The sequence below is a fragment of the Citrus sinensis genome, chromosome 4 (assembly GCF_022201045.2).
Source record: "Citrus sinensis cultivar Valencia sweet orange chromosome 4, DVS_A1.0, whole genome shotgun sequence".
NCBI classification, from domain to species: Eukaryota; Viridiplantae; Streptophyta; class Magnoliopsida; order Sapindales; family Rutaceae; genus Citrus; species Citrus sinensis.
The window spans coordinates 17,821,550-17,889,713 of record NC_068559.1 but is presented as its reverse complement, the minus strand read 5'-3'; the positions used below and the strand labels follow the sequence as shown (position 1 = coordinate 17,889,713).

Here is a 68,164-nt window from a genome sequence, read left to right as displayed (position 1 = left end):
CGCATCCAGGGGCTGCTTCACACTTTGGGTTATCAATCTTTGGGGCCTCCCATTCACCATCCTCCTCATCATCCCAATCCTCAGGTTTTGTGGCCTCAGGGTCATCTATCTCCTCAGGGTCATCATCCAGCCATCCTTCAGGTTTCACAGCATCCTCATCTTCAATTTCCATGGGAGCATCCTCATCCCAGTCTTCAGGTTTTACTGCATCAGGGTCAGGAATCTTTGCCCTCTCATCCCAATCCTCAGGCTTCTTGTCATCTGGATCAGGAATTGTCTTCTCAGGAATGAGCGGTGGCTGAAAATCATCAGCAGCGAGGAAATTTGCCTTCTGCTTCTCCTCTCCATCAATTAAAATTCTCAACTCATTATCAGGTTTCAAGATGGCAGTGTATACATGAGTCAGTTTATCAGAGGGCACAGAAGGTGGGTTCTTGAGATGGTGTTCAATGTACTCTCCACTCTTGGGATTCTTATGCTTTAAGATGAAGTGCACCTTGTTTGTTGCACCACATTTATCAGGTCCAAACATAATCATATACGGAGATTCATTGTCGAACTCCTTGGATACCCAACCTGCCTCCTGAGGCCGCAGGTATTTCAGATATGCACCACCACATTCAAGACCATTCTGGAGGCGAACCTCATACTGGAGGACAACAGTTCCATCCTTCAAACTCAGGGGCTCATCAAGCTCCTTCACTATCGCGTACTTCTTTGCCGGCTCACCAACAAGAAGGCCATAATCTTCATGACCCTCACTCTTTGAATGCTTCCATACACCTAAAACCCAAAACCACACAGAAAATGTTAATGTCCATCCAACTTCACGAACCAACCTAATTTCCAAACTCAACCTAACTACATTCTGACGTTTGACATAGAGAACTCTGGATGATAAATTTTTCACACATCTGAAGTTGGGCACATAAACCATTTTATTGCATTTTAATCAGTTCAAGACAATAATCAACGATCTCTTCACTGTTATTTTGGATGTTCCTTATGTTTCTTGAAGTGTTTTGTGTATAATATTAATGCAAATGAAATAACCCCTAGAAGGTTTCTCTTGTTGCATGAGACAAATAAGGCATTCTTATGCTCCTTTCCTAAAGTAAGCAAAGTGCCATTGGACCAGTAGCAGAAAATTTGGGTCTCCTACATACGGTACACATTAAACCACACACAACAACAACCCAACAAAAATTTGCACCTGTGCAGGAACATTCCCGACAGCATACATACACAACAACTAACTTTTCGATGATACACTCTTTATATATATACACACATAACGGATGCAGTCGTTCTCTGGTATAGGATCCTCACTTTGTTAAAGTCCGGGACCAACGACCAACTTTAGTCGCAGATTATAAGTCCGGATTGAAAAATTTTATATATCCTCGAGATTTCAAATAAAATCTACTTACTACACCAATCATTAATTATTAAAATCACCAATAATTAACACTCAGCCATTATCAGTACAGATCAAAAAAGAAAAAAGAGAAAGAAACTAACCTTTGTATTCATCTTTCTGAGAAACGATCCATCGTCCGTCGAACGACTCGTCATACGACTCGTACAAGATCTGAAACGTTACATCATCAGAACCGTATATATACGACAAACACAAATTATACAGTACTAGAAATAATAATGCAAATACGCGCAAATGTAAATATAGAAAAAGAAAATATGGTACCGTGGCATCATCAGAAGCGGAGATCAATTGAAATGAAACGAAAGCAGCGAAAAGCAGGAGAGCGAACCGCAGAGAGACAGCCATTCTCTGCACCATGTGTGAGAGAGAGAGAGTCCGAGACCGCGATCTGAATCTAAATCTTAAAATCAATCAACCCAAGTGCTACTAAAGTTGTTACTCGGTGTTGTAACTTGCGAGATCTTATATAGATCTTTCTAGAGACTGCCATCGACTTGTTTCGTCCAATGACAATTGATGCCACGTGATATTATCCAATCGCTGTTTGCCACGTCCACGGTTCCATCAATGCCGCTTCTATTTGTTTTATGCGTGATTTCTTGTCCAATTAATTTTCGTGCGAGACCCGCTCCATAATTCTTGCGCGGTCAAGGCCCGTTTTAGTCTTTACATTCAACGGCCCGTTTTATTCAGCGAAATTGATTTATTAGCATTTTTGTTTCGGCCACCTCACACCCTCAAATCTCAATGTCGACCCAATTCAATATTCATTACACCTCCCCCCACCCCAAAAAAAAAAAAAAAAAGACGGTAAATATAATTTCACTGATAATTTATATGGAATAAATATTTTAATAAGGATCAATTACTTTGTTAAAGTCTAAAAGACAAAAAGATACAGCATTTCAGTAAATTAAAAGATAAAGTATATGTGTTTTGTTAATCTTTTAGTTTATCCCTTCTTATTACTCATGCTTGGCAAACTTATTTTGATACTTCAACTACATATATCTAGATTCTCAACATATTTCATATTTGTAAATTACTTTAATAAACATATTTGTACCTTGAACGGCCCATTTGATGTGCCCAAAAATAGGCCCATTCAGCGAAATTGATTTATTAACACTTTTGTTTGGCCACCTCGCACCCTCAAGTCGATCCTATTCAATTCTTAGTCAAAAAAATTAGATACGGTAAATATAATTTCACTAATATTTTAATATGAAAATAAATATTCTAATAAGGATCAATAACTTTATTAAAGTAAGATATCAGTTAAAAGACAAAAATACACTAATTTTAATATATTATAAGATAAAATATGCGTGTTTTGTTAACTTTTTGTTTATCCCCGAATGGATCTCTTATTATTACTCATGCCTGGCATAGTTCGAAGATACTTCAATTACGTATATCTAGATTCTCAACATATTTCATATTGCAATATAGTTGTAAATTATAACCAAAAAAAAAATATACTTTTGTTTTGATCCAAAAATAGCTCACTCATCAAAAATAATTTCCCCCCTAACGGACACTCAAAAAATAGTTTGTTTTAACATATTATATATTGCCGTAAGGAGTTAAAATAATTTTTTTAAAGTACAAATCTTAGTATTTATTTTTTAAAAAAAAAAATTGACTAAAGTTTTTCAAAACTACTTAGGCTATATAACTCAGGCCAGCTCTCCTTGAAATAGTTATACACCTTAAAGGGGTTCTATCATAGTCGGACCCTAACTACAAACATAACAACACTAACTGAATTATATAGAATTAGCCAAAGTATCGGCATAAGGACTCCATTAAATTTCAGCCGTTGCCTCGTCAGTTTTATGGTTTTATGTTGTAATTAACTTCCTCGCATTTGTGGTTTTTGCATTATAGCACCCGCGAATCAAAATCTTGACTCTGCTACCATTAATTGTTGCAAAAAATATCTTAAGTTCTGTTCACAACTGTTGGTACTCCAGACTAATTTCAACAGCACAGTTACAATGTATGGTAATCAATTGCAAAGAAGCTGCAAACGATCATGATCATTGTTTTTAGAGTAATGATAGAGTAATAGACTACAATATTATATTTATTTGTACAAACTGAAATGTACAATTGATGTGACATGAATGTATTGATTGGATAAAAATTAGGCTTTTGTTTAGTTATATAATAAAATCATGTTATGTAGCAGTCGTTACATGAAAATCCAACGGCTGTGAAAATATAGGATAATAAAATCATGTTATTTCCACAGCCGTTGAATTTTCATCCAACAACTGCTATATAATCATATATGTTACATGATTATGTAACATAACAATCTCTTAAAAATGATCATATACTCCAGTTATTATATATTTTCATTCATATATTATACAATTTTTATGCTTTTCATTCGTCTAATATCTCACGCTACATAGTTAATACAAGTAGTTTGTGTGTGATTCTATCATTGCCACTGTTTTGATAATTGTCCAATTCGCTGTTGTGCGGTCAAATATGTATATAAATGAGCCTTAATCTTTGGTGAATAAACAATGTTATCAAAATTGACTCATTCTCAATTACAAAGGTCAAGAGAATGTTGACATCTTTTGCAGGGAATTCAACCTTGATGGGCACTAAAGCTAATTTTTAAGTAGATCGAATTCACATCTGGTGCAATATTCTAGATTTAATTGGGAAGGAGGCCACTACTACCTAGCTACCTGCCTACCTTATATGTACACTTTTGAAGAGATATACAAGATAAGCCCTTGAAAGGCTTGGAGCGCATATATTGTGCTACAACCACATAGCATTCAGTTCAAAGAGCTAGCATAGGCTCTAAGCCTCTAACATCCAATTTATTCATTTATCACGAGCACATAGAATCGCAATTGGTCCTGTTTTGACAGTATCATGTGCATGCGGTGATTAGGGTATTGCTAGTCGTAAAGCCCATTTAGAGAAAATTTCGAAGTTTTTTTTTTCCCCCTCTAGGTTTCTCTCATTCTGAGAAAGACAGTCGTAATAATCTTATAGCAAATTAATATTTTATACAGCTGCAAAACTATTTATCAATGAAGCGGAACAGCATATACTTTAATTCTTAGACTGCCTCCTCCTCCGGACCCTTATCAGAATTATAATGATTAGCAATCCCCCGATAATACGTGTTGATTTTTGCCATTTGTGCAGTACATAATAATAATCTTGATTCTTATTAATTCTTGTCATATATGCACCACATAATTAAATTAATAGTCTCGATTATATACGTATGCGTGTATCATGATCGATGGTCTTGATCCCTGCATATGTGTATCACACTTAACGGTACGTGCCGTAATATTCGTATCATAATGGCCTTGATGAAAGAATTAATCTTTATGTGATAAAGGGATGCCCTAGTTTGTCTGCACAACATTAATTCAAGGTTGTCCGGTTCAACTGCTGGTTAAAAATATTGACATGCATGATCAAAGTCTATGAACAAATTTCTATATCTTGGGCTAGTGAGTTGTAAAATTGCTATGAAAGATGAATATTGTCGATGAATTACCTTCATAATGTATACAGCCAGAGAAGATCCCAGGGAGCTCATCTCATTCCCCCCCACCATTGTGACAGACAAGAAGGCTCTGCAAGTTATTTACAGAAGCATTTATAGAGCTGCTAAGTCAGCTATATAATTAGTTAGAGTTAGTTTTACAGTCTTGATTAGGAATATAGTTAAATCATTAGATACTCATCGTAATTAGCTAGTGTAAATATAGTTACAATTGTACAGAGCACATTAGTAGTGATTGAATGACGAAATCAGTTTGTCATTGTTTCTCTCACATTTTCTCTCATTTTCTTTGTTCCCAAACAACTGTTTCTTACATATTACGTTTCATAACTTTGAAAGCTTATGCTGATTAATTGCTCCATTAGTTACAAGATCAAACTTCTCTGTAAGCACAGCTGACAAACAACACCCCGTTGACTGAATTCCAATTCATATCGTGCAAAAGATGTGCTGATGTTGTGGAAAACTTTTCAGCTCGGACTAACTAATAAATAAGTAATATTGTATATCTCTTACTTAATTTTGAAGCTGAAACTTATGTACATCAACATACCTGGTGCCATCATGGTTCATTTCAGATCAAAATTTGATTTCCTGATCTTCTTTACCGCTGCCGGCACGCCAGATTTCACAGCTAAGAGCCTATATTTTCCGAACTGCCCTACCTCAACGGCGCCTTCTGTATCAGAAGGAATGATTTGCAAAGCCAAGAGGAGCCGTTGAGGGAGAGAGTTCGGAGAACGTTAGCTCTCAAAATTAATTTTCCCATTCAAAGAGACAGCTGAATTTACTTTTTGAATTTGATGAGATGGGGATGTTATTGCTCAGGGTTTTGGGGTACTTGTAGCGTTCATTCAGGGCTAGGGTTTTATTACATGTATATCAAAGGCCATTTTTTTTTTCAAGGACTTGTTTCAACCAATGTTAAGGGACTTACAGAAAAACTACTCACAGAATCACAGTCATCTTATAACGACATTTTATAAAAGTCCACGATGTATAATATTTATTCAGTGACGCGTCTTTGGTAACATCCTAAGAAATTGGAATTATACACAGGTTTATTCAGTAAGCACTGGCATTATTTGGTGTCTAAGTTGGTTTTCTGAAGAAAAGAAAGGAATTAGAAGCTAGCCCACAGAGATTTGGACGAATGGACAGTCTGCATTTGATCACAAACCGCATGCTCCACTTGTTTTAAGTTTCAATTAGTATTAATTTTGGTAGAAAATAAGGCCAGCTCAGGGTTTCCATCTAAGCAAATACCTCAGCTACTTCAAAATAGCTAGAGCCAGGGCCTAGGGGTGGCCGGGCGAGGCCCTAGGGCACGTTCTAATTGAGGTTTTTGTAATTTTGGAGAGGGGGACAAATAATAACATTATGTCGGGTTATGGTTTTAAACAAGGACTCCTGCTTAATTTGTCCTAACTAGATAGGGTCTGCAGCTTTAGGCTTCTCCGGCATCAAAGAAAAGGGCAAATTCAGTTACCAATATTTACTCTCTAGGTACCGCAATAGTACTGCTTCCGCCAGAGCATAATCTTATGTCTCTAGACATAATCTTATGTCATTGGCTAAGCTAATTAAGAAGAAGCATGTGTTTGGCAACTTTATTCTAACCTAATTTTACACACACACACACAAACAAAAAAAAAAAAAAGAGAAATGAGTATTTCTCCAAGAGCTAATAGTTCTTCAAAAACAGTTGATTTTTTTCCCCCACAATCAAAGTTCAGAACTAAACAATTTAAATTAAGTACCTGTTAGAACTAATTAATCATTCTGATGCTGTAAAAATTTCTCTCAAATAAAAGGGGGAAAAAAAAAAGAACACCATGCACGTACAGAACTGATTAAATGGAGTCATAAGCTTTCGACCTCCCCCTAGGGTTTCCAACATTCCCATGCTTACAAGGCCAATTTGAGGAAGCATGGTATATTGGAAGCCTTCGAGGGAGGTTGGAAGCTTCTCCATTTTTAACTTATAAACAATTATGCTTGCTTGTTTGTTTTTCGCTATGGCTAGTTAGATTTATATAGGGAAAATGAACCACTATTTGGGAATAAAAATCTTGTGCAATCCTCCGTACAAGGTGATTCACATGTTTTTAGAGTTCTCCAATTTCAATGAGAAGCATAATGTACACCTTATTTAAAAGGGAACTCAAAGGCCTACACTACCCCCGTCTTACTGCTTAGAAAAGAATCCACCATAGATTTGTTTGGTTTTCCTAAATCTGTTGGCAAGCAGCATACTGGATTTTTTATATCCGTTTCTGATTTGAACTGTGCTGATATTTTGATGATCTTGTGACACATGGACATTTATAATATTGTATAGTTGAGATGTAATCACAACCTTATACAAAGAAGATCACACAAAAATCATATCAGCATTGACTCCGAATCCATATGTATGTAGATAGATGTATGCCAACTACATCCATAATTATTTCGAAGAATAAATTAAAGATCTCAAATTGACTCATGGCTCATTACAAAGGTCAAGAGAATATGAATCGGGAAATTCAACCTTGATGTATAAAGAAACTAATTTGGTTAATGGAATTCAACCTAGTGCTCAAAAGATGCCACTCACAGTCCAGCTAGTTGCTACCTACCCTACATATCATCAACGTGGAAATGGAATCCTATCCATTGGCCCGGAAAGTCAACTTGATTAAGTTTCTGCAAACATTAGCCCATCAGCCAGCCTTAAAATGCATATATTATGCTGAGAAAGACACCATAAAATGTTCAAACACTTCAAGGAGTTTGGCTCAAACATCCCTGTTTTCATAGGAGATACAAATGAATTGATTACTGCAGCTGCCAACCTACATGCATTCATCTATTAAAATGAAACATGTTTATAGTATTTTTTAGTGGGAAGAGAAGAATGCTATCACAATAAGCTAGCTATCTATCACAGTTGGGAATATTTGATCCGGTGCATTAGTGCAAAGAAAAGAATGCTATCTCTTTCCCAAAATGCATACATATCTGATCTGCTGTGAGAATATTATCTCTCAAATATTCCCCATGTGGCAGATGTGAAGAGACATGTGTCTTGAGTAATAATAGAAAACAACAGAAAGGAAAACTTCTTGTTTACTTAAAAATGTATTTTTCCTTCCATTAATACAATGTTCCGCGAAGTTGTAATTTCAAAGCTTCACTTTGAAAGATATCATATGAAGGTTAATTGATTCAGATTACAAATTTATGTATAAGAGATTGATTGAAAACCCCTCTTTCTTTCTATGTCGTGTCATCCATTTTGTGGATGTTAAGACTGAATAATAAATTATAGAGTAAATTTTATACGGAAAGAAATGATTGATGGTAAGTCACTTGAGATAGTATCCTAACAGCGAGTGTAAACATAATATTATTGGGCCTATAAAATACATAAATAGCAAACAAAGTTTATAAGTAGCTTAAAAGAATTGACTTTTTAAAACAATTGAAGCATATCATTATATCACAATTAAATCCATCCAAACAGTAATAAATCAACTTAAATTTACATGGCAAAGCATTGGATCTCAAAATAGGACCATCCATGAATCCTATTGTAGGGATCTTCTTACTTTTATTTAAACGTCTTAGCACGTTAAGGTTGTGAGATTATCTTATATAAATTTTTCTTCCCAAATAGACATCACGATTCACGGAGTTCAAGCATCTCTCTAGTTCTTGTGTATATATCTTATAATGGATTACCATATTGCATTAGTACATAATTCTTAAGTATATAATTTTATAGGGGTTGATGAATCATTTGAAAGGGATTTGTATATTTGAGTAATTTGAAACCTCCTTCTCATTTACAATGATTCCTTACTATTAATTAACCTTTTGAAGATTTTACACTTTTTAAAAAGTAGGGGAGTAGGGAAAATCAAATTGATTTTTTAACCACCTACCTTCCTATTATTTGAATGTAGATGGTATATATATATATACACACACACACACACTTGAAAACACTTGATCAAGCTTTTGGAAATTGAAACTTTTTAACGGTTTTACATTGTTAACTACCGAAGAATTCTATCCAATGTGAGAGTAGAAATAGGGATCTACCCGTTCTTGGCAATATAAAATATGTGTAGTTACATAAAATAAGAAATAAATTTTTGTTTTTTGTTATGTAAACTTTTGATCTTCATTTTCACAAGATTATATTTTTTCATTTTTTATTTATTTAATTTTTTTACTATTAACTGTAATTTTTATAATTTTTAATTAATACATTATTTTAATTTAATCTTTAAATTTATTTAAAAAAAAAAAAGCAAACGATTTAGAAACTGGTTAGACCAAGTCTTTGGCTACCATATCGGCCACATCCTTGTTATAGAGTTTCACGGCCAGCCGCGTATGTTTAACCTTTAGCAAGGAGCTGTAGTTATTTTTTTAAATATGCAGTGCAGGCAGCCAGCCTAATATGTATTATACGATTCATTGATATGCTTAATTATTCTAACATCCTATGAATTTGCAATATGATTAACGCATAGATTACGCATATGACTCTAGCTGCCGTAGCTTGTTTGGAGATGATGATATATGCGTAATGGGATGGTGGTAACTGGCAACGAAAGAAATTAATATATAAGCCCTCGGCACATGAAAAAGAGTGCATCCCACAACATCATTTGAATATAACATTACTGAAGTATTAATAATTAATTACATCTTCTATAATATGAAATTAATCTATCAAGTAATATAAATATTAAACAATTTGCCTCATACAATTGCCACTGCCCTTTACCACTTACAGTTTCGAAGAGTTGCACCAAATTTTTAATTAAAATATTATTTTAAATGTACTATATACACATAAAAGAAAGATGTTCCACTTCTTTAATTCAATTCTCATCCTAACAACACCCCACCCCACCCCCCACCAACCCCCCCCCCCCCCCCCCCCCCCCCCCCCCCCACCCACAAGATGTTACATCACTTGACCGGCACACCAATGTTTGTTGGCAAGCTCACATCAAACTTTTCATAATATGTTGTGATGTTAGCTCATGAGTTAAGGAAAATTTATTAAAATAGTCATTATATTTTTATATTTTTTAAATTTAATCTTTCAAATTTTTTTTCTATCATAACTAGTCAAATGCTAAATTTTTGGATCGATCAAATTGTTCTCGCTACTTTCATCAAATGTTCAAACAATGCCACTCTTGCAATACTCAACACTCTCAACAAACCTTAACACTCTCAACACCCTCAACAAATAGGGATGCCAAATATCCAATTATGGATAGATATTATCCATCTAAATACAAATCCATAATTATCCATAATGAATATATCCATATCCATATCCAATAGTTAATATTGGGCATGGATATGAATTTTATCCATATAGATATGGAGATCCATGGAATTTTATTTTTATTATATAAAAATAATAATATAAAATAGTTAAAATTCCAATATCAATTTTGGCTATTAAACTATTTATATTAGTAATAATATATATATATATAATAAAATGGTGGTCCGGTGGCCGGTGGCGGAGGTCCGGCAACTTTCCGGCGACCTTCCGGCGGTGGTCTGGTGACTTTTCGGTTGAGGTCCATTTATAATATTAAATCAATAAAATAAAATAATAATTGTTAATGGCATTAAATAAGTTAAAAAATTGAATGGTAATTTTGGAAACTTTAGTTTTTAATATAAGAGAAATTTAAATTCTTCACTGGTTAATTACAGCATTAACAAAATAGCTCTAATTATAAATTACATCATTCAAAAATTTTAGTTCGACTACTAGGAAGTGGAAGCAGAAAAGCACCTTGTTGAATGTTACATACATACATACATATATATATATATATATATATATATATATATATATATATATATATAAAGAGAGAGAGAGAGAGAGAGAGAGAGAGAGAGAGAGAGAGAGAGACTAGTTTTGAGAATTGTATTCAAGTTTCCTAAAATGCTATGGGGGTTATAATCTTTATTGTAGTAGATAAATATAATAACTCAAATAGTACTAATGGAAAAGACCCTAAATCTTAGAAACTCTTAAATGTTAATGAATGTATAATTTAGTATAAATTAATGCCAAGGCTTATTAGGGGATCCAAGCATTCTTGTTTTTGGATTGCAAAAGATGAATATTGTTTGGATGGGACTATTAGCATTTAAAAAAATATTTTGAATATAAAAATATCGTTTATGTAAAATACTATTACAAACAATATCTATTATGAGCTGAATATAACATAATTATTTCAAGCACCCTTAACACAAACCCATTATTCAACATACAATATTTTTTCATAAATTCTGAATTTTTTGTTTCCAACATCTTAAAAAAATGTTATAGTAAAAAATATTTGCCTATAAGGTAAGTGTGACCCTTTCATTCTTTTTCTAAAAGTAAAAAACTATTAAGATAGCCGTCTTTTTTGCTTATGATTTTCAAAAAATAAAAAACATATCTTAAACCCCAAACTTCCTCTTCTTCTTTCTCGGTTGCACTGCAAACCATATTGATCATCTTCTTCTTTCTCGATTGCACAAAGTTCCCTTTTGGGAGCAAAAACGAAAACTTTCTTTATTACAAATAATTAATTACTAAAATTGTGTTCGAACATTTGTTATAAACTTAAATTGATTTCAATGTTATAAGTGTATGCTAATTTTCTTAAAAATTTTATTTGGGTGTGCTGAATAATTTTATTGGTATTTTGAGTAAATAAAGATGATTAATTTAATTGGTTTAAGTAAGAAATATTTTTAGGTACTTTAAAGAATGCACAAAGTAAAACTTAATTTCTTAAACTTATTAGATAAATATAGATAATAATAGAGTGTTCAAAGTAATTAATTTTTAGAATTCAAATAGCTTCATCCCTTTTGTATTAATCGTCAAAAAATTGATTAATTACTTGGATTACTCCCCTTGTGAAAGGTCAATTTTCAAAGTGCCCTCTAAATTATTATAAACTTCAACTTACTCCCACTTTTGTTTAAAAGGTAAGAGAAAAATAAGAATGGATTAATTAAAAGTTTTCCCCTTTTTAACACAAATAGAGAAAAACTGAAATTTATAATAATCTAAAAGTATATTGAAAATTATTAGTTCATGAGCGATAATCCAAAATTTACCCCAATTACTTTCATTATCCATCAAGGTTGGACTCAGGAGAAAAGAGAGGCATTTTCTTCTTGACCTTTTGTAGTCTATTGGGAGTAAGTCATCAATATTTTAAGATAACTATTGTTGATGGCGAAAAACGACCTCAACAGCTGAGTTTGTTTCTTTTGGGGGATTGCAGCGCGAATCCAACCTCAAACGCAAGTTTGATCGCAACTTTTTATACCTGCCAACCAGAAAACATGGTTAGGATACGCCGGTGGGGTTCTGGCATAGACCCTCCGATGCTTAAGTCAGAAATTATGTATAAAAGAAGAAAAATGAGAATGAAGAATTATGAATGAGTTAAAGTCAAGTAATTTTCCGGAAGAGGGGCTAAAAATCTTGTAGAAGCTTTGGTTGATTTTGCTCACCCCTTCACCTGATGCGCTTTTCAATTTAAGTAGGCTCTTGGTCGTGGACAGTTACTTCCTTAACTTCAGCCCACTTTCTTTAGCAGTTGCAAGTGGTTGTCAGTTGGAGATGGTTTAAATAGATCGCGGCATACAGCTTCTCTAGAAATTAGGTCACGTTTTCTTGACCAGCAATTTTCTATGTCAAACTAATTCTCAGGTCGGACAAATATATTTTGAGGTTGGATTACTTCACTTTCATATCAGACATATGAATTTCGCAGTCGCTTATATAGGCTTGAGGTTGTATTCTTAAATTAAGTCATTCACATAAACCTCAGGTTGTACTTGTAAACTAAGTCGCCAACATAGGCTTTAGGTTATACTTATGAGGTCAGCTCAACAGCAATAAGTTTTGAGTAGATTAGGATTGACAATATTTCTAAATTATTATAAACTTCAACTTACTCCCACTTTTGTTTAAAAGGTAAGAGAAAAATAAGAATGGATTAATTAAAAGTTTTTCGCCTTTTTAACAAAAATGGGGAAAAACTAAAATTTATAATAATCTAAAAGTATATTAAAAATTATTAGTTCATGAGCGATAATCCAAAATTTACCCCAATTACTTTCATTATCCATCAAGGTTGGACTCAGGAGAAAAGAGAGGCATTTTCTTCTTGACCTTTTGTAGTCTATTGGGAATAAGTCATCAATATTTTAAGCTATATTATCTAAAAATTAATTTGTCACCCAAATATCGTAACTTGGCATTTGTTTGGAAGCCAATAGATTTAGAAGAACAACCAAAATAATTCCTATTTAAACCTTTTTAATAGGATTATTTCGGATTACGCCCTCATGAAACTACAATTTTTAGAATACCTTCAAACTATTCTAGACTTCAACTTACTTTTATTTTCATTCAAAAGATAAGGTAAAAAATGGGTGAAAATTGATGAAAAAATAATTTAATTGTAAGAAGGTTGGGACTCCGAAGCATGCAAGGGAGGTTGAAGGATTACTCTTCTTTATGTTATGCTGTCACATTCTTTCAATTGATCAGCAGCATCAACTATACCTGATGTCTTGTTTTTGGTGTTCGTTTGAGAATGATTATTGGAATTTCTCTGTTTCTTACCATCATATTCTGTGATCTTTTTAAGGGAGACTTTCAATTTCGTCTGTAATCTTCAGCTCTGAGTGGCCGATAATCAACTGCAATCTCGCATAAATTGATAGTTATTTTATTTTCAATTATGCGCAATTAAACATACCGCGGCATATTAGGAAGTAATTCTAGTGATGTGATGATATTAATATATAATGTTGCATGTACTAATATTGCTCTTAGGTCATGTAGAGGAGAATAGTGAAATTAAATTTCATAGTTTGCTTTAACATAAAGTTCGATAGGGAAAGGAATTACAATTTTTTTTTTGGGATAAATTTATCCTTGGCCTTAAATGCTAAATTACCTATATTAGTAATGAAATATAATTTAATATCAAATTTCCGGCGACGATCCGGCGGAGCTCCTACGAAGTTCTAGCGACAGTCCGGCAGAGGTTTGGTGAAATTCCGGCAAAGTTCCAACGACAGTTAATTTATATTTCTATATTTTCATATTAAATAAATAAATAAGTTTGTTTATTTTATTAAGTTTCTTAAATCATTGACTAAATTTAATTAATATAAAATTACTTATAATATTAAATTGATAAAATAAAATAATAATTATTAATTATTAATGGCATTAAATAAGTTAAAATGTTGAAGGGTAATTTTAGAAACTTTAGTTTTCAACATAAGAGGAATTTAAATTCTTCACTCCTTGGTATGGAATTCAAATTCTATATTATAATGTATATTAAATTTTAATGAAAATTAAATTCTTATATATTTTTTGTAATCAAACAATGAAAATAAAAATGGAATTTGAATCACTTTCCTCTCCACCACTCTCTCCTCCCAACCAAACATCACCTTAGAGTGTGTTTGGAACACACCACATTACATGCCATCACACTATATAGCTAATGCAATGCAATCTCATGTTTACCCCATAACATGAGTAGTGCCCTATTAAATAAACTTGAGAAGGGATCGATTTGTGTAATATGGTACTATTCACATTAGTTTTAGTTAATCTCTTTCTTAAAATAATAAAAAATAAATACGAATATCTAATATTAAATAAAAATTAAAAACTCAAATATGCTACCGCCAGAGATAGATCAACGACAGCTGACTGCAGCTTGTGATGACAATAGTGAAGTATCCGTTTTAATTACAAAAATTTAAATTATTTAATTAATTACAAATAATAAAATATAAATGAATCTTAAATATTAAAATAAACATTACAATATAGTCCTTACTACACCAAATATAATATGGCACTATAACTTAATACAATATAATATAATATAGCCTAATATTATACAACACAATACGTTAAATATACTCTTAAAGTAGCCACAATATAATCTTATGATAATAAACCTTACGAGACATGAAACAAACAAATTTTAAAAAGTTCTCTTCTAGTTCAAGGTCGGTGGCAACAGGAGGGCGGATGTGGAATGTCTATTAAAGATAATAAATATTCTTTTCTAACTCATTCACAAGGCCAACAACCGGCGCATCTGGTGTAGTGGTATCATAGTACCCTCCCACGGTACTGACCGGGGTTCGATTCCCCGGATGCGCATTTAATTATTTTGCAATGTTTCTAAATAATGCTACGGATACTTTGGGCCAGTACCATTTTGAGGGCCTTATTTTGTTTTAGTTTCGGGAGTACATATGCAACACATGTTTGTTGGGCTACATTCAAAAAATATAGAGTGGGACTATTGGCACCCCTCTAAATATCTCTTATCACCTCTTTTTTTAATTAACTTCATTATAATATTTTAAAAAATTATAAATTCTTTTAACACCTTTATCAATGATAAAAATATCTTTAAGTAAAATTTATGGTGTAAATTTCATTCTCTAATTTTTTATTATTAAAACTCATTTCAACAACTAGATTTCTTCTATTTAAAAAAAAAGAGTTTTTCTTTCTTTTTATTGTAACCATTGATAGTAAATTCGTCACCTGAAAATAAAATAAAAACAACTTTTTTAATTTCTAAAATAAAAAATTATATAACTTTTGAGTGGAGTTTAATTAGAAATTGTTCTATTATGTAATTTTAATAAAAGTTAAAATTGTAAAATAATTGAAGGGGTTTTATGAGGTATTTAGAGGGTTGTCAATAGTCTCACTCAAAAATATATTATAATAAAAATAAAACAAAACAACGTAAGTCTTAATTCCCATTAAAATTAGAAGATAATTTTTTTTAACTTAATTATATTTTTAATTTTTTTCATATAAAGAGGCCACTACTCAGAAAGTATGATTAAGTGGAAAGATATTTTAGAGAAGATAGTAAAATATCCTTCAATTATTTTCTTCTCTTCTATTTATTATTTGTTATCGTGCCACTTTTAATCTCTAACTTAAATATCAAAGGGTAGGTTGATAATACCTCCATCGATAGTACCCTTGGCAATCTCTTATGGGTTATTATTTTATAGGATTCCGACTATCGAACTCTTCAATCTTAATAATGACAACCCTAAGTACATCAAGTTCATAACTCGTTCTTTTAAGAAAAACAACTCTTACTGTATGGTCAAATTCTTTGTATCTAGCAGTTGGTGCTAAAACACTACCGTTGGGTTCAAACACACTCTTCGACGAATCAAAATTGGGAGTTGCTCAGCTTTGCAAAACAAAAATGGTGTTGCCAGCTTACCAACACAAGAGCAAAAGAATACAAACTATGAAATAAGTATTAATTAATAGAAAAACAGAGAAAAGAAAATGAGTCTCAAAACACACCAAAACATGAGTAAAATCAAACCGTTGTTCGCGGCAACTACACTACCACCAGAATCGGTGGTCGTTCGTAAAACCTCTAAAAAAGGATATATGGACTAAAGCTGCAAACTTCTTACAGAAGCACTGCCGCAAACCGGCGGATTCATTCGAGATTTTCTCATATCATTCACCTTGTTTGTCCTCATTTTCTCATGTTATCTATCATGTGCCCCTTCATTAATTCATTATGATGGCTGGAATGCTGCCGTTTTGCTTATAAGGTTTGTGTTGCCATTTTCAATGAGAATAATACTTAACGCATGCAGTTTGAAGAGATAAATCAAAATTAGTAGTCAAGCCAACTCTCAACGTGACCCCAAAGAATGCAAAGCTCAGCTTGCTTTCCACTTCGAGTGCCTTTGAAACGACACAATCTCCACCGTCCAGCAATATCGTTATAAAATAAATTTGCCTAAAATGACATCAAGTATTATCTATGCTCCGAATGAACCCTTCAAGTGATCATGTCGTCTCCGGAACCCAAACACCCATCGAATCTGTTGAATCATCCATCCAAAATCTACTCAAAAGCTTTTACAGAAGGCTTGAATATTGGAAACTCCTTTTGAATGCCTCCGAAGAACAAAACCAGCAGCTGATCACTAAAGCAGCACCATGGAGAAATCAGCTAGCCAGTTTTCTAGAGTCAACCACAGTTCGGGCAATCACAATGTCACTGCTTCTCTTGGATCTTCTCTTCACAATTCTTGAACTCGCCTCTTCTCTATTACATTCTTGTGCTCCCAAAAAGAACGATTACTCTGATTCTTTAGATGATCATCAGCAAGTTTGGTACCACTGGGTTGGGGTTGCAATATTATGTGTAGTTTCTTTAAAGACTATGGCTCTAGCAGTAGCTCTAGGCAGGGGATTCTTTAGACGGCCAGGCAATGTGATTGATGGTGTGGTTGTTATTGGGGCTGTATTCTTGGAAGCGTTTTTGGAGAGAAGAGGAGGGGGGTTGCTGGTAATTGTAAGTTTGTGGCGTGTTATGAGGGTTGTTGAGAGTGCCTTTGAGTTGAGCGATGAGGCCATCGAGGCACAAATTCAAAGTATTTTATGCCAGGTTCAGGCCCTCCGTGATGAGAATATTAAACTTAACGAGATCATTGCTGAAAAGGATGTTATTATTGACATGCTCCGGGAACAACTGTATCAATATTGTCAACAACATGCGAGCACTAGCGCAATGCATTGAAAAGCTTAAGAAAATATAGAATATCTTCTTCTTCTTCTTTGTGTGTTTTTAAATTTATTTTGATTTACTTTTTAAAATATTCATAATTCTGTCGACACTTGTGACCACTAATCAGAGACTTAACTAAAAATTTTGTTTAAACTTTAACATCATAAATTTTAGTACCAGCGAAATTATCGGTTAAAAAATAGCCCAAAAAAATTCAATTTGTTCAGCGATTCACCCATTATTTACAAATTATATTTACTAGTCATACCCAATTATATTTACCAACCAAACATGACAAATTATTAAATTATTCAACCGGTGATTGCGTTCAAATCTAAATTTAATAAATAAACATGTAATCAACTGATTTATTTTTGCCGACTAAAGACCAGACGTGTTACTGACACGTGTGGAGCCCCGACTTGAACAGCTGCCTGATATTGAAAGATGAAAAGAATTTGATACATCCTTATCCACATCGACGATTTGAAATAATTAGTCTTAACATAGACACAAGTCACTGAAACGGCATACACAAGAAGCTGAAGCATCATCATCATCATCATCATCATCATCTTCATCTTACATACAAAGGATCATACTTAAGCTGTGTATTAACCAAACATCATTCACTTCAATTTACAATCATACCCATCACAGAGTATCCAGAAGTAAGCCATAGAAACAACCAGAGAGCCAAAATGAAAAAAAAAAAAAAAAAAAAAAAACAGAAGAAATAATTTATTAAAAAAAAAAAAAACTAAAAGTGACCACTTTTAGTTGTTTTCAGACTTGCTTGGGGTCAATACCAACAGACTTGAGAGTCTCGACACGGTGTTTATGAGCATAAGCATCTTTACGGATGGGATCAGGTACAGGATGATCACCGTAGTCAAACTCCTGAACGTGCGCCACCTTTCTGAAGAACGACTTGTTCAGGAACTTCTCAGCATCGCTCACCACCTTGTCGGGGTCGTTCACTTCCGGCACGGTCTCTCGCGTCTTCCTCCTCACGTACACGTTCGGCGAGCGCGCCAGCTGCTGCGTCGCCGTGACCAGCCCCAGAGACACCGACAGTGTTATCATGCCAATCGCCATGCACACCGGCACATAATCGCCCTTCTGAACTGGTTTTGGAAACTGTAATTTTGGCCTTGGTTGCTCTTGAAAATGGGCGTAATCGGCTGCGGTGGGCGCGTAGGATTTACCTTTCGGAGTTGTTGAGGTTGCATAAGTTGCAGTACTTCCTCTTAAGCCACCCATTAGTGACCTTAAATTACCCTGAAAAAAAAAAAAGTACACGAAAAAGATTATTTTTTCAAGTTCCAACTATACAAGTCTCTTGGATCTTGATTGAAAGATGAAATAAGTAAAATTACTTACGACTGATCTGAAAGCCATGACTGTAGTTTCTGTTTAGAGTGGGAGTTGTTCAAGGTTGATGGGAAAAAAAGAGATCCTTATCTTGCTTTATCTTTTCTTTGCATTGCTTCAGTTGATGTGCCAGCATATATATTTTATAGATATATATTGGGTGAGACACAGAGGAGAGGGTTCTGGAGCCACGTAGTGAAAGCTGCGGAAGGGGAGTTACTGAGTGACACTTGTCAAGAGTGTAAAGTGCACACCTTGCTATAGAACTCTCTTGAAGCAACACGTATAATCTGTCAACAATTTTTCTGTTCTATTTTATTGGAAGATTTTAATTTTACAGACCAATGAAAATAAATGGTTTGCCTCCGTTTGTCTTTGTAGATGGCAAATTGTTCGTTGACGTCTCATCGGCCACTGGTTTAATACGGTTTAAATTTTTTTTTTATTTGGACAGTAATTGTTCACATTATGGAAGTGCTGACTAATGATCTAAATTCTTTTATTGTAAGATACACATATTCAATATAAAGTTGGTAGGATACATATATTTACTTGGGTATGGTATTTAGAAATTTCATTTTAGTATATTAGTAGTTTTGTGATATGAAATTTTATAATACGGGAAAAGTTAAAAATTTTAAAATCGTAAAATTTAAAAGTTTTATACGCTTTTTTTAAATTTTTTCACACTTTAAAATTTTGAATTGAAATATTTTAATTAATATATTTTCAGAATGTATTATAAATTATCTAAAGCTGACTTTCTAATAAATTCTACATAGGATCTAGTTATAGTGCAGCTGTGGTATGGTACCACAGTTGCACCATAGCTAAGTCCCATAATAATATATTTGTAGAGTGTAGAAACTTCAGGTTTCCAAAACACGGTGTTATAATATATTTATAGAGGGTGACAATTTCACTTTTGCCATCTAAACACATGTTACGTATAATATTTTACGGTAAAGATTTTGTCGCTTGTTAAACTATCAAAACAAAAAACTGTATTTGGTGTTAGGTTAGTTTCCCTTCATGATCTGAATTTCATGGGATCTTCGAAAAACAAAAACGTATCTTCACCCGTCATACTATCAAAACGAAAATGTATTTACTGCTAGGTTAGTTCCCTCTCATGATTGGAATTTCTCGAGAACTTCTAAAAACAAAAACGTTCTGGCACTAGCGTATGATTGCAATTTAACTATCCTTTTATTTTTATTCATTCACCATTTATGGTCTAATTATCACTCATTATTTACATAGAGGTGACTAATTTTATTACTCTAGAGTTTAGGCAGACCGCTGATCGGCAAACAAATTCTTGGAAGGGCCTGTGCATAGCAATAGAAGCGCCAATTGAATTCCTTCAATAAGACTAAAGCATATATGCAGTATGCCTGTAAGTTAAATTTTTAAGGACAAGAATTTCTGATCTTATTGCTAGAATGATTCAAGTTGATGTGTACTAATTCCATCTAAGATTAAATAAATCTCGTCAGAATCTGGATGCAAGCTATCCCCAGATACAAACTCATGCATAACCCCATTCAATTGAATCAAGCTACAGCCAGCATTCTTCTTGATCTTCCCAGCGTCCAAAGATCTTCGTATCTTAACAACATCTTCCCATCTATCCGCATTGGCATAAACATCAGCCAGTACTTTATAAACCCCACCATCTTCAGGTTTCAACTTCATCACATGCTCTGCTGCTGCTTCCGCAATCTCAACATTGCCATGAATCCTACACCCTCCAAGCAAACCACTCCAAACAAACACATCACCCCCCATTGGCATCTTCTTTATCATCTCCAATGCTTCTTCAATCAAACCAGCTCGCCCAAGCAAATCCGCCATGCACCCGTAATGCTTTAGCTCTTTAGAAACCCCGTAAACAGAATCCATCTCATCAAACAGCTTTCTCGCTTCATCAACTAAACCTGCATGGCTACAGCCCACCAAAGCTCCCAAAATGGTGACGCCGTCGGGTTTAATTCTAGCCTCTATCATTCTAGAGAAGTAAACGAGTGATAGCCTGCCCAAGCCATGCATTGCAAGACCAACAAGCATTGCATTCCATGTAAATAAATTCTTTTCTTGACTTGATTCAAAAATATCTATAGCAGTGTTAATATAACCACATTTTGCATAAAAATCAACTAGCCCAGTTGACAAAAATGAATCAACTCGAATTTGATTAAGTTCAATATAACGATGAATATTCTTCCCCTGTTCTAGTTCTCCCAATCGGGCACAAGCTGAAAGAGCAGAAACTAAAGCAATATTATCAGGTTTAATATCCAAATCCATCATGTTGCAAAAGAGTTGAATAGCCTCTTCGCATTGATCACTCTGTGCATACCCTGCCACAAGGGTACCCCACGACACAGCATCACGAAATGGCATTCTGTCAAACAACTGCCGCGCGTGTGCTAAATCGCCGGCCTTCACATAACCATCGATTAATGTGTTACAAGAAACCACATCTCTGTACAAAATTTCATCAAACAGTTCCTGTGCATCTCGTAGACGATGAAAAACACAGTACACGTGCATGAGAGAATTTAAAACGAACACATCACAAATAAACCCAAGTTTCAAAACTTGAGAGTGAATGGTTTGGGCCAGTGAATGGGAGCAGAGTTGAGAGCAAGCTCTAAGGAGAAAAGGGAAGGAATAGAAGTCAGGAGGGATTGAAACGGTGCGCATTTGGGAGAACAAAACGACAGCGTTGAGGGGCGAGGAGAAGAGGGTGTGAGCACGAATGATGGTATTATAAGAAAAGGTTGAAGGGTATGGAATATTATTGAAAATCGACAATGCATAGCTTAATGGGTCTGTAGTGGGTGACGATGCTGACGATATGGGTTTAAAAGTGGTGATTGCGTAGAGGATTGTTGTGAGAATGTGACAAGGGCTGAGAAAGAGAAGGCCTTTGGTGAGGAAATGGGCATGGATTTGGTGGATTTGCTTGATGGTTTTACATCGTTTGATTAAATTATTTAGTGTCATCTTATTTGTTGAATCTGTCAGGAGCAGAGGAGGAATAAATATTTGGCAACATTGTTACCAAATTGTTGATGGAGCATGGTCCGCATGGACCTGGTGGATGGCTTTCCATTGTTCAGTGAAATTATTGAGTGTGTCATTCTATTTGACGAAGCGAAGCGAAAAAACTGATTCAACTAAACAGTTTCAAAACGTGAACGGCAGGATTCGAACCTGCGCGGGCAGAGCCCACATGATTTCTAGTCATGCCCGATAACCACTCCGGCACGTCCACTTGGGTGGCCTTACTTTTAATGCTTTTAGGTTATAATTATGAGCAATGTGGGCACTCTCTATTTAATTGCCGATATACTACAATCAGAAATATACTAGAAATAACTTAGATCAATTCTATGATGTTGCGGTTTAGACTTTATTCTCATATTGAGATGCTTCTATCCCTATTAATATTAGAAAGATATATCTACTCAAATAAATTTAGCATTCGTATTGAGATACATGTATACTGTGCTACACATCACAAATTTTTACCATTAAAATTTAATTACAAATAATATAGCATTCATTTATTGATTTATGAGATAATATAATTAATTCAAATAAAATTAATTAAAAATTGTCAACCACATAATAAGAGACCCATCCCATGCCACATCACTTGAGGTAAATTTTAAAATAAAATTGTGCAATGTCTGTTATTACTTAAAAATATGAATAGTGCTACGAATTCCTAGTTGTTTCATCTATAATTAAGAGAAGAAATTGGAGTCTCAACACAATGGTTGGGACTCAAGCCTTTGCTCTCAAAGTTGAGGCGCAAGGTCGCCATTAAATTATGAGCCCAGTGGCAAGTGAAATCATTTTTTTTTTAATATTTACCACTTACGAATATGTTATACTCTGAATTTTACTGAGAATCTAGATACATATATTTGCAGTACACTCCAAAATTTACATGAGAACTAACTTAGAAATTTATTCCAATAAATATTTAGGGAGATACCTATTCTATATCCAAACCTTTTGGACAAGAGAAATCGAGCCCCTATTAAGAGCCTCATGCCCTCAAGGGATGTGGAGAGGAGGTGGGTTCACCACTGGGCAACGAAGCCTAGTAGTGAAATCCAACTTGAATCTTGTTCATGACAGAAGATAAATTGTCATAATATGGTTTAAGAATTACAAAAAGATTATGAAATAACAAGTTGCAAACACGACAAGAGAAGCATGTTATGAACATTTGATGAAGTTAATAACCGTACGTTGTACATAATACATACACAAGAGTTCCAATTAGAGCATGATGTTTTATTTTTTAGCTGTATCTTGTCAAAAGGCAGACTTTACACGCATGCCCTAGAAAAAGAAAATTAAAAAGTAATATATATATATATATATATATATATATATATATATAGAAGAGAGAGGGGAAGAGATGGAGAATTAAAAAATGCAATATGAAACATAACTAGAAATATAAGCAAGACAGGATTTCGAAATCACCCAAAACTTTTTTTTTTCCATTTATTTTGTTAAACTTTATGGGGAATTTTGAGATGTTGCACATTAACATATATCTCGTACAACTTCATTTGAATGTGTCATCACCGATCACTCAATCATCATTTGCATCGAATTCAATTTTATGTGCGAAAATGAAAAGATCTTTGAGTGGTCAAAAAACACATCCGTCCGTGTTACTAATTTCTTAAGAAATTATATGTTATTTCTGGATTATTAATTTTATTTTTAAGTATTTCAGTATTATTATAGTTTTTTAACTATTTTACAAATAAAAAAAATTATAAGTATGAGTCAGTTGAAATTTAATGGAAAAGTTTTACGAAATAGTCAAAGTTCGAGAGCTATTTTAAATTTGACTATAAAACAACGTTGCAATTGCTGCAACTTTCCATAACTTTTGTCTTTTTGTGGCTTAACTATATGGCAGTCCCTGATATTTTTATAAAATTAAAAAAGAACTAAAGGTTTAAAATTTTTATATATAAGTCATACTTAGGATAAAATGACTTTTGAAAATAATCTTTTGAGTGCAGTTAACACTTGACTCTTGAGTGATGATGGTCGAGAAAGATGGAGAAGAGACAAAAATGAACCATTGAACACCTAATTAATTACTACAAAAGATAGGGCCTTTAGCGACACCAATTATTGTTACAAAAAGCTAGTTGCGACGATTACATGATAGTGAAACACAAAATCACTATTGTACAGAATCTTTTACGATGGTTTATTAACGTTTAAAAAAAAGCCACCTTCATTTAAAAGAGTACTTGGAAACTAATAAATTTACTATCCAATCACTTTTAATCAATAATAAAATATTATCATAAAGATTCACAAACCTAAAATTTTTAAAATAAAACAACATGGATAGTTGTCAAGAAACACAAAGCTCAAAGCTTTTGAATTATTCAAAAAGAAAGAAAGAAAATTTAAACTAGCTTCCTTTTTATTATCATTTTCTTAATCTTTCTATATAATTGTATTACACCACATAAAAAATTTAAAATTGTTCTTTTAGATTTTAATGGCAATTTTATAGATAAACTAATAAGTTGTTTGTACGAATAAACTAACATGTTAGCTAATACTAGAAGGGAAAATGTGATAGTAAATTGGTAAAATACTAAAGTGTTATAGCCTAATATGCTTTTTATTTCTACACTTTTTTATTTCACAATTTCATGAAACATTGAAATATTAATAACTTATATTTTTAAAACATAGTCAATTTATTTAGTCTTATATTAAATTTATATTATATATAAAAAATCATTTATGTAAGATTAAATTGTTGTTTTTGTACCACGTTCATTTTTATGATCAAAGTAGGTCAATGAATCAAAATTAAAAATTTTAAAACAACATGACTTACAAATGTAAATAACATGGATTGCAATATTAATAACCAATTAAGCAAACCTCTAACTGTTGAATCTATTGGCTAAATTAGAAAAGGATAAAGTTGCAGTACCTTGCAATTTTTTCAAGGTACCTAGATCCTTAATTTTAACTTACTTATCATTTTTTTTTTTTTTACAAAAGTACCTTTAAATCAGATTGTTCAAAATTTTTTAATATAACATCCCAGTTGTCGCTGAGTTCTGTCCAAAGATGTGGCAATCTGCATGACGACGCTAAGTCCCCATTTAGCCACCCACTGAACAACACCAACAAAAGCAATCTACAAGGGCCATAATGAAGGTTATTGCAAGAGACAGACCAAATCAACAATAAGGAATATAGAATAAAGTAACTAACACAATGCATAGCTATTCACATAGGAATCGACCCCTAACTTTTCTATTCGCTGAATAAAAAAATATGCAAAATAACTCTAGGCTTTGTGTGCTCAAGGACTTCACTCTCTCTAGCAAAATGTGGATCCCTAAAACACACAATCAACCTCACTATATATACATGTTATAAATAACACCCCTATTTGCTAAGGCAAGGTGGCATGCTGCCCTTGCACCACCTCATTTCTTTTTCTCAAGAGTAGGTACCACTAAGCATGATTTTAAGAAGCACACCTCTAGTGCCCCAAGGATGAGACAACCGCTGCCCATTAACGTAGAAACAAGGAAGTGAAGAGTAATGATGCTACCCACTTTCCTTGTCTCCACATTTCTAAGCATGAACTCCAAGGCCATGTTTTTCATTAGTTACACCAACAACTACCGACTCATACTTCTTTCTAGGAACCATTTACGGAGAATTTTCATCTAACATGCTCCACATTCAAACACCACTGCCCCAACACAACTCGAGTGTAATTCGAACTCCTCTCATATTCGCATAGTCTCTAAGTGTTGAATGTTGCCCTTGCACACTTTTGCACCTGCTACTCTCTAGCGCATGCGCTGCCCATACATACCTTGGCACTATTGCCTTGTGCCATCTCGCATTTTGCCTAACTCGGCCGGTGTAAGCGCCCTACACTTGTGTGCTTGCAAGATATGGTGTGCGTGTCCCTATGTGCGTTATCTCACTCTCCTCTGCGTTCCAACAATGTGCACTTGCTGTCACGGCCCTGCCTGTGTGTCAGACTTGCCTTGCTCACAAGCACGCTCATGTTACTATTACGGCTTGACACATGGTAACAAGCCAAGATTTAGCATCGACCATCGTAGTCTACGGCAGTGACACTAGCCACCCACCACCCGTGATGGGCTTGTCTAGCAGTCTAGCACACTAGTCAAGGCCGTTATTACACTTGACAGGTTCTTAGGGCACGCAATAAGACAGTTTAGGTGCGAGCTTGATATTTTATTAGAGAAATTCTAGAATATCTCTGATGTACTACAATCAATTAATGCATGCATGACATGTATAATTGAATTTAATATAACCACTACTTGTATGATGAGTTTTCAAAATAAATGCACACATGTTATAACATCATTTATTTGTTATATGGTTAACATGGTACCTCTGAAGTATTCTAGAATTTATCATTTTATTGAGCACCTCATGCTTGTTATTACTTGATATGCATTGGGCGTTCAAAGTACAAAAAGTTAAATTTATTAATTTTTCCCAAAATCTTGGCCATTTTCATAAAGTTTCCAATTTCATGGTTCCTTTCACTAAGGGCCCTTCTCAGTTATCACCTTCGGAAAAAAAAGAAGAGAAAAACAAACACATACTCATTTCCTCACTTCTTGCAAATCATCATCAAACTCTGAACTGAACCAATAATTTGCTTCTATTTGCAGCGACTATTTAAAAAAAAAGAAGACAAACTTCATTTGTGTCTTCAATAATTGAGCAGTCTTTCCACATATAGCTAATTTAACCTCTCCACTCACATAGGATTAGTGCCAATTGACTCAGATTCTCGCAAACAAATTTTCAAAGGGGCAAAGCAAGAAGAAGAAAAATTGGACGGTGCAAAGTTTTTTGTACCAACTAAAAGTAAGTACATATTTCTTTATCCATATTCGCCCTTTAGACTGCCTATTTAGTATAAACTGCTTTAACCACCCTTTCCGTATTAATTTATTATCTCATTCTCTTCTTTTGGCACAGGAACCCTCCACCTGTTACTTGATGTTTCGATTATAATGTCAATTCCATTGTCATTCTACTTTTAACTTTAATTTTGTTTCTTTTTCCCCAAATGGAATAACTAGGCCCGCTTAGTGGTTAAGAGTAGTGCAAATTTATGTAAAGCAAAGGAATACTAATATTCTTATTTAGAGATAAGCATTGCATTTACCCAACGAGAAAGAATAATGCTAACGGGGACCATTTTGAAAATGCGACACATAACTGCTGATCTGTGCTCTGTCATTTTTTTTTTAAATTCCTATAGTCTTCTTTTCAATAAAGTGAAAGAACCATTTGATTAGCCCCTGCAAGCTCTCTTACGTTTGCAAAGGTCAATATATATACCACACGGCATTATTGGAGAAAATTTAACCATAACAATGCAGCAGCAGCTGGTGCTGCTTATGGTTCCTTCTATCTGAACTTCCACGCTTTGTGTGTGACACAACACAGAAAATGTGGAAGAAGAAGAAGAAGAAGAAGTTTATAAAGACAGCGAGCTAGCGAAGATGATGATAAGAATGTCATACGCTGAATACAAGGTAATCTTCTTCCTCCCCGTAGGTAAGAGGATGAACAGGCAAGTCATATAGAGGCAAAGGGAAGGCAACGCCTTTCTTCCGGGTTTGTTATGTTTTTATGTTGTTTACCATTTTCGCACCATTATCTCTGTAATAGCAGATTCAGGTACCCTAAAGAATGTAATGCTACAACATCCTTAGCCATTTACATAAAATATACAGGAGTACTTGTCAAAAAATGGGGCTGCTTAATGTAATCGTATGCATCCATATGCTGCTTAATTTGCTTCTCTTATTTTCTCTGTGTTGGTGCCAATTTCTGTCCACACGGCAAAGAAATGAAACCATGATTGACATGTGACCCCCCTTGCTCTGTTGAAAGCTTTCTTGCGTTTGTGTTCGTATCCTTTTTGTAAGGCAATATCTGAGTTAACAAAAGAATAAACTGGGTTTAGTTTAATTGCTAACATAGTAAGTAACAAATATATACATACAATCGATGTGCTTCAGACCTTTGCGTGCACTCCATCGAAAGATTGTTCCAGTAATGGCATTAACGAATCAAAAAGGAGAATAAGAAATGATAACCACACACGCACAAGCACAGGGCTTGGGCGCACCTGTCAAAACAATACAACTGAATTGCCGATAGCACCAGTTAAGAGGAGCACTGATATTTGAACAGCAGGTCGACAGCAAGACAAAGGAAAGCGTGTTGATGTTCACACAGTTTATGCACAGTGTTGTCGTTCCCAATTTTCTATCGTCTTGATGTCATATAGTGTTCAAATATTATTTTTCAACAGTCCTGAGTCAAAAGAATGTTCAGTTAACTCCTCCATACATGATTCCATAACCAGAATATTAACACAACAATAACCCAAGACACGCACCGGCATGATTAATTCAGCGCATTCACCTAATAAAAGCATGCAATGTCTATATACGACTGCTGAATCAAATATATAAACCACTGGTTTCGAACCATTCTCAGACGATAATTCATTCCTCTGAACTGAACCTGCAAAGATCCAAGGACAGCAGACACATACAAACAATGATAACAAAACCCAAACGCAATGGCTTAGGCACCAACAGCAAAGAGATTTTCAGGTTAAATGAAAAACATTTTTTTATCAACGTACGGATTTCAACTCTAACAAACTCTAACAAATCAACGTACTGTAGGCCAAGTACAATCTTGCAATACTAGAATTAAAATAAAACAAATACATACAGCTTGCACATCAAATTATTAATATCATGAAATTATATCTTTACATTGATAAATGTGAGGGTGTACAACAAAATAAATCTGCAGTTGTTCACTCTCGAGATTAGTGTAAGCAAGAAAAAGCAGGGATGAAAATGGAACACTCACTATCATTTAGTGATCAGATATCGCGATATCACATAATCATTCTTTGCTCAACATTTAATTTTAATAAGCCTGGGGAAAAATTCTTGACTACAAAAATCATGTATCCCATCCACATGGGAAACTATAATCTATCATATCACTAATTAACCAAATGATTACTTTTTTACTACTGTTATTATTATTTTTCGTCATCAACTCCACTCCGCCTCCAACTATGAAATCAGCTTAGTGCATTTTTGCATTACGGAGGCACTAACCATCAAATATTTAGAGACTTTTCATAGTTTCAGAAACCAATCAGCTTAGTGCATTTTGGCATAACCAAAGCACTTCCCTATCAAAGATCCAGAGTTTTTTTCATAGTTTCATAAACCATGTATGTAATACTTGCAGCAGGTACAACCTTGAGAAGGTTTGGAAAAATTCCTTTGTAGAAACCCCTATAACCTTCATTCTGAAGAGTCCTCCAAAATACATCAGACATTCCCTTATATGAAGCAGCAGATTTTGAACGTTGGGCTTGCATTCTGGAAAGAAAAACAGTGTTATGCATGAGAAGAAGCGCAGTAAATCTACAATATGACCAGATCAGATGGACGAAAAATTCCAAGCATCTATAACAAAGAATTTTCACCATGGACAAATGAAAACTTATTTCATTTGTAACCTCATACCTGGTTCTAATAACCTGTAATGGATAAACACACGTTGCTCCGAGAGCTCCTGAAATTGTCCCACATCCAAGTTGCACAAGAGGACCAGGTTCTACAGAAAAGGTGAAGTTTTCAGAAAGAAATTCCCCAATAAGAGCATACATAAATATCTGAATATATAAACAAAAAATGAAACAAGAACAAAACGTTGAAAAACAGATAGACAGATGATTGTACCACTGTCAGTAAGAATGTACGTCCTTGACAGATCTTTTAAAGTTTCATACGCTGCAAGGTCAATGCCAGCATACGGGATAATCCCAAGAAGAGATGGCACAAGACCTTTATAGAATGCCCGAGGACCTTCATGAACCAATATATCCTTAGTAAGCGTACCTAAGTTTGGAGCCTTTCCACCTTCACAAGCATGAGTCTGTAACCGTGTTTTCACAAGATCCAATGGATAGATAGCAGTCTGTGCGACCGCACCTGCCATACCACCAGCCAAAAGTCTCCCAAAAGCACCTATATCATCCTTTTCTTCCCCTATATAATCTCCAATTGCATTCTTCAAAAGTTCATAAGCATGAAATTTTATGGCACTTTCAGGTGCAACCTTCAGAACATTTAACCCATTACCTCGGAAAAATCCCAAAAAACCTTCTTCCTTCCATATCTTTCTTATAGTTGGCACAAGACGAGCTTGTGCCGTCTGGACTTGCAATACAACCTTCAGGCGGTCAAGAGGAGCAGTTGCAGTACGAGAAGCAGCACCTGCTATTCCTCCAGCAATAAAGTATTTGCTTCTCTGAACATGTTTACTGATGCCTTCTGGAATAACAGCCTGTTCTCCAATATCTACGAGGCATACCCTCTCCCAATGATGATAAATATTTTCAATAGTTGCCTCATGAGGATAGAGTAGAAGGAAATCTCTCCATTCTTCAAAAGTTATGATTCCATTATTATCCTTATCAACATGCTCCACAAAACGAGCCAATTCCTCGTCACTAATCTCGATCCCTGAAAAACAGAAACTGCCAGGGCTTATAAGATTGAAAACCTAACAAAGTTCAAAAAAATATGCTAGGAAGGGCTTCCACTAATTCAATATGAAGAAATATTACCAAATAATGTACAACAGGCATGATCAAAGGACAAGGAAGAGGGATATGGAAACAGGAAGGGTTGATTTCATTTTATCCCCAATTACCATTAAGACGACAAAATTTTTTTCATCAACACGCCCCTATTTGCCCTCATCTTTTGAATGGTAAATGGGAGTAAGTTGAGGTTTACAAAGTTTATGGGTATTTGAGGATAACCTTTATAATTATTATTATGAATTTTTCTCGTGATTTAGTCATCCCTTGTCATCCTTTGTGTTTGTTCTTGTATTTGCAAATTTTAGTGCAATCTCAAAGTTTGATTTATACAGGGCTCTCGGAGTTGTGGTTCATTTTACATCACAGTAGTTGATTCCATACAGTATGTATGCCAAGGAGTTTAATAGCTTTGTCTTAAATGATTTCTTCACAGTAAGAGATGTGGAAGCAGCTACTAGCTAGTAATGTGGTGGATACCATAGTTTTATCTCTAGGCTGCAAATTCATAAACTGTTACAACATTTTTAAAAGTGCTCTAAACCGTTGAGCTCAATCCTCATAATGGATATAAATTTCTAACCAGTAATCCTATAACAATAAGAGTAAAATTAGGATTCATGCAGCAAAATGAGATAAGAAAGCAAAAAGGAAATGGGTACAGTTACACATCTCAGGACAAACAATTGGCAAGATAACAGACAAACAAACTGGATGAAGGAAACTTTCAAAGTGACAAATCACAAGAAGCTTCCCAACCTTAAATCTTCACAGAAAACAATGTGTTTCTTCCTCGCACTCAGGACAAACAATTGGCAAGATAACAGACAAACAAACTGGATGACGGAAACTTTCAAAGTGAAAAATCACAACAAGCTTCCCAACCTTAAATCTTCACAGAAAACAATGTGTTTCTTCCTCGCAAGGAAGAAACCCTCACATTCCATGACCAATTACAGCAGACATATCCATCTTATAAGCAGACACTACAGCCAAACCCCACCAACATCCTCCCTTCAACCTCCCCCACATACACCAACTAACACCAAAACACAACTTATTACGGAAATCTAAATCAAGGGCACTACAAAATTTCACACACCGTCGTGCAAAACAAAAGGGACTTCCAACTGAACTAAAGCTATTTTTCCTGCAATTATGACCTAGCAAAAATGAGAGGAACTAGGCAACCACATTTAAAATCTTTACTAACTGATGTGACCTGAATAATCGAAATAAACTGGCTTTTGGATAATGCTATCTCTCTCTACTCATCCTCAAACATAAAGGAACAAATTTCAAACTTAAATCTCTCTCTATCACTATGAACAGTTGCAATTTCACCCGTTCGAAAAGAAAATCATCCTTGTCCAGTAACAGACAAATAAATAATTCACAATAGTCAATGACAAGCAATACAAGCTCAAAAGTAAACAATAAAGGAAAAACAAACAGTACATGTACAATTAAGCATAAAGAGCATGTTGTACCAGCCTTAACAAGCGCGTCCCAAAGCTCTTCGGGCAAAATGCATCCATTGTGCTCGACATCAATAGTTTGAAAAATCTTATAAAGCTCCATCTCTTTAATGTCCATGTATCGACGAAACTCCTGATAATCGACGCGTCCGTCTCTGTTTGCGTCGCAGACTTTGAACAAATCCTTCGCGTACTTGTACTGTGCCGGAATCTGCAGCGCCGACAACCCGCTCTCGATCTGCGCGTAATCCAAGTATCCGGAATTCGCCGCATCGAAGAAATTGAAGAGGCTCCGGATTCGGATGTCCCTCTCTTCCTTGCTCTCGCGTAACGCGAGCAGCACGTGGTCCATCGTGACCGGACCCGATTTCCTCACCGGGTTGCATGAAGCGGAGCGGGTCGACTCCATCTTTGGCAATCCGACGCGTTCCACCGCGTGTCCTGCCCCTGCTCCGGTCATCTGCCCCTAGATTTTAATCAAAATTACGAGATTCGATTGTTGCTCCACAAGCATCGATTCAATCTGGAACTTGTATGTATAATCTGATAAAGGAAATTGAAAAATCGTTTCCTTTTCCGATGATGAGTCAAACGAAAGAGTCAAAATTCTCAATTGAGACAGCTGATTGGTGAACTTATGAGGCGATTTCTAAAAGGAGCACAAAATAGTGAATTTTCAAAAATAATAATTTTTTATTTTATTTTTATGTTCGCGGAATGTACCATCGCGCTAACCAAGATTCGCCAGCTTTTGCACATTATTTATTTGATGCTAAACGGCTTAAACCGGTTTGCTTTTGACAAAATAGAAAAGGCCCTATGATTTTGGTGAAATTACCGAACAGGGAATTGGCACGTGCAGATCGTGGGGGTTTGATCGATTTTTTCGGCGAATGGGACTGGGGAGATAACGAGATAACGCGATCCCGATTCACACTACACAAAGCACCTACCGTCCTTTAAAAATAAATAAATAAATTCTTTCGGTGTTCGTTGACGCTTCTTTTTGGTTCAAAATATAAAAATAACTTATTATTAAATAGCACACTAGCAGATTAAAAACATGAAATAAATTTTTTTTTAAAAAAAGTAACATATGTGGTTCCTCTAAGGCGAAGATACTCAAACTTGGCAGCTGCCACAGGAAATAGCGACCCAATAATGCTTTGAATTTTCTCAACTTAGGACAGGTCCCTTACAAATGTCAACATAGTGTTGAACACAACCAGCTACAGGAGTCGTAGAGAAAATGAAAGAAATGGACATAAAAGTCCAACAAAGGATCACATAAATCACACAGTTCCAATTACTAACAACAGTAATGGCATTAATATTGGGCTAGACCATAACCCACATTGGTCCACAGCAGACTGTGAGTCGCCCGGGTTTATTCACACTCGTCTAGCAAAGGGAAACGAGAGTTTCAATAACATATGGTACAGAGGTAACATTATTTCTGTCTAATACACATGGCTAAGCCTCATAAGAACAAGTTCAGATCATAATTGGTTGGTATCCATCTTCGTACTTATTCCTACGCCTGTAACCCACAGCGGCAGCAATGACAGCAACTCCGGCTAAAACAAATGCTCCCCAAACAAAAGCAGAATGGTTTATATCACTGTCCATCTGCAAAAACCAGGCAGTTATCACTTATCAGATGCTTGGTGTTTCTTGTTAAAATCACGAAGAGGATTATAGTTCTATTATCGCCTAAGAATCATATTAAACAGTTTCTACTCCCGCAAATAATAATCTTCTCATCAACACTAATCAAACGACTGTCTATAATCCATTCTCTATACCATTTCGATAATCTAAGAGGCAAGACAATATTCCTACTCAATTCTAGAATAAGTTTTTTGTATCTGCCGTATTTTTGCATGTGCTCACAAGCATAATAACTTGTATTGCTGAACTCACTATCTAAAAATATGAAAAGGGAATCTTACCTTGTTGAAAACATCTAAGAATGAACTGGACTCGGGCACCCTGTCTGCAACCAAAATGTAGAAAAGCCCCATGACTCCTGTGTGTTCGCGGGAGCTACTATAGCTAGATTCCACAATCAGAGTTTCCCCATCTGTTATCCTGAGGGAGCCTGGTTTAGGATAACAGGTCGACATTCCTACAATATATCCAGCCTCGTTTCCAGCTTCCATCCCATTTCCATAAGCTGGAATTGAAGAGCACATAAGTTGTCCATCCTGATTTCACCAAAAACAAGCATATCAATGAAAGAAGACATTAGGGAATCAAATTCCTTCCACAATCATCACAGTGGGTTCTGAACAAATTACATAAAATGAGTAATGAAGAATTGTTCTTCAAAACAAAAAGGGAAAACATCCAACCAAGTTGAGGGACCATTACACTATATATGAAACATCAATGTTATTGAAACTTTGAGGATGACAAACAAATCAAGCAGCTGGAAGCTCAAAAATAGTCTATTTGGAAATATGATAATGTCACACTCACGTGTCCTCAACATCTAATTAATGTTATAAACATTTACATAATCTTAAAACATTCTTTATGTGCAAAAAATAGTAACTTCTGTCATAGCTGACAATTCTTTTGCAGACTAAAGAAACATTAACTTTCAAAGCATAATCTAACAAGAAAATTAAAAAGATCAAGAACTAGTACACGTCTTCATACATCACCAGTTTACCACCAACCTGGCAGATAAGAATGATAAAATTACAATGGAAAGTAGAACATAGACAAAAGAAAAGGCATGCCACGTGAATGCAAATTAGATATTGAAATCACCTCTCTGTATAGAGCTGCACCAATGCCCCCTGAGTGCTGATGGGCAACGCCATAGATGATGTAACCACTGGTTGGCATCGTGACACTGGTCCTTTTGGTGTGGACACACCCATTATCAGCTACATCATTGGCTTTACAGGGATCAACAGAATATTCAGTCTGCAATCAGAGATATTCCGATGGGTCCACATTTGTGAAGAAATTAAGTCACTAAGAGTTGCAAGAAAATCACAAATCAAAACGTTTACACTATTGATTATCAAATTTAAGGGCTGAAGTAAGTGTTTGTGCTTATGTGCTCTTGAATGTCTATAAATTTGTGCACATTTAATACAAAATCCTCCACATTAAACAAAAAATATCTTCAACGCAAGTCATTTCATACACACATATTAAACAGTATGCCGTCAAAGAGGACTCTAAGCCCAAAGAAAGTTTTCCAGAAAATTACGATTAGCTTTATGCAGATTCCAACTTTGTGTTCGTTGCATCAATGAACCAATTCCATTTTTCCAGTAATGCACCAAAACAAGCATTAAATGATTATATAACAACCTAGTTCAGTGAACCATAAAAGATGAAGAAAGTAAGGCCAAGGCTATTCTACGGAACGTCCCAAATCAAATTCATTTCTGTTTCAGCTTGGAGAGTTTTGTAAAAAGAATTTCACTTACCTGGCAATGATGCTGTATGCTGAATCCAGTGGAATCACTAAACCATGTTTCATTGTCAGTGACATCAAATATGTAGATTTTAACAGGCACAATGGAAGTGTCCCAATCAACCCACTTTACGGTATATCTCAAATAGAGGCTCCTCCTGGCACCTTCAAAACCATTTTTCACTCTACACTGAGTACCATCGTAACAACACGCAAAACCACCTCTGTAATTTGGCCTTAGCGGCTGGCCATACTCATCCACTGTAACATTGTACAAATCGCACTTGCATTCGGTGCATCCCAACCTATCTTCGACACCTCGTGTATCAATTGCATGGACATTAAGAAACCATCTCTCTTCATAGCCTGCAGGAATTGTAGCAGGATTGCCAATTTCTATACCATAAGGATCTGGAATATGCGTTGCTGTTCCTCGTGTCTCAGAGCCAAGGCCAAAAAACTGCCCGAGACAATTCCTCTGGCATATGCCATCATTTCTCGCTGAAATGTAATCTGATTCATGAAGAAGTCTGTTGCCATTATACTCTAGTACTTCTGCATCTTTACGTCCATAGTATTTTTCAACGAGCCAATGGTGGAGATAAGTCTCGTGAAGAGGAACGGGATTTCCTGCCTCATCAATTACTTCTGCATCAAAACTCTTTAGAGCAATATGACCTCTCGGAAAGTCAATCCCATAGTAAAATTTATTCTCAACGGATCCTGGCCCCAGCACAAACTTAGGTGACAAAAAGACTTTAGATTTGACATTATAACCTTGTGAGTATGGAAAGCTTAATCCCAACAGAAAAATGGCTACCAGAATCTTCCATCCTTGAGAAAAATTTCTCATATCCCTGTCAGCTTTCTTATATCAGTTAAGCCATAAATGAATTGGAAATCCAAGAACATAAATAACTAAACACAACGTATTTGAGACAAATTATAGAGGTTACTGAGATTGAACTGGTATTTCCGGCTTTGTGTCAGTTAAAACGTGCTCCAACCAAAATAAATTGGATGATAGCAAACAACTCTCGTGTATCCGAAACCAGGTTAGTAATTGTAATTTTTAAATAATCCCAAAAAAGGTTTGTAAGCAAATAAAATCCAGCTATCTCACGTACAAGCTCAATCTATTTGGACGCATGTTTGGCAAAGTTTGAAAAGACTCTCAACTCAGGAACACCAACTTAATCAATATACGTTGTCAAAGGCAAAAGAAACATTGAGGTGTATATATTTCCATTGAAAAGCCTACACAGAAACAAACATAACAACCAGTAGCTGTTCCTAGCAATCACCGCGGTAATAACAGAGGGGGCCTACGATATTTGACTGATTAACAAACTAAAATGAATATCTAATCCGTTCACATGCAACTTGGGTCATCAAGCACCAGCAGAAAGATATATCGCAAATACTAGAGTGCATAAAACTATTGAAAAGCGTCAGGTAAAAGCAAAACCTGCGAATGAGTGATCATTTAATTGTGTGCAAATACAGAAACTTGACATGAACGAAAAATGAAAACAAACGATAAAATTTGAGAACAAAGAACGTACGCAGATTGAATGGTCAACGGCCTTTTCAGACAGTGAAAGACTGAAAGTTTCAGCTCCTGCTAGTGTGCGTCGCCTTAGTTCTTTCTCATTACATTCACAAATGAATTAACTAATATAAATGGCCCGCTACGTGCTTTGGAAAAATGTGGTAGTCACAGGATCATCCACGTGTCCGATTATCGTATGGTCTAAATGGTGAAAATTTGACTATTTTGCACCAAGTGATAGACTTCAGACAGACAACTGAAGATTTAGAATGGCCTAAGCAGTGACGCAACGAGCATTTTTTTTTTGAGTAATGATACAGCCATAAATTCTTGTACAAACTTATTTTGTACAAATTGACGTGGCATGATTTCATTGGTTGAATGAAAATATAAATTAATAAAAACAAATCATGTGGGCCAAGTGATATTTAATTCAACTAATCTTATCATGCCACATCAGTTTGTATAAAAGTTTGTGGCTGTATCATTATTTTTTTTTTTTTAATTTTTTTGTCGCGTCAGTAGAGTATGTACTGTTGCTTCTAGAAAAGCTAAATGTTGAAGAAATTGAAAGTTGGAGCATCGACATAAATGTGATGGTCAAGAAAAGCAATAATGACAAAATAGCCATATCAGCTTGATTGTTCTTCCATTTATCTTATGTCGCTACTTAGTAAAGCGTTCTGGCTACGGCAAGAAAAATTGGATAATGGAATGATGATTCTTGATTGTTCTTCCGTTTATCTTATGCGAGGTCGTTCTTTACCCGCTCCCCCATTTAGAAAAAAAAAATTCAAAAAAATTCATTAGATAGAAGGAGACCTATTAATGCATGTCCCCATATATGGACCGTACTTAAATATTCATCGGATGGGACATGTTGATATGGACCGTACTTAAACTTCATTGGTTTATCCAATTGTCCAGCTCCAGCATTGAATTAAATGTAAATTTGGTCTATATGTTTGCTGTAGACTTTTTATTAATTCTTTGCACTGTTATTTATTGAATAAAGTGAAGGCAGCTGGAAAAGTAATTTAACTTACAGTTGCCTAAAAATGAATTTCCTAAAAGAATAACTCGTTTGCAACTAAAGGGGTGCTATTAGAATTTTGGAAGGGTGTTAAAAATTTAACGTCCAAGAGTCAGCCCATGCTCAATCTTTCTGATTGAAGCCCGGGTCTGGGAGATTGGGACTCTCCAAGCGGGCCAACACATATACAGCCCGGCCTTAGAACACCCTAAAATAGGCTAGATCGAGCTTTGGCTCTTTTTCACCAACCCTACATGTTTGTACTCTGTGCTGTTAATTGATTTGAAATTACATGGGCAAGGGTGGCGCTATTGGCACACCTCTAGTGTCCAATTTAAAACCCCCATTACATACAAGTTCATCACTTCATAAGATTACATAAAATGATAAATGTATTCTCATTTCATCATTCAACTCCCTTCTTTGACAAATAAGAATTTACCGTAGACTATGCAGTTATTACATGTGAATCCAGCTATGTTGGAACCCTTCCAAAGGTAAAGCATTCTTTCATAACCACACGATTAAAATTATAACGTATTTTTCATTATTTATTATTTTGCGTGTGCGGCTATAATTTGTGTTTTAACTTAGAGTAACTCCAAAGTATTCATGACCTTATTTAAATGTGAAAAAGGAAAAAAAGAAACAGATTTTGATTCCACAAAATCACGTAAAGACAAGAGGTGGATTTACAAAGGAGAAATGAAGGGGGTGATGTGAAATCACTTCCACAAACAACGACAATTAAAGCACAAAATATGAACTTTGATACTGTAAAAAAGATTTAATGTTGTGGAGGCTTCAAAAGGCATGGTATCCAGCAGAAAACTGATAGATTTTTTCAAAGCTAATGATTTTTATTGTTCTCTCCGATTTGCCTCCTTCCCCATCCGAATTAATTTAGAAAAATAAAATGATTACAAAAAGAAATTCGGCAACATTCTACTTTTAATTTCTTTCGTATTGCTATTATGGTCAGTAATGAAACTTTCAAGTTTACTTAAAAAAGCCAAAAAAAAAAGAAAAAAAAATCAAGAGTACCGATCAATTGCATCATTCTCATTGAATCTTTTTTTTTTTTTTTTGGTAATTATAGTATTATGGTCATCAAGTCCAATTTGTTCATCACCGTAAAAAAGAGTTGACCCCGGGGGGGGGGGGGGGGGGGGGAGCAAGATGTGAAGAGAAAGAAGGGGGTGTAAACTCAATAAGAAATAAAGGTTATTTTTGGAACTAAAACTGTGCCATAAGAGTTTTATAATTTTCAAATAATTATAATGGGATAGATAAAGAAAAGGGGTTTCAAAAGATATTTAAAGGTGCCAATAGTAAAACTCTATAAGTAAATTTCATCTTCCCATTATTCATTGACAGCCTGTATTAGGGATGGCAAATTGCGGGTTTGGGCCGGGCTTTTCAAAGCCCAGGCCCAAGCTCACATTAGTTAAACGATGTCCAGGCCCTTCAAAAGCCCGTCCAACTCGGGTCGGGCTTAGACGGGCCTGGACCGGGCTCAGGCTTTTTAAATTAATTATAAAATATTTTTTAAATTAATAAAAATATTTAAATTAAAGATAATAATATAATATATAAATAGAATAATAGTCAAATACATTAAATATTAGCAATACAACCTAATAAAATAACAAATACTAATATAAAAAATTAAACTAATTTAATATTTTGATTTTTTTCTTTTTTATTTAAATTAAATTGATTTTTTATTCATAAATTTAGAAAGCATGGGCCAAGTCCGGGCTTTTTTGCTAAGCCCTTGTCCCAGCCCAACATATGCGGGCTTTATAATTTTTAGGCCCATATCCAGGCCCACCCCCTGCGAGCCGGGATTTAGGCCCGCGGGCCTGGGCTGGGCTTGGCCGGGCCTGGGTCGGCCCGAGCTTTTTTGCCACCCCTAGCCTGTATAGTGCCTCCTTCATTGTATATTTACACTAAGCCCCCATGTCATTACTCTTGAATCTTGATGCCAAAGTTAGTTGATTGTCCACTTACGCCATTGCGCTCTAACCCACCCTCATAACAAAAGTTGAGAGTGTCTGTGTCTTTGAGTTCCAACAGCTAAGTAAGAACTCTGCTTTCTATAATTGCGCAAATGTAAGTATTCTCACTTTAGACAAATTTTATAATACATCGGAACTAATACAATCAATTAATGTATGTATGACATATATTTTTAGATTTAAAACAACTATTATTTGTATGATGGTTTTTTACATTACACACACATATATCATAACATAATTTATTTGTTGTATAACTGATATGACACTTTTGATGTATTCTAAAATTTGAGAAATTCTACAATATATCTAAGGTACCATGTCAATCATATAACAAATAAATAATGTCATGACATGTGTGTATTTATTTTAAAAAACTATCATATAAGTGATGATTGTATTAAATTTAATTACATATGTCATGCATGCATTTATTGGTCGTAATACATCTGAGTTATTATAGAATTTCTCTTAAAATTTCTTCTCTCCTCTAGCATGTTGAGATAATATATTGATTAATTAAGATCTATGATTTAATAAGCTTGGTAGACCTTAAAATGTGATTCTCAAGAATAAAATACCCTGTGATTCCTAACATTTAAAATTAAAGAAATTGCAAGTCCTAACTATAAAATTCTATAAATCTTGCACACTAAGGCATCGTAGTGAGATGGTGCGTCCACACAAGTTTACACTTCATATTAATAACAAGTGATAACTGTGTGGAAAGTTTACGGGAAATTTACAAAAATGGCCATTAAAATTTTGCGTTTTTCAACTTTAACCCCCCAAAGTTTTTTCTATCATAACTAGCCAAATACCCTATATTTGGACTACATTACCCTTGTCACTTTCATCAAATTTACAAAGGCATGCCACTTTTTCAATTCCAGCAAAAGTAAATACAAATTTTCCTCAACAACTTAACAAACCTTCATCACTCTCAACAAACTTCATCATTCTCGATAAATCAATTGCATAATCGAATATATAATTATCAATGTGAGAGCTTCTTAAAATTAGTTTATGCTCTTATACAATGTAAACCTTTAATCTATTAATTTTATCAACTAAATTCGAAATTAAAGTGGGTTTTGTTGTAAATATTGTTATTTTTCATTTATAAAACAATGTGATTTGTTAAAGTACTTAGTTTGAGTTGAAAAATGAAGAAAAACCATTGAAAACACAGAAGAATCGGGCAAAAAACGAAGTTCAGAACAAGTGAGACATGCAAGTGGGACAGGTGCATGTCTCACATAAACGCATTGCATTTATGTGCGACAGGCACCTGTCCCACTGCCTGCCGCACATAAACTCACGGATTTTATGGAGTACATGATTTTGAATTTGATTTGTCTCGTCGTAAGCTTCGAAACGGTATATTATACGCCTAAAACGGACATATATAGCTCAAGTTATGGCTTTCGAAACATAAATGAAATTTGGTGAGACAGGCAAGTGGGATAGGTGCTGCGTTTATGTGGGACAGGCACCTGTCCCACTGCCTACCGCACATAAACCCACGGATTTTATAGAGTACATGATTTTGGATTTGATTTGTCTCGTCGTAAGCTTCGAAACGGTATATTATACGCCTAAAACGGACATATATAGCTCAAGTTATGGCTTTCGAAACATAAATGAAATTTGGTGAGATAGGCAAGTGGGATATGTGCTGCGTTTATGTGCGACAGGCACCTGTCCCACTGCCTGCCGCACATAAACCCACGGATTTTATAGAGTACATGATTTTGGATTTGATTTGTCTCGTCGTAAGCTTCGAAACAGTATATTATACGCCTAAAAAGGACATATATAGCTCAAGTTATGGCTTTCGAAACATATATGAAATTTAGTGAGACATGCAAGTGGGACAGGTGCATGTCTCACTAAATTTCATATATGTTTCGAAAGCCATAACTTGAGCTATATATGTCCTTTTTAGGCGTATAATATACTGTTTCGAAGCTTACGACGAGACAAATCAAATCCAAAATCATGTACTCTATAAAATCCGTGGGTTTATGTGCGGCAGGCAGTGGGACAGGTGCCTGTCGCACATAAACGCAGCACATATCCCACTTGCCTGTCTCACCAAATTTCATTTATGTTTCGAAAGCCATAACTTGAGCTATATATGTCCGTTTTAGGCGTATAATATACCGTTTCGAAGCTTACGACGAGACAAATCAAATCCAAAATCATGTACTCCATAAAATCTGTGAGTTTATGTGCGGCAGGCAGTGAGACAGGTGCCTGTCGCACATAAATGCAGTGCGTTTATGTGAGACATGCACCTGTCCCACTTGCATGTCTCACTTGTTCTGAACTTCATTTTTTGCCCGATTCTTCTTTGTTTTCAATGGTTTTTCTTCATTTTTCAACTCAAACTAAGTACTTTAACAAATCACATTGTTTTATAAATGAAAAACAACAATATTTACAACAAAACCCACTTTAATTTCGAATTTAGTTGATAAAATTAATAGATTAAAGGTTTACATTGTATAAGAGCATAAACTAATTTTAAGAAACTCTCACATTGATAATTATATATTTGATTATGCAATTGATTTATCGAGAATGATGAAGTTTGTTGAGAGTGATGAAGGTTTGTTAAGTTGTTGAGGAAAATCCGTATTTACTTTTGTTGGAATTAAAAAAGTGGCATGCCTTTGTAAATTTGATAAAAGTGACGAGGGTAATGTAGTCCAAATATAGGGTATTTGGCTAATTATGATAGAAAAAACTTTGGGGGGTTAAAGTTAAAAAACGCAAAATTTTTATGGTCATTTTTATAAATTTCCCAAAGTTTACACAAGCTACAAACAAATTAGAAAATGTTTTGATAATATAATTAGAAAATGCCAAATGACCCGCAAAAACACGTCGCGCAAAAACAAAAGAAGAATGATAGCAACAGCATCCCACTTTGGAGAGGCTACAAAGGCGGGAGTGAAACTGAAATCCCCAAGAATGGCGAAATTTGACCTAAATTAAAGATCGAACCACTTAACCAACAACGTGTCAAAGGCTCTACTATCCCCTATTGAGCCGGGAGCCTGCTCCAATTATCTTACCCAAAACCAGAGTTCAGTTTTTTTCCCCTTCTTTTTCTTTTTCTTTTCTTCTTTCTCGCTCGATCCTCCAAAGTTTTTTTTTTACCCAAGAAAAAAAAAAAAGAAAAATGACTGGAAAACATGAAAAAGCAAAGGAAAGAAGAGAAAAGAGACTCCAAGAAATTTCCCTCCTCCGCACCATTCCCTATTCCGATCACCAGAGGTGCGTGCCCATTTCAACATTTTTATTTTTGTAACTAAAATTTGAAATATTGTTTAATTTCCTCTAATGGGTGTGTTTGAAAATTTTGTAATAGATGGTGGTCCCCGGAAACTATTGCGGTGGTGACTGGTGCTAACAGGGGAATTGGGTTTGAGATGGCTAGGCAACTCGCTGCGCAGGGTTTGACTGTTATATTGACGTCGAGAGACACTAGTGTTGGCCTCGAGGCTGCTAAGGTCTTGCAAGAAGGAGGCTTGAATGTGGATGTTCATCAACTTGATGTCTTAGACTCGTCATCAATCCAAGAGTTTTGTGATTGGATCCGTGAAAGATATGGTGGCATTGATATTCTGGTTAGTGTTAACTTGCCCGTAACGCCATCTTCAATTCAATTATATTAAATGAACTCGCTTATGTTGAAATGAATATGTCATTTTGGTTTTAGGTTAATAATGCAGGTGTCAATTACAATCTTGGTTCTGATAATTCTGTTGAATTTGCCAAAGAAGTTATTCAAACCAATTATTATGGCACCAAAGCTATGATTAAAGCTATGATCCCGTTAATGCGACCTTCTGCTGCTGGTGCTCGTATTGTTAGTGTGAGCTCTCGGCTCGGTAGACTAAATGGCAGGCGTAACGTGAGTAATCTCTCTTATTTCCCTCTCTCCTATTGTATTTTGCATTTCTGAACCAGAGCTGTGAATTTTTCCAGAGGGCCAACCTCACAGTAATAAACATAAAAGAGAATTTGATAAAAGATAAATTAATAAAAAAAAAAACTAAATCATTCATTCATTATTTATTTTCCCATTTCAAAGCTAGTACGAATCTCTTTATTTTTTATTTGACCATATTGTGATTCATTATCGATTGTTAATTTGATTTCAAATTGAATTCTTTACAGTATCATAGTTAATAATGCACTATCTCTGGTAGCAATGCAATTGATAAAGTCAAAGGTAATGTGACAAGCACTATGGATATATTGTAAAATTATTGTGTAATGCATCCCAAATATTAGTTGCAATATGCACACTAGTGTTAAATATATGACGGAGCATGCATAATTTAAGCTTACCGTGTATATAGATCGTTTGAGAAGGGGACAACTAGGAAACAGAAATCCATAATTGTAGGAGAAACTATGGTTCAGTATGAAGTAAAATATTTAGAATCCCATAAGGGCCAATAGCCCCTTGTTGTCCCTGCATAGCTTGTCCATGCTACTGAATCTCTGTATCATTTTGTTTATTTTCTCCAAGGAAGATGGCTACTCTGCATCTGTAACTTTTATGGCATGATTTCAAGTTCTTTAACACTTCTTTTGGGTCTAGTTCTGTTTGCTTTGTTAGAAAACTTGCAGCGCTTCAGGCGTCAGCAATGCTTTGTAGATAATGGTGCATGCAATTGCAGGGTTTGCCATGGGCTATTCTTTAAACTGTTTTCAGTTCAAGCATTGCCAAGTGGTTAATGGTAGATGCCACTGTTTCTTCTAAAATATATATATAATCAACTAACTACTTAAATTTAAAAGATGGTAGATGCCCACTTGGTTCCACATAGACTCCAACCTGTTTTTGTTTGGAAACTTGCCATCAAGGAAGACAAGTGGCGGACTTGGACCGCTTTTGCTGCAATTTTAAACGGGAAAACAGTTATTGTTCTTATCATTTAACTTGATATAGTATTTTCATATCTCTACTGGTTAGACATTTGCCACTCATTCTTCAATCTACACTGAGGGCTAATTTAGGTTCATTCATACAGAGACTCAGGGACTTAACATTGAGAGAGCAACTAGGTGATTTGGACGATCTCTCTGAGGAAGTAATTGATAGGACTGTTAATACTTTTCTACAACAAGTTGAAGATGGCACTTGGCAATCTGGTGGATGGCCTCAAACATATACCGATTACTCAATGTCAAAACTTGCAGTTAATGCTTATACAAGACTAATGGGGAAGATACTCTCTGACCGCCCTGATGGTGAGAAGATTTACATCAACTGCTTCTGCCCAGGCTGGGTGAAGACTGCTATGACTGGTTGGGCTGGTAATATTTCAGCTGAGGACGGTGCTGACACGGGTGTATGGCTTGCTCTGCTTCCAGACCAGGCAATAACAGGAAAATTTTTTGGCGAGAGACGTGAGATAAGCTTTTGAGGCAACTGGGCTAAAGACTATTGGAGATGAGAACTAGTCCACAAAAAGCAACAGCAAAATTAGAGTTTCTGCAAACTGCCTTATTTAATGAAGATATTGTTTCGTGGATTATTGGTGTTAGGATGGAGACAAAGTGATGGGTGCATGTTTTTGTTTGAACCTCTACGGAATGGTACTTCAAGCGCTAAATGCAGAAGTATGTAGAGTATCAGATTCTTTGCAATTCCTCAAAATGAAATATATGTTTACGGCATTCTTCATGCTTGCAATTCTCCTCTCTGACTAAAACAGTTATAACTTGGGTAGATTACATTGTGAGGGCCTCCTCCTAATTTAATTTGTCTTTCATGTTCTTATTTAGGCTAATGTATCACATCAAAATCTTTTCTTATTGTTTTTTAAGAGTTTTGCTGATCTTTTGAAGCACGAAGCACGAGCGTTTCCTAAATATGATTTTGATGTTTTTTTTTTTGCTTCCATGGATGCCACATGCCTATGTTTTGGCTTTGGTGTATTGCTGAGTTTTCTAGGTGGTGAGATTGATCGATGATAAATACAGGGGAAACATATATACTTTGCATATGATTGAAAATATTTTTTTTCTTTACTTTACGAATAAGGAGCATGACAAAGTGCCAACATGTATTAGACAGAAAATTTACCAATGACTCTAGTTGGGAAGAGTATTTCTTTCAACTTTAGTCCAAATTGCTTGACGGTGAACAAATTTGTACTAAATTTAGTCTTCCATTGAACCCTCAGGAGCCAGTTGAAGGAAGTTTGTTAGCTTCTCGAAAATCATCGGGACTCCATAACTATAAAACAATTTATACTGAATTAATAGCAAAGCTTTCGAGTCAGACAGAGAATTGAGAAAATAAAGGTTGTCCGCAAGACTGAAAAGCAAATAAAGATGGCTAGGTTTGTGTCAAAATTCAAAATAATGTCTTGCTACATGATGCCTCAAAATCAAAGCAAAGCTTATCTTACAAACAATTTAACAAACATTCAATGCATATAAATCATTGATTTTGATATTTCTTAAATCCAATGAATGAAAACAATTTTAACGTAAAATGAGGTACATGTGTAATAGTAATTTACAGAAAATTTCTTTTTTAATCACAAATTTACTTATTTTTTTTAAATAAGTCCCTATTGATTTTGCATAATTAAACGGTTTTGTCGCCCATCTCTTCTACATATATTTTTAAAACTTTATAAAGCGTTTACTAGATTTTTATAAAGATCTAAATGATTATTATAATCATAAAGATCTACAAATTTTGAATATATTTGTACACCTGTATTTATAATTTCTTGTCTTTGTTGAGATATAGACTAGATTTTTCTTCTAACACACACACACATTCAATCTATTTTCCCATCCTAGTACATATCATCAATGTTGTCACATATATTTTGTAATCTAAATTTAGTATCTTGAATTATAAGAGATATTACATGAGATAAATATCTTATGAATCTAATGAATTGTTAGAAACATGGTACAATGAATAAATTACTAGAACCTCTAATAATTTCATAAAATATAGAAACTAATAAATTACCACCTTCTATCTATATGCAAAAATGATTTTACTATGGAAGATTTCAACCATTTGATCTGATCAATGATTCAGACATGTGGAGAAATAATCAATTAAATTGAATATCACTATATTATTAAATAAATTAAGAAACCCAAATTTATCTATAAATGATATAAAAAGTGTAAAGAAAATATTAGAAATTAATAATTTCAATGAAGAAAATATAAAATAAATTAAAAAAGTTAAGAGATTAACTGAGTAAAGAATTTAATAAAGTTAAACAACTAATAAAAGAATTCAAGATTGAAGATCATGATATATTAAAATAGTAGATCATTAATAAAATGAATAAAAACTCAATAGATATAAGATTAAATAGATTAGAGATTCAATTAAATAAAATAGAATGAATTATTGAGCAATTTGGTACTAAATTTACTATAAATATAAATAAAAAACTTAAAAAAAAAATTAAACTTCTAGTAGTACTATTGCCTGGCTGCAGCCTGGGTTTAAAGTGAAACTTAAAAACTTATTGACGTTTCTAATAATTATTATCTTTTCGAAGGATTTAAAATTTTTTAAATGTAACATAAGTTTCGCCCAAAATCAAATGGCAATTAGCATGCCAATTGCTAACTCCAAAAAAGTACCGAACAACCAGTGCCATGTGGATAAAAAGGGGCCACGGTCCAACAAATTGGTTTCTTTATATACGGTACATGCTTGCTTGCGAGTATGTTATTTCTGAAAATTTTATTTTTCTCAGAGACCATTCAACAAGAACATGGCGAGCTTACGAAGAGCAGTGATTAACGTCCACCGTATTCTCAGATCCTCCGCAGTAGCCAATCGCAGCTCGATTGCGTCTGCTTCTCCAGCGGCTTCCTTTGAAACCCTTCTCAGGTAAACCCCTCTCCACCTGTCATCTTTTCTTTTCTTTTTCTTGTAATATTTGCTCTTTTTTCCCCTTTTTTTGTTTTTTCTTTATATTTGCAATGCAATTGATATCTGATGGTGATGATGATCTCTGTTCCAATCGTTTTAGGCCTCAATACAGGTGGGTTTCAAATACTACTCAATCTTTAGACATTGATTTGTCCAACGAGGAGAAGAAAAAGCGTCTGTTTAACAGGCTATTGTATAGGAGTAAGCAGAGAGGGTTTCTGGAGCTGGATTTGGTTCTTGGTAAATGGGTCGAAGAACATATTCATTCCATGGATAAAAATGGGATTAAAGCTCTTGTTGATGTCCTTAATTTGGTAATCACCTTTTACTTTTTTTCCCCCTCTTTTCATGAGACAATTATATGTTAATTTCTTCACTATAGACTTTTCGTATGCACGGAATGATTTAGAAATCAGTTTAGACAAATCAAGTTAAGTGTATTTTGATGCTTTTCATTCTCTAGCCCTTTTTTATTTGATCTTTTGATCATTTGATAATCTTCTGAATGGAATGACTATATTCATTTGTGCTAAATTGAGAATAAATTTATTATGCTCTGTTTAGCTTTCAATGGAGGTGATAACTTTGTCCCTGCCTGCCATTTTAATTAGTCGTGGCTGAAAGATGTGGAATTCTTTACATGGTTGCTTAGCTTTTTAGTGGAGGTTCGACTGTAAAGAAGTTTTGTCAGACAGGTTACATGTTATCAATTATGAATTGCCTATACTATTGTTGATTTGGTTTTGTTGCGGTGGTGGTACTGCTGAGTTTTAAGCCGTAGTTGGGTTTTGATAACTAAGAAACTCTTTATTAACTTGATCATTTCAATATGTATTTCTACTAATAATAAAGAGTTCCTATTAGTTTTGAAAAATTCTATTTGATAAGCTAGGAATTAAGTGAACATTAATACCAGGATGAATTGCACTGCTTTTCTTATCCATGTTGAAATTGACTGCATAAGATATTTTCTATATTTTATGGAGGAATAATAGGATCATCCACTAAGCTGCTTCATTTCTTTTGATTTAAACTGTTAAATTTAAAGCCAACATTTTCAAATTTTGTTTCATTTTTGCTCCATTGTAATAGTTATTAGTCAAGTTGGGAAGAGTTTCTGATTCCATTGGAAAAAGTAGTCGATTCAAGTAGACGAGGTAGCCAGCAGAGTCATCTACTTTTTGTTTAAATATATTTTTTCTGTTTTGCAGGAAAACCCAGATCTGTGGAAGTGGCTGACTGGCCAGGAGCAACCACCTGAGGCAGTGAAAACAAATCCTGTGAGACGCTATCTAAAATAATTTACAAGTTTTGCCCCATTTTCCTTGAAAATACCGTCTCATGTGTTTTTGCTTGCAATAGGTGTTTTCTGCCTTGCACAACAAGGTCATGAACAACCTCAACAGCTACGCTTCCCCTGAGACACGGTCAGAGCCTGGGCAGCCCTGGGTAAGAGGATGGGATGATTTCAAGAAAGGCCGTGACAGCCCACTGTCTGGGAATCAGTGACTTCTACACTATCATTAAAGCTGCAAGGTCTTGAAGAACTTGGTTGTTCTATAATAAGTGAATATTGTATTTTCTAGTAATTATTGTCTGTTTTCGCCCCTAGTTATCAAACACAAATAACAAACTGGATTTGTTGAAATCGATAGAGATGGGGCTGGCCTGCTCGACTGTGTAACAAAACTAATAAAACATAGTGAGATTGTGAGAAAACTGGCTCTCAAAGTCCCTGTTATATATTTGATTTTGCTCTCTCTCGCATTTTGAAAGTAATGTCAAACGTGGTTGGTGAAACTAGGAATATAGGAAAAGAATGAGGCAAAAATATAAATATCCAAAAGTTTTGGATTTCATAAAAGCTCAACCCCAGATTCCTCCTCATCCTCAAATTGTCTCTCATTCAATCAACAATGGCCCCAACAGTCAAACCCAAATCCTTGTTTCTTCTTCACCTAGCCATATCCTTCCAAATCTTTTTAATTACATCAAAATCAACAGACGCAGCTCCAGTTCCAGCTCCATGGCCGCCTCAATTCCACGCAATCTTGTTCATGAACAACAGCGGAACCCTTCAGAAAGTGGACCTCTGGTACGACTGGCCCAACGGCCGCAACATCAACATAATCCAGAACCAGCTCGGCAAGCTCACGTATGATCTTGAATGGGACAACGGCACCTCTTACATTTACACTCTGGACGCCAACAAGGAATGCAGAGTCTTGCATTTCCCCGTCGGCATCCTCCGCCCCAGTTGGCTCGACGGCGCCGAGTATCTTGGCCAGAAGTACGTGGACAAGTTTCTTTGTAATGTGTGGACCAAAGTTGATTTCATTTGGTACTACGAAGATGTCGTCACTAAGAGACCTGTTCATTGGGTCTTCTGCACAGGTAAAATAAATAAATTAGATAATTTTTAATTAGTTACTACAAATCCATTCAGAAATATACCGCGATTAACTCGAAAATCTGCTCCCACTAATAGTTGGGAAAATGATGTTCGAGTCCCCTCTGCAGACTCGCTGAGGCCTTAATGGCTAGTAATTTGAAAATTTGAACAATGCCCATTTGAAGTTTTGATTGCAGCACGAGTTTTGTTTATGAAAAATGGTGGGAATTCAAATGCAGGGTACACAGCTGATGTGATAACATTTAAAGTGGGAGCAGTTCTCGAGGATCCCAAATGGCAGGCTCCTGTTTATTGTTTTGGGAATGAGGGGGAGGAAAGGCCGTTGCTGAATTCTGTGGTTACTGATTCTTCTTCTGGGAAATTGATTAGAGAGGTTTTCTCTGCTTTCTAGCTCCTCTCTATGAGGGTGTGATTGTAATTATTATCCATCTTCATCTGTTGCTTCATCTTCATTTTCTCTCAGTTTTTAATAAATTTTATGAGTTTTAACTTCTAAGCAGTGGCTACTAGTTTTTACCAAAAGGAATTTGGTTTAAAAGCTATGACTCACTCACTAAATATTGTATTGTGGTGATTGGTGACCAGCTGACGATTTGTGATGATTAATTAATTATTGACTAAGTAGATTTGAAGTAGCATCATTCAATTGATTACCACACTCTCTCCTCATATTCATCATTTGAGTAGTAGTGGTATTCAACCCCCATTTTCTTTTATCTCACAACACCTCACTTTCATTTATACCTCATTTATTTTTAAAATTATCATTTTTATCTCATAAGACCTCATTTTACTAACATCGTTCTCTCTTTTTCTGTCAAAAATATCAGATTTGTGTCGATGCTCTTACCTCTTAGATGCAAGTTTATCATTTTTTGTAGAAGCTGATAATATGTTATAAGTATATATGAGTAAAAGGGTTGTTTTGACAAATAAAAATTAAAAAAAAAAAATTCAAGAATCTGAGATTGTGTTCTACTGCTCGCCAATAGCTATGCCCTCCATCGAATGAATGGAATGTTTCGTTTCTGAAAAAATTGACTCTTAAGATATACAAGAATCAGTACATGGTTGCTGGGTTTAAATGGAATATAAATACAAACACAAGTTCTATCCTTTGTTGTAATTTCAAGATTAGTGAGATAAAATGAGGTGAGTAATATCACTATTTTTTAGGTAGTGTTTATATTTTACATTGGAGTGAGAATTCTGAGAGTAAGAATTCTGATATTGAGAGTGTGGAGTAGAAGTTAATTATTTGCTTATACCGGAATGAGAGTATGAAGTTAAAATAAGAATCTAATTTATATATTTATTTTGTCTTAGATTGGGAGTAAATAGTTTTAAATTACAGTTTTATTCTTATTTAAACAATTATAGTTTTTAATTATAAAATTATTTAAAAAATATATTTGAAAAATAAAATATTTATTTTATTATATTTGTAAGTAAATAATAATTATTAATATTCTTAATTATGTAAATCATAATTTTTTATTAATTTTAAATATGTAAATTAAAAATTATTGATCAGAGAGCAACGCAAATGAAATAACATTATTAATAATATAGTATAAAATTAATGTTTTCTTAAAATAAATTCTTTATTATTAATATTAAATAAATATAGTTCTATTATTTTAAATAAATATAATATTATTATTTTAAGTGATTTTAACTTAAAATTAACGTAAATTATTATTTTTAACTAAATATAATACTATTATATTTAAATAAATTTAATATTATTATTTATAATAAATTTAATCTATAAAATAGTGTAATATATTATTTAAATAAATATAATATTATTTATTTTATTAAATATACTTATGTTAAATTTAATAAAATAAGGGTAAAAAAAATAGTAAGTAGTGAATTCCCACTCCTACCGACTACCTCTCCCTATGGGAGTGAGAATCTCACTCCTCACTCGAAAAAAGAGTGGGACATATCAATTAATAAATATTTATTTTTTAAAATATATAAATAATGTTAAAATAAGAAGAATCCACGTTCTTCACTTTCATTCCAATAGGTAAACATAACACATATTCATTTAATATTTGTAAAAAATTCATATTAATTAAAAAGAATACATATCGATTACTAAATATTTATTTTTCAATAACAATATTCTCAAATTTCAAGCCACCAAACGAAACTTGACAAAACAGAATATTTATTTTCAACTATATTTTAATTTATTTAAACAAATAATTTTTATTTCTTAAAAAAAAAAATACATTACATGGTCCATGAGGAACTACGGCCCATTAAACAAAGATGACGAAACCGGAAATCGGAAGAAAACGGAAGAACGATAGAGAGTGAGCGACGTGTCAAATCTTGACAACGTAACACGGTTCACAGCACAAAACATTTTTCACTGGCAGACGCCAAGAGCCAAAACTCCAATTAAAATCAGACAATTTCATCATCATAAAATCTTTATGTTCCCATTATTCAAAAAAAAAAAAAAAAAAGAGGCGAATTATTGAACTGGATACTGCTCCGTTGACTGTTGTTGATACGAATTTGTTGAATGTGGTGGTGGTGGTGGTGTAGGTGAGACGAGACCAAAACGAATTGGTTGCTTAGTTGCTGCTAGCTACATGGGCCCGGACTCGGACTCGGCCTCAAACCCGAACGGAGGATGGGGCGGGCGAGCTCAAGGTCTCTTCGTGAAAGCAGCGGTGCTTATTGGCGGCGCTGTTCTCCTCAAACGACTCACCAAATCCAAGACTCGCTGGGACCATGCCCGTATTGTTGCTGACTCTCTTTCTGGCGAGAAGGTGCTTCCTTCTTCTACTTCCATTCTCTTGTCTTCTTTTCAATTTCAACTTCATTTTTTTTTTCATTTTAAAGAAAATTATTTATTAAATTTGTTTATATTGTTGTGGCCGGGTGGGTGAAATAGTTTTCGAAAGAACAGGCATCGAGAGATCCTGATAATTTCTTCAACATCAGGTGCTTTTTTCATATTTCTGCTTATTTGTATATATTTAGTATATGCATTAGAATATTGAAATGTTTTTGGCAATAAATTTGTTTTTTTTTTCTATTTTTTTTTTTTTTGTATGGAAATGGATGCTGTTTTTGCAGAATGCTTACTTGCCCGGCAGCTGAAATGGTTGATGGTTCGAAGCTTTTATATCTTGAGCAAGTTAGTCTTACTAAATCTTACCTTCTATTTTCAATTGTTTTACATAGCTTTTTCAAATCTGCCATTTTTTTTAAAGGCGGATTCTCTTTTTTCTCTTATTAGGCATTTTGGAGGACTCCTCAGAAACCCTTTCGGCAGGTTTGTTATGCGCTGTATCATTTCAAATGTGCTATTTGCAAAATATTACTTTTCTTTGATAAAAGTTCTGACGGTTGTAGTTTGCAGAGGTTTTATATGGTGAAGCCTTGCCCAAAAGAATTGAAATGCGACGTTGAGGTGGGGCTTCTAATCTTATTTATGAATTCTGTAAATAATGTTTATATATTGCATCATTGTGATTTCTTTCTTGTTTTCGGCCGCTAGAAGATTTTCTTTTCCATGTATGAGGAGGCATTAGAGACTTTTCATGGTGCCCCTAATCATTCCTGTGATGATTGTTCTTATCATTGTAAGTAAGAGCTTGCACATTTGAGACATAAAGCATGCTGTATATGGAAACTACATTTTATGTTGATTACACCATGTGTTATTGGAAGTCTGAACTTTAAAAGAGTTGGTGACAAGCATCCATATACTATCAGACAGAGGAAGGGGGTTGAGTATAAAGATTCTGTTGACCTAGGGACTGACTGCTTAATATCACTTGTTAGCAATCTATTATTTGTTTCATATTTTGAAGAATTTAAGGAGTGCTTTATTCTTTTGGATTAAATGTCGCACAAAATATCAGTTACACATGGAACTGTTCTAGTTGTTGCTAGTTATCAGTATCATTGTTTTGTATGTTTGGTAGCACGGCCTCTACGGCTTTCACTATCATCATTCAAACTTACACTCAGTTTTTAAAAGTGATGCCATAAGTAGATTTTGGACATTAGATTCAATTTTGAAATTTTTTTATGTGATTTTATAATTTTTGGAAAATTGTATTCATTGTGCGGCTGTGCACAGCTATTCTTTCCTTTATTGTCTTTTATATAATGCATTGCAATGAGTTTCATTTTTTAGTTGCTTTAGAGCCTATAATTAAATATTTTATATTTGATTTTGAATGGACAGGTAAGTTCATATGCGATTAGAGAAGTTGAGGAATATAAAAATTTCTGTGATCGTCCTAGGGATCAGCGCCCGCTACCTGAAGAAGTTATTGGTGTGAGTCCTCTTGTCATGTTTCATTTTCAAGTTATTGAGTATCTGAATCATATGCTTGGGCATTGAACTTTGAAGACATAGTATGAATTTCCTGCACAGGTTGGACTTGGGTATAGCCATTCACAATTATGTCTTGAATAATCAAAGTTTTGTTTGTCTTTGAACTGTGGAGGACTTTATGACAGTTGATGAAGTGAACCGCAGCCAGAAAATAATGTTATTAAATATGTAATACTATAAGAAATGAACAATAATAATTCCCTGAGCTGTTATCATTACACTGGAAGAATAAATGTGGTTGGTTGGAGATTATCTCAACTTGAAATGTCTAATGAGTTCATTGATCAACAAGAAAAGCTAAAAATATGTGATACTTGCTAAAGTAAATTTTATTCTAAATCTTTGAAGATCAGGTACCCCAACAATTTCATTCAAATTTAATACTATGATGGTCGCTGGTTCGGGTTGTAAACATTAATTAGTACAACTCATTAAATTAATCTGCTCTATTGCTCTTGTTTTTAAAAGTTAAGCCCGTGAAGTATTCAGTTGGCAAATTAAGTGCTAAATTGATGCAGTCTGCAGATTATTGCCTTGGCTACCATTGTCCGTGCCTCTTTTGGCAGAAATATTTCATTTTTAGTTTGTGGCTGAAGCTGTATCTTTGGGCAGAGATGATATGCTTAGTTTTTACTTGCATGGGTTTCCGCTAATCAACTTTATTATATTATGTACAGGACATTGGGGAACATTTGACAACTATACATCTCAGACGCTGTGATCGTGGAAAACGATGCTTATATGAGGGCTCAACTCCACCAGGCGGATTCCCAAATTCATGGGTAGGTATTTACCTGTTACTCCATTCAACCTATGTTGGTTTCGGAGTAGCAAAGTGCTGTTCACTATAAACCTGGCTGTGGATTGACGCTTTTTGCTTTTCCTGTGCCCTTTTCTGACCAATCTTGACCCTGTGGTTTCTATAGCAGAATGGAGCAACCTACTCTACCTCGGAGCTTGCGGTCTTGAAAAATAATGAAATACACACCTGGGATAGAGGCTTTGACGATGATGGAAATCAAGTTAGTTTTCATTCTTTTGCTTCTCTTTCACCAGAGATATGCTAATAGTATAACAAAGGGTTTTGATTTAGCACTTTATTTCATCTTTATAGGTCTGGGGAGTGAAGGCAGGTCCATATGAATTCAAGCCGGCGCCTAGTTCTAGTTATAGTGACATGTTCTCCCCCTTGAATTTCCCTCCACAGCAGTTCTTTGAGAAGAGAATTGAAGGATCCTTTGTCTTGCAAGAATGATAACTCGGTACATGTAACTAAAGTATGTAAATTTACAACTTTCACTTATCTGGTAAATTAAACAAGAAATCCCTTTCTGTTCTCTATCAACTTTGTCATGCTGATCTTGGCCGAGTAATATCTCAACCACTAATCAGCTTGCACCGGAGAAATAGGTGTCTGGTAGGGCACCGTCGGATCCATTATTCACCATAGAATTTGGAAGCAAGTGTAGTGACCTAATAAACACAGTTTGGAGGAGGGTTTTCGATCATGTAATCTGCATGAGTTGTATTATAGGGAAATTAAAGTTGATGTGATGTATTTACAATTTTTTACATTTGCTTCGCGGAGGAAATCCATAGAGGAAATGCAAATTTTTGGCATGTCATAATAGATATCATTGAGTGCTTTATTTTAAATGAAAAAGAGGAGTTCAACTCTTGCAATGTGGTATGGGCGCAAAAGAAGTGTAGTGCAAGTGAATAGGAAACCCATGAATGAAATAGAATTACAAGAGCAATGCTGTTCTCCCCACAAAGAGGGAGAGTTGCTGTTATGAATCCTAGAAAGCACTGTTTAGGTAAAAGTATAGACCAGCAAGTGCCACAGCTGCAACTGCAATGGCTATAGGCAATGCTTTTCTGCACCAAATTAAGATTTCATATTCAGAAACTAAAAAAAAAAAAGAAAAAAGAAGAAATGCAAAATTACAGAGTGTTGAAGAAAGATTATTCAGCGTCTTACCCAATTGCCTCATCTCTCTGGATTTGTTCTTTTCTTGCCTTACGAACGGCTGTGTCATTTGCGCCTCTAGTCACTGCCGGCGTATATGGCCTAAATCTCCTCTTAGGAGCCCCGCAAACTGCATTGCAAAACACACACAATTTAAGGCAATTGTCATCCACATACAACATGCTAAGCTTGACTTCTCTTTAAGAGCTGATTAGGGAGATAAACATCACATTTAAGTTCATATATAAATTTATCAAAAAAATTAAAAAAGATTCTTTATGAGCTGAGATGGATACCAGGGCAGAAGTAATTATCAGGTAATTGGTCAAAGGGTTTCCTTTCATTGTAAATATACCTGCATCAATCATATATCATCACATCAAAGTTAGCATCAACCATCAAGTGAAAAATACAAGAAGAAGAAGAAAGATTACCCGCAATCGCGACAAATATAGGCCTGTTTAGAGGCAACACGCATTGAGAATTTAGGAGCAGCAGAGGCGAGAAGCTGCTGATGAGGAGGAGAGAGCAAGAGATGAAGTGATGGAGCAGAGAAAGAAGATTTCAAAGCAAAACGATCAGCTGGGCGTCTCAGGCCAGCATTGTTGCCTGTGGGAGCTAAAAGAGGAGGTGGTGTTGAAGAATTTGTGGTGCTTAGCGCCCTTGTTGGTGCATGCAGGCCCATTTTATTTCACTATTCTCTTCTTCTCTTGTCCTTGAGAGTCTTATGTTTTGTTAGAAATAGAAGGGATGAGAAGATAAGAAAGTGGTGAATGTTCATGTAAAACTGTGTAAATATCATTTGGATTGGATGCCTGAAAATATATACGTGGAAGCGTGGCTTTCATGCTTCCTACACGAGGCCCTCTCGAACAACTTTTTGGACCTTTCTTATCTTTTTATGCTGCCCTTACACTTCTTGCTTCATTACAAATTTGCCCCAACTTATATCATACAAGCAATTAGCACCCCATGATTATAACATTTATAGTTTATAATTTAACAGACGACCGCACTTAATAGCGTAAATGATTAATAATAATTACAGGGATGACGTTTTATGTTAAAAATAAAATGGTCTCGTCTAGCAATGTTAATGACAAATCTGTATCACAGCAAAACCTTTCATTATGAGCAGGTCCAACCAAGAACAACCGAATGGTAAAAAAGAGATCATCATACTACAAAATGCTTCAGTTTCTAAACACAAGAATCAGATGCAGAACAGTTCCGATTTGATGATTCCTTCACCTAAGAGAAGTACAACAGAGAGCAACGAGTCTAAGGATAAATCAAAACAGTAATCTAATACGTTTGGAAAAACGAAGATTTACACTTCCAATAAATACCCGCATCATGAACTCCACCATATTTATATTTATATGCAAGTACCAACAGGAGGGACGACAAAAATTCATTACAACAAAAAGATTTATCACAGCTACCACGGTTTCAGGTCGCCAACTGGGCCGGCAGTCCAGTTTAATATCTTCTGACCTGTCTTCAAGTAAACACTTTTGTCATGCGGCAATTTGCGCGCAAGTCCATTCAGTACTTGATGAAAAGCATCACCTGGTTGAGCAGGTTGTGGGAATAACATTGCCTGCTTCATTGAAGGGTTGGCAAGCAATCTCTGTTTTCTCAGTATAACTTCAGTTGGGATCGCGGTGAGTATAGCGTCTAAGTTGGGAACATCTTTCTCATCTATAAACACCCCAATTTCCTCCCATGGAATTGCATCAGCAAAAGGTAGAACAATGTCATCTGCTATGATAACAGGTATGCAACCAAAAATCACAGCTTCGACCAATCTAGGGCTCCATGGGGCCCAGCCAAGCGGACACAAACAGAAGACAGCTCGCTGCATGTCCTCATAGTATGTTGTTGGGTGCTCAGTGGAAATGTCAAAAAGAGGATTGTCCTTGAAGTTCTCCCACACAGCTGCTCTTGCACCTCTGTGAAATGTTCAAACAAAGTTTAATAAATACTCCATCAATTACATATATTGGACAACACAACAAAGGCCCACATCATTACCCTCTGGTTACTGTTGTACTTTAAGGAAACTTCACTTAGAGAATTTTGACAATTTCTGTTCTGAGTTGCATTTTACATAGCTTTACGAGCATCCATATGTTTTAACTCTACCTAATCCACACAACTGGTCATTTTTTTCCCCAATATCATTAAAATTATGGAATTGAAACTTTGATATGCGAGCGAACTGTGTACACTTGGAAAACCTTAGACTAATTTTTTGACATGCAAGCAAAGAGAGATACCTTGCATAATAACCACCTTCTGGGTCATTTCCAACATCATAAAACAATCCTCGGAAATAGACAAAGATGGATCTAGGAGTTTTCTCAGGAATTAGGTGAGCTTGCATTTTCTGAGGAGGAGCATAAGGAGGAATTGTAATGGAGCCCTCTTTCAAGCAAACGTGATTCCGTTGTCCAAAAGTCTGAACCAAGGTAGCACGTTGGAGCAATGGAAGAATTCCTCTTTCAATAGCTTTCTCTTCCTGCAAGAGAACATGTGAACAATATCATACACGACCGAACAGCAGAAAAATCACTTACCAGAGTACAATGATTTATCATATCAAACTAGAGATGCACAGTGATAATTGCTGCTTTATAGGCAATTCAGAAGACAACAAAAATATTGTAAATTGTTTTAAAACAGTTCATCGACAAAGAAGTGTAGAGAAGAAAACAAAAGGACAAAAAACTACTAACTTGATAATGAAAGCATGCTCCAAAATCATGGGGCACTACAAAAAAGTGATCAGCCCCCTCTGTTCGATTCCAATAAGGCCAATTGGAAGAGATGAGCTGTATAGCGCTCCTCATCATACGGGGTGACTTGAAAGGCAAAGGGAGACCATTTGGTGTCAGGTCACAAGTGGTGTATACAGGGGTGTAGAACCAATCAGCTTCCTCCGGGTTGAGGGTTCGAACAGGACTAGATAAAAGAAAACGATGCATAAAGATCTCAGCGGCAAACATGTGAGTGAGGCATCTTTGATCCTTTTGTAGAATTTTCTTGTTGTATTTGCTGGGGAGCTCATACACAAAAACTTTCAACCTTCCCACAGGATCATCTTCCAAGACATCACCAGCACTACCTACATTCACATAAACCAAGGTTGCTTACTACCGCATACTTAGAATTTCACAGCAACAGAGGTTCAATAGTTACAAAATATCTTTATTGTTTGCATACTTTTCAGTAGGAAAAATTCAAAACTGTGAAAAAGGCAAGGAAAAATAGAACATCAGAATTTTCAGAATGACAATATACCCTAGATGCAAGCAGAAAACAGATGGAGTTCACAATATACCCTAGATCCACGCAGAAAACAGATGGAGTTCTCTAGACATTAAAAATTTTAAGCCCAAAAATCTTGTTGACTATAGAAGGAATTTGTATTAGAAAATTATCCTGAAACAATTTGCCATCTGTCTCCTCAGGTGTCTTTTACCCATAACCAGATAATACTAACTATACCTGCATCGTACATTGGCCTAGTAACATGCTCATTAGGGACACGATCTGCTGTAAGTCAAAACCACAGAAGAAATGGGTATCCTTAGTAAAGCTTCAATTAAGTCCAACTAAAGTCAAATTGTACCACAGCAAGTTCTTTCATAACTAACAGTTCATTCCAACTGTCTGCTGTACATATAAAAGAAGAGTACAGCAACTTCTTAACTCATAAAGGCTAATCCCCATTTCCAGTTGTTGATATCTTCAATGTAGCAAGATCGTTACATTTAGCATAAGATCTAATCTTCTTTTAATTTTCCTTATTGTTCAGTTCTAAGATCTCTGGTATACAAGTTTAAATGTCATCTTCTAATATTTACAACATGAGCGATTAGTTCCACAAATGCCCGCTACAGGGAATGCCTCATAAATCTCAGAAGACAATAGCATGAACTTAGTACCAATTGAGTAGATCCCTATAAACAAAACCCTAAATTTCAGAGTATTTAACCTATATCACCATTACAGTGCAAACTCACCTCAAATCAACAGCAAAAACAACACAGATGGTGCCAAAGATAAAAATTCACAAGCAAAAAAGTAACCAAAATGGAGATAAAAACAGAGATATATAAAGCATAACAACCCAAAATCTGACCTGAAATTCTCTCAGTGGGGTGTCTCCTGCCCAGCTCCACAGCATCAATCCTCAATATGAAGGCAGTACAAACAAGCCCAACAAAAACCCACCTCCAAATCTTCATCTTTTTACTTCTTTAGCTGAATTAAGCCACTGAATCTGACAAAACTCAAAGCACCAAAAATAAAATCTTGGGACTCTTTTGAGTCTGTGTATAAACAAGAAGGAAGATTTTTGACAGTTGGGATGTCAAAAGAATCAAGCTGTTGAAATAGATTCCTTAAAGTTTGGATTTTGATTCTGCATTAACAAGAAATGAATTAGCTCTTCGTTTTGTTGTTTAGGTTTGATAGAGAAGTTGTAGCTAAATTGATTTTTCTAAAGAAACAATGAGTAGATGTTTCTCTTCAAAAGACTTCTTGAACTCTTTCATTACTTAATTTTTCTCTGTATATTTTTATATTATTTGTTTTTGAAAAACAATTATTATTTATTTAATATTTAACAAGTTTTTGCTTATTGCATAATTGGCAATTTGCATGCTCCAGCTGTTTGAAATGTGGGCTGCTCAACTTTAAAAGCCGCACGCTCACTCTCTCTTAATTTTTTTTTTATTTTACAATTATTTTGTTCATGCTTTCAACAAATTATAAGCTGACACACGTCCAAACTGTGGTGTTGTTAGACAAATTAATTATTTGAAACACAAGATATTTTTGTTATTTTCTTAATCACTCTGTGTTTTAGAGAGGGAAAAAAAAGAAAGAAAAAACTCAAATCAATCTATGGTTGATTGATTAAGATTTTTAAATCAATGGAGGGCTTATATTCTCATAATACGTAAGGTTTAAAATATTAGTCATATAACTTTATTGTATCAAGTATTCACATGACTTGATAATGTGGAATTTAACAAAGGTTAAATATCTTAACCGGAATGGTAATGAATTAATAAGTATATTGTTAATATTAACTTTGGAAACAGAAGAAATGACATACCATAAGGTGCTTGATGTAGGGAAAACTGAATGATTTACCATATACAAGAAGGGATTTAGTAAGTAGTCTTTAACAAAATACTTCTATTATCTTAATTAAAACTCTCTTTTTAGAGCAATGTGTCTTACAATTCTAGCGGACAAAAATCCGGCCAACCGGTGCAACACACCTAATCCATAAATTTGTTGTGGGTCGATTAAATTAATCTAAAAACCGTAAGACTGGGAGTCCCTTTTTTAAACACAAGAAACCTTTCATTTGCAACCAAATCGATGGATCAAATTAAATACTAATTTTATTTTTATATGAATAACAAAATAAAAAACTAATCGGTTGTAAAGCATATTATTAAATTCTTTTTCTTCTCTTTCCTCCTACTTTATCTCCATAATCAATATTATTTGATTCTCTAATTAAATTCCTCACAATATATTGACTTTTCAGTTAAAGTAAAAATATCATTAGCACACAAAAGTAATTAAGAAGAAATAAAAATTATAATTTAACACACCAATTTATTCTCCTAATCTCTCTAATATATTTTTTTCTTATGCAAAACTTCATGACAAAAAAAATTAAAAAGAAACGTGTCAAGGAGCTAAATAAAAACTAAAATTAAATGGTTGAACGAATAACATCTTTACTTTTTTTCTTCTGAAGTTATTTTTATTCTATAATATTTTTCCCTATATAATTGTTTTGTATTCCAAGCCACTCAAAATTTTGTAAACAAATAAGGCCATTTAAAAATTTTCAACTAAATTAACTTTTCGACGTATAAAAAAGTATTGAAGTCTCCTTCTTGAATGCTCTCTTTCTCTTAAAAAAGAACAAGAGAATGAAGTAGGTCGGAGCTTTAATGGCTCAATATTTCACTCTTTAGGCTAAGTGTTTATTTTTTGTCAGGGGTGTTAATTCAGGGGAGTGTAGCCAAGAGAGTGGTCAAAGGTGAGTAAAACACCGAGAGCAATACACAGGGTAGTTAGTGGGTAAAGAGCTAACTTGTGTCCAACTCTCATGGACATAGAGGACTTAATACGTAAATGCAAAGCAATTGCTATACGAGATGACAGTGAACGCAAGCTATCACTCAGAAGTAGAATGCAAGGATAATGAGGTCGCATAATGGTAAATTCTTTAGTTGAAAAAATCTTGTTGGCAAGAAGTGTCCATACGGAAGGGATCAAAATTGCATTAACGCAAGTATGGAAAACAACAAAAGAAATGAAAATCGAGAGCTTGGGTAACAATATATTTCTATTCAAATTTGGGTTGGAAGCAGATAAACAAAAAGTAATGGCTGGAGGGCCATGGCATTTCGACAGGGTTTTGATTGTGCTAAAAGAACCTAGTGGAATCGGGAATATGAGGAAGGAAGAATTCACACATGCTGCTTTTTGGGTACAAATTCACAATGTACCTATAATATGTATAGAGCGAGAAAATGTTTAAAAGTTAGGGGGACTGATCGAAGAAGTTCTGGAAGTAGAAATTGATGATGATGAGAATGTATTGGCCTATATGCAAGAGTCAGAATATCAATTGATATCACAAAGCCATTAGAAAAGATGGTATTCCTAGAGCTAAAAGGTGACGACGAGGTAGAGTTGCCGGTATTGTATAAAAGACTCTTAGATTGCTACTTTTGTTGTGTTATTATTGGACGCCAATTTAAAGAGTGTGCAACATACGAGGGGCAACTAAGGAAAAATTGTCCTATAGTGTGTATATGAAGGCATTGTCCAAAGTTGAAAAAACCAGGCTAAATAGAGGAAGAGATAAGTGGAATAGAAGATTTAAGCAATTCAACAATGATCCAAAGGAACCAAAACACCATGGGAGGAGGCAGGCATAACAAGTTGGTTTAGACCCGTATGAAAATGAACCTAGGTCTAACTAATCCAATTCAGGTGAGAATGATGGTCAAACAAAGAAGACAGGTGAGCAATTAATGCACATGACTTTGGAACCAAGAAATCAGCAAGACAATAGTCAAAAGCAACCTAGCATAGTCACTGTCGAAAATGTAGCTAACAATTTGTAGAATTATGGAAAAAAAGGAGACGAAGTGGGAATAAAGAACTGAAAGGGAAGAAATTTTAGTTTAGCGCTAAATTTGAAGCCAAATTTAACTCTAAATACAAACCCCGGCAAGGATTAAAGCCATTCGAGTCCAGATGAAGCAGTTTATGATAGGTCTGGTGCCAAAAATATTAGGACCAAGAGAAGAAAGAGGAAGATACAGGCCCAAAGTGCAAGCATCAAAGGGCACTTAAAAGCAGGGTCAATTATGGGGAAAGCTGTGACTTATCAAGGTTAAGCTCGAATAAAAAGAAAGCATGGATCTTAAGCCCTTACAAAACCTTTGTAGCTAAAGTAAGCACTTGCAATTTGTCTCCTCATAGCTACAAACTAATCTGGAATGGCTAAAAAATGGTGGAGAATACTGAAAACACTCACAATACAATTCAATTGGCAGAGGTTGAGTATCAGTCTCACTAAAAACTATGAAAATATTAAGCTGGAAGGTCCAAGGGATGAGGAATGATCGGGTATTCATAGCTCTTAAAAAATTTCTCTAATTGTATAGGCCATAATTAATTTTCCTATGTGAAACTAAACTGAATTCCGTACAGATGAATAATATTGGTAAGAAACTCAAGATGGAAAATTACTTTGCTGTTGGTAGTAATGGTAAGAGTGAGAGTTTAGTTATGCTACGGAATTATGAAACAAGGGTGAATATCACATCTTTCAGCAACCACCACATTATCTTCTTGGTTGTGTTTTGGTGATTTCAATGAGATTTTGAAGTTGAATAAGAAAAATAGGGGAAATGATAAAGAGGTTAATATAATTAATGATATCAGAGAGGTTGTTTAGGACTGTAATTTAAGAGATTTGGGTTGTTCGGGGCACCATTTCACTTGGTCTAATAGGAGATTTGGTTGTCATTTTGTCGAAGAACATCTGGATAGGTGTTTGTGTAATAAAGAATGGACTAATTTTTTTCAAGACTAGGCTGCAACAAACCTGGTTACTTAGTGTTCGGATCACAATCTAATGTTGATGGAAGCAACGGACAAGGATGGTAGAAATCAATATAGTAAAAGAACAGTCTGAAAAGCCCATTATGAATACATGTGGAGATCCTACGATGAATGTAGGAACATTTTGAAAGAATAATAGGTCAAACATGGAGAATGGGTAGGAGATAATGTAGTACAACTCTTTAAACAAGTTAGCAAAGCTTCGCTAGCTAAATTAATGGACTGGAGCAAGAAAACTTTTGAGGGCAGCAAAAGGAAATTGGAGAAATTAATGAACATAATAAAAGAACTCCAACAGTAAAAAAAGTCAGTATAAAAGTGGTGAAGAGTTGAAAAACATAGAAAGACAGATCCACAATCTTTTACTAGATGAGGAGATTTTCTAAAAGCAGAGATTTAGGGCTAACTGGCTTAGGGAGGGAGATAAGAACACAAAATTTTTCCACCAAAAGCTTCATCGAGAAAGGGGAAGAACAAAATTTGGGGATAGAAGATACTCAAGGAAATTAAGTAGCAGAGAATAAAGACATTGAGAAAGAGTTATGTGGGTACTTTGCAAAATTATTTTTAACTTTTACTCCTACTCAAGATCAAATAGAGAAGACACTGAGAGGAATGGCTCCAAAGTTATTAATAAAAATAAATGAATACCTGAGTCAACTTTATATGAAGGAGGAGATAATGGAGGCTTTAAACCAAATGTGTCCAACTAAGGCTCAAGGGCCTGATGGATTTCTGGTTGCCTTCTATAAAAAGAACTGGCTTTTTGTCAAGGAAGGAGTCATTGCCACATGCTTTCACATTCTAAATGAAGCATGTACTATTTTCCCCTTGAACCACACTTATATTGCCTTAATTCCAAAGATTATGAAGCCTAGAAAAGTAACTGAATTTAGGCCAATAAGTCTCTATAATGTCATTTATAGAATTGATGCCAAAACTACTAAGCAAGTTGGCAGCATAAGCTTTTCTTGTGTGGAGGGAAATAAGTTTTAATCAAAACAGTGGCACAAACTGTTCCAACTTATGCCACGAGTGTCTTTAAGATATCTATTGGTCTGTGCGATCATATTCAACGATCTATATTGGGATTTTAGTGAAGAAGGAAAATAAGGGTATTGCCTAGACCATATGAGAAATGATGAGTCAAGCTAAGATTCAAGGAGGAATGAGATTTAGAGACATCTCAAGCTTCAACCAAGTCTTGGTGGCTAAGTAGGGATGGAGACTGATTCAAAATCCAAACTCTTTTGCAGCAACAGTTCTAAAAGCTAAGTACTTTAAAAGGATGATTTTCTTAATGCACCAATAGTCAAATCCATCATGTATTTGGAGGAGCATACTTTTGGGGGTGACAAGTAATCCTTAATGGATATAGATGGACAATTGCTAATAGGGAAAACATCTCAGTGTATAAAGATAACTAGATTCCAAGACCGTCCACACTTCAAGCCTTTTTCTAGCTAAAAAATGCCTCATGATGCAACTGTATCAGTATTAATAGATAATGAAAACAAGTGAAAGACTGATATGATTCAACGGATGTTTCAAAAGAAAGATGCAGATGCAATTTTAAGTATCCAATTGCCAAAGAGACAAAGAAAGAACGAAGTTATGATAGAAAAGGGACATATTCAGTGAAAAGTGGATCCTAGTGGCGCTAAATATAAAATTCCTAGATTCACCAAAATGCTCTGACAGCAAAAGTAACAACTAGAGTATCATATGGACCCTTACTTTCCTAGAAAAAAAATCAAGATTTTTATATAGAAGGCAGCAAAAAACTTACTACCAACAACTGATAATTTGTGGAAGCGTAAAATTGTTTAAAAAGCTCACTACAAGTGGTGTGGGAATAGATTGGAAAATACTTTGCATGCTCTAATCACTTGCAAAGCAGCGAAGAAGGTCTGGCAACTCTTGATGATGGCAAGTGCAATTCAAGAAACGGGAAATCTAGATTTTTTAGGGGTTTTGATGATGTTACAAAAAAAGCTAAGTAAAGTTGACTTAGAGCTTATGGTGACGATGTGTTGGGTGATTTGGCATGCTAGAAATAGATTTTTTTTAAAAAAAAAGTTGAAATCAAATCCAATTCAGGTAATGGCCAAAGCTAAAGCAGTTAATAAAGCCTTTAGAAGAACAAAACTTCTAGAGATGCTAAACTTGGAAATAATGCAGAAGAAAAAACCAAAAGTTTGGACCCTTCCACCTTGAGGATGGGTAAAGATTAATGTTGATACAGCTACTGATACCAAAAGACAATGTTTAGGCTTGGAAGCAATAATTAGAGACTCCACAGGAAGGTGCTTAGTAGCATCTATAAAAACTACAAAGTTTTGGGGAGATGTGTCATATGCAGAAGCAGAAGTAGTTGAGTGAGGTATCAACATAACAAAAGAAGCAGGCTTGCAGTCAATAATCTTAGAAATTGATTGTCATCAGGTGGTAGAATTGATAAACAACTGAGAAAATAGCTTAACAGAGATCTACTGGATCATCTTAGAAATTCAAGCCTCAAAGAAGAACTTTAAAGCTTTTGAATCAAAGGATGCCCCTAGAACATGTAATGAATGTACCTATTCTTTAGCTAGGATAGCTATGGAAAAATCTGAAACTTTTGTTTAGGTGAAAATTTTCCTCCCAAAATTTTGCATGTATTCACTTCGTTGAATTAATGAAAGTTTTACTTTCCCATCAATAAAAAAAAAAATCAACTGAAAGCTTCATTCAACGACAGAACATAAATTAGAAAAAAGGAAAAAAAATACTGATTCGCTTAGCATAAATTCAAAAAAAGAAATCTTAAGATATTCAAAGTACTTACTAATATATGATATTGCATAACTAAACCAATTCAAAAAGTCAATTAATCAAAGTAAAAAAACCACATGCATTATAACTCTTTACCTCTGCAATTGTCCAAAAAGCTATGTAAATGTTATTTGTAAAAGCCTATCCCTCTCCAATATTTTA

General features: G+C 34.8%; 12 protein-coding genes and 3 non-coding genes across 20 annotated transcripts in view; 6 read left to right on the top strand and 9 right to left on the bottom strand.

The window, feature by feature from the left end:
- LOC102617406 (calnexin homolog) overlaps nt 1–1,894 on the bottom strand; it is a 3,078-nt gene extending 1,184 nt beyond the window's left edge. Inside the window, exons 1-3 of the mRNA XM_006484996.3 lie at nt 1,706–1,894; nt 1,522–1,591; nt 1–783 (exon numbers count right to left, since the gene is read on the bottom strand). The exon at nt 1–783 is cut by the window's left edge and continues 344 nt beyond it. Coding sequence (XP_006485059.1) covers nt 1–783; nt 1,522–1,591; nt 1,706–1,801 — 949 coding nt within the window. The 5' untranslated portion in view covers nt 1,802–1,894. The remainder of the gene's footprint in view (nt 784–1,521; nt 1,592–1,705) is intronic.
- A 4,944-nt stretch (nt 1,895–6,838) lies between these two features.
- On the bottom strand, nt 6,839–6,978 carry MIR477A (microRNA MIR477a). Its single transcript, NR_129325.1, has one exon. It is a non-coding gene; the product is annotated as a microRNA MIR477a (primary transcript).
- An 8,197-nt stretch (nt 6,979–15,175) lies between these two features.
- On the top strand, nt 15,176–15,246 carry TRNAG-CCC (transfer RNA glycine (anticodon CCC)). Its single transcript has one exon. It is a non-coding gene; the product is annotated as a tRNA-Gly (tRNA).
- A 1,529-nt stretch (nt 15,247–16,775) lies between these two features.
- LOC102627580 (uncharacterized) lies at nt 16,776–17,668 on the top strand. Its single transcript, XM_006485102.3, has one exon. The coding sequence runs from the start codon at nt 16,907–16,909 to the stop codon at nt 17,666–17,668; it is 762 nt and encodes a 253-aa protein (XP_006485165.1). The 5' UTR covers nt 16,776–16,906.
- A 570-nt stretch (nt 17,669–18,238) lies between these two features.
- LOC102617703 (uncharacterized) lies at nt 18,239–19,203 on the bottom strand. Its single transcript, XM_006484997.4, has 2 exons — nt 19,040–19,203; nt 18,239–18,937 (listed from the first exon to the last, which is right to left on the bottom strand). Exons 1-2 carry the CDS (start codon nt 19,055–19,057, stop codon nt 18,443–18,445), a joined length of 513 nt encoding a protein of 170 aa, XP_006485060.1. The 5' UTR covers nt 19,058–19,203; the 3' UTR covers nt 18,239–18,442.
- A 1,014-nt stretch (nt 19,204–20,217) lies between these two features.
- On the bottom strand, nt 20,218–22,178 carry LOC102617984 (pentatricopeptide repeat-containing protein At5g61800). The gene has a single exon (XM_006484998.4). It carries the CDS (start codon nt 22,040–22,042, stop codon nt 20,471–20,473), a length of 1,572 nt encoding a protein of 523 aa, XP_006485061.1. The 5' UTR covers nt 22,043–22,178; the 3' UTR covers nt 20,218–20,470.
- Nucleotides 22,179–22,231: 53 nt separating this feature from the next.
- TRNAS-AGA (transfer RNA serine (anticodon AGA)) lies at nt 22,232–22,313 on the bottom strand. Its single transcript has one exon. It is a non-coding gene; the product is annotated as a tRNA-Ser (tRNA).
- Nucleotides 22,314–28,857: 6,544 nt separating this feature from the next.
- LOC102618264 (calcium-dependent mitochondrial ATP-magnesium/phosphate carrier protein 2-like) lies at nt 28,858–33,010 on the bottom strand. Of its 2 annotated transcripts, none has more exons than XM_025101169.2 (4): nt 32,264–33,010; nt 30,067–30,693; nt 29,692–29,782; nt 28,858–29,544 (listed from the first exon to the last, which is right to left on the bottom strand). In XM_025101169.2, exons 1-4 carry the CDS (start codon nt 32,709–32,711, stop codon nt 29,355–29,357), a joined length of 1,356 nt encoding a protein of 451 aa, XP_024956937.1. In that variant the 5' UTR covers nt 32,712–33,010; the 3' UTR covers nt 28,858–29,354. The 2 variants fall into 2 exon arrangements, with proteins under 2 accessions (XP_024956937.1, XP_006485062.1); XM_006484999.4 differs by having other exon boundaries at nt 29,908–30,693; nt 32,264–33,004.
- A 389-nt stretch (nt 33,011–33,399) lies between these two features.
- LOC102618549 (uncharacterized) lies at nt 33,400–37,487 on the bottom strand. Its single transcript, XM_006485000.2, has 5 exons — nt 37,256–37,487; nt 35,704–36,547; nt 35,030–35,188; nt 34,204–34,458; nt 33,400–33,880 (listed from the first exon to the last, which is right to left on the bottom strand). The coding sequence occupies exons 2-5, from the start codon at nt 36,541–36,543 to the stop codon at nt 33,746–33,748; spliced, it is 1,389 nt and encodes a 462-aa protein (XP_006485063.1). The 5' UTR covers nt 36,544–36,547; nt 37,256–37,487; the 3' UTR covers nt 33,400–33,745.
- Nucleotides 37,488–43,160: 5,673 nt separating this feature from the next.
- Nucleotides 43,161–46,194, top strand: LOC102618831 (uncharacterized). The gene is made up of 4 exons (XM_006485001.4): nt 43,161–43,581; nt 43,676–43,934; nt 44,027–44,221; nt 45,351–46,194. The coding sequence occupies exons 1-4, from the start codon at nt 43,487–43,489 to the stop codon at nt 45,744–45,746; spliced, it is 945 nt and encodes a 314-aa protein (XP_006485064.1). The 5' UTR covers nt 43,161–43,486; the 3' UTR covers nt 45,747–46,194.
- A 1,867-nt stretch (nt 46,195–48,061) lies between these two features.
- Nucleotides 48,062–50,007, top strand: LOC102619131 (succinate dehydrogenase assembly factor 2, mitochondrial). Its single transcript, XM_006485002.4, has 4 exons — nt 48,062–48,205; nt 48,348–48,561; nt 49,459–49,527; nt 49,610–50,007. Exons 1-4 carry the CDS (start codon nt 48,087–48,089, stop codon nt 49,754–49,756), a joined length of 549 nt encoding a protein of 182 aa, XP_006485065.1. The 5' UTR covers nt 48,062–48,086; the 3' UTR covers nt 49,757–50,007.
- Nucleotides 50,008–50,151: 144 nt separating this feature from the next.
- Nucleotides 50,152–51,284, top strand: LOC102619421 (uncharacterized protein At4g14100-like). The gene is made up of 2 exons (XM_006485003.4): nt 50,152–50,641; nt 50,879–51,284. Exons 1-2 carry the CDS (start codon nt 50,164–50,166, stop codon nt 51,049–51,051), a joined length of 651 nt encoding a protein of 216 aa, XP_006485066.1. The 5' UTR covers nt 50,152–50,163; the 3' UTR covers nt 51,052–51,284.
- A 1,690-nt stretch (nt 51,285–52,974) lies between these two features.
- LOC102620004 (chromophore lyase CRL, chloroplastic) lies at nt 52,975–56,670 on the top strand. 5 transcript variants are annotated; one of them, XM_006485006.4, is made up of 9 exons: nt 52,975–53,455; nt 53,581–53,630; nt 53,740–53,826; nt 53,929–53,964; nt 54,045–54,102; nt 54,886–54,978; nt 55,716–55,820; nt 55,968–56,060; nt 56,153–56,670. In XM_006485006.4, the coding sequence occupies exons 1-9, from the start codon at nt 53,276–53,278 to the stop codon at nt 56,291–56,293; spliced, it is 843 nt and encodes a 280-aa protein (XP_006485069.1). In that variant the 5' UTR covers nt 52,975–53,275; the 3' UTR covers nt 56,294–56,670. The 5 variants fall into 5 exon arrangements, with proteins under 5 accessions (XP_006485069.1, XP_006485068.1, XP_006485071.1 ...); XM_006485005.4 differs by having other exon boundaries at nt 55,965–56,060; XM_006485008.4 differs by having other exon boundaries at nt 52,984–53,455; nt 53,766–53,826; nt 54,052–54,102.
- Nucleotides 56,659–57,808, bottom strand: LOC102619725 (uncharacterized). Its single transcript, XM_006485004.4, has 4 exons — nt 57,442–57,808; nt 57,304–57,362; nt 57,020–57,137; nt 56,659–56,916 (listed from the first exon to the last, which is right to left on the bottom strand). Exons 1-4 carry the CDS (start codon nt 57,690–57,692, stop codon nt 56,838–56,840), a joined length of 507 nt encoding a protein of 168 aa, XP_006485067.1. The 5' UTR covers nt 57,693–57,808; the 3' UTR covers nt 56,659–56,837.
- Nucleotides 57,809–58,117: 309 nt separating this feature from the next.
- On the bottom strand, nt 58,118–61,593 carry LOC102621033 (probable beta-1,4-xylosyltransferase IRX10L). Its single transcript, XM_006485010.4, has 4 exons — nt 61,158–61,593; nt 59,749–60,137; nt 59,290–59,531; nt 58,118–58,962 (listed from the first exon to the last, which is right to left on the bottom strand). Exons 1-4 carry the CDS (start codon nt 61,261–61,263, stop codon nt 58,449–58,451), a joined length of 1,251 nt encoding a protein of 416 aa, XP_006485073.1. The 5' UTR covers nt 61,264–61,593; the 3' UTR covers nt 58,118–58,448.
- Between the last annotated feature and the right edge of the window lie 6,571 nt (nt 61,594–68,164).

What these genes read in the sequence shown, in the direction of transcription:
- LOC102627580 (XM_006485102.3), top strand. Translation starts at nt 16,907, where the DNA reads ATGCTCCGAATGAACCCTTCAAGTGATCATGTCGTCTCCGGAACCCAA.
- LOC102617984 (XM_006484998.4), bottom strand. Translation starts at nt 22,042, where the DNA reads ATGACACTAAATAATTTAATCAAACGATGTAAAACCATCAAGCAAATC.
- LOC102618264 (XM_006484999.4), bottom strand. Translation starts at nt 32,711, where the DNA reads ATGACCGGAGCAGGGGCAGGACACGCGGTGGAACGCGTCGGATTGCCA. An exon ending in GTACATTCTTACTGACAGTG is followed by an intron (nt 29,783 to 29,907) that starts GTACAATCATCT and finishes CCTTTTCTGTAG; the next exon opens with AACCTGGTCCTCTTGTGCAA. An exon ending in TTACAGGTTATTAGAACCAG is followed by an intron (nt 29,545 to 29,691) that starts GTATGAGGTTAC and finishes TTTTCTTTCCAG; the next exon opens with AATGCAAGCCCAACGTTCAA.
- LOC102618549 (XM_006485000.2), bottom strand. Translation starts at nt 36,543, where the DNA reads ATGAGAAATTTTTCTCAAGGATGGAAGATTCTGGTAGCCATTTTTCTG. An exon ending in GCATACAGCATCATTGCCAG is followed by an intron (nt 35,189 to 35,703) that starts GTAAGTGAAATT and finishes CTCTGATTGCAG; the next exon opens with ACTGAATATTCTGTTGATCC. An exon ending in GTGCAGCTCTATACAGAGAG is followed by an intron (nt 34,459 to 35,029) that starts GTGATTTCAATA and finishes TGGTGAAATCAG; the next exon opens with GATGGACAACTTATGTGCTC.
- LOC102618831 (XM_006485001.4), top strand. Translation starts at nt 43,487, where the DNA reads ATGACTGGAAAACATGAAAAAGCAAAGGAAAGAAGAGAAAAGAGACTC. An exon ending in CCCTATTCCGATCACCAGAG is followed by an intron (nt 43,582 to 43,675) that starts GTGCGTGCCCAT and finishes ATTTTGTAATAG; the next exon opens with ATGGTGGTCCCCGGAAACTA. An exon ending in GACTAAATGGCAGGCGTAAC is followed by an intron (nt 44,222 to 45,350) that starts GTGAGTAATCTC and finishes TCATTCATACAG; the next exon opens with AGACTCAGGGACTTAACATT.
- LOC102619131 (XM_006485002.4), top strand. Translation starts at nt 48,087, where the DNA reads ATGGCGAGCTTACGAAGAGCAGTGATTAACGTCCACCGTATTCTCAGA. An exon ending in TCCTTTGAAACCCTTCTCAG is followed by an intron (nt 48,206 to 48,347) that starts GTAAACCCCTCT and finishes CAATCGTTTTAG; the next exon opens with GCCTCAATACAGGTGGGTTT. An exon ending in TTGTTGATGTCCTTAATTTG is followed by an intron (nt 48,562 to 49,458) that starts GTAATCACCTTT and finishes TCTGTTTTGCAG; the next exon opens with GAAAACCCAGATCTGTGGAA.
- LOC102619421 (XM_006485003.4), top strand. Translation starts at nt 50,164, where the DNA reads ATGGCCCCAACAGTCAAACCCAAATCCTTGTTTCTTCTTCACCTAGCC. An exon ending in TCATTGGGTCTTCTGCACAG is followed by an intron (nt 50,642 to 50,878) that starts GTAAAATAAATA and finishes ATTCAAATGCAG; the next exon opens with GGTACACAGCTGATGTGATA.
- LOC102620004 (XM_006485005.4), top strand. Translation starts at nt 53,276, where the DNA reads ATGGGCCCGGACTCGGACTCGGCCTCAAACCCGAACGGAGGATGGGGC. An exon ending in AGCTTTTATATCTTGAGCAA is followed by an intron (nt 53,827 to 53,928) that starts GTTAGTCTTACT and finishes TTCTCTTATTAG; the next exon opens with GCATTTTGGAGGACTCCTCA. An exon ending in TACCTGAAGAAGTTATTGGT is followed by an intron (nt 54,979 to 55,715) that starts GTGAGTCCTCTT and finishes TATTATGTACAG; the next exon opens with GACATTGGGGAACATTTGAC.
- LOC102619725 (XM_006485004.4), bottom strand. Translation starts at nt 57,692, where the DNA reads ATGGGCCTGCATGCACCAACAAGGGCGCTAAGCACCACAAATTCTTCA. An exon ending in TGATAATTACTTCTGCCCTG is followed by an intron (nt 57,138 to 57,303) that starts GTATCCATCTCA and finishes TTTGCAATGCAG; the next exon opens with TTTGCGGGGCTCCTAAGAGG. An exon ending in CAGAGAGATGAGGCAATTGG is followed by an intron (nt 56,917 to 57,019) that starts GTAAGACGCTGA and finishes AATTTGGTGCAG; the next exon opens with AAAAGCATTGCCTATAGCCA.
- LOC102621033 (XM_006485010.4), bottom strand. Translation starts at nt 61,263, where the DNA reads ATGAAGATTTGGAGGTGGGTTTTTGTTGGGCTTGTTTGTACTGCCTTC. An exon ending in CCCCACTGAGAGAATTTCAG is followed by an intron (nt 60,138 to 61,157) that starts GTCAGATTTTGG and finishes ATGTGAATGTAG; the next exon opens with GTAGTGCTGGTGATGTCTTG. An exon ending in GAAGGTGGTTATTATGCAAG is followed by an intron (nt 58,963 to 59,289) that starts GTATCTCTCTTT and finishes AACATTTCACAG; the next exon opens with AGGTGCAAGAGCAGCTGTGT.